We start from the raw sequence: 72,089 nt of genomic DNA, 5'->3' as shown, positions 1-72,089 counted from the left end.
TTGCCTTAAATCTCAGAAGAGACTTCTGGCCTTAACTTTTTAGCAATGCTGAAAACAAAAGAACTTTGACAAATCTTGCAGCTGGTCCAAATATCTTTTTCAGAAAGGAATGTACATGAATCTTTGGGGAACCAAGGGCAAAATGTTATGGTTCTTTGTTATATAATGTTGATAGACTTCTTACTGGTTCTTAAGGATTGTTAGACCTGTATTATAATGTTCAAGTTGTAAAAAGATAAGAATGAGCCTGTCTTTGTATTTGGAAACCTATTTAAAGAATGAGTCTGTCTGCCAAATTGAAAAGGAATGGGTTGTTATAGATGATACAGTCTTGTCAACCTGAGAAGTCTAGAAATTTAATTAAGAGAATCACTAGGGAACCAGAATTCTTACTTTGTAAACATCCCCAGGCTAAGTAAGGGGAGGCACAAAATGTTGTGATTGCTACACCTGCCCTGGGTGAGGAATGGTCTGCTTAAAATATAAGGGAGGATAAGAGGCTTGTTCTCCCTCGTCCTTTTGCTGGTTGCTGCCTTGAAGTGTTGCCCCATTGCCATGCCACTCTGTCTTGAAGTCAGCTGATTTTGAACTAAACCTCCCTAAGCTCTGAGCTAAATAAACCTTTCCTTTCTTAATTTTGGGTGTTGATTATTTTGTCCCAGCAATGAGAGAAAAGGAACAGAGCTATACTTCATCCATGAAATATGGATTATAAAACCAAGAGGACACAACACTTTCTTTTTTTTAAGTGACAGATTTGTGTTTTAAATTTAAAGCATTTTAAGTATTTATTTGTTTGTTTGTTTATTTTTGGTACCAGACATGAACTCACAATATCATGCTTGCTAGGCAGATGCTTATGCCCTTGAGCTAAATCCCTGGCCCTTTAAAATATTTTATAAAGAAAGATAAGCTTTAGACATTTCTAGGTAAATGGATATACCTTGAGCTAGCACCATTAAGTGAAGTAAATCAGAAACACATGTGTAAATATCACATTGTTTCTCTAATGTGAGAAACTGAAGGTGTAAATAAGGAACAATATATATAATAGGTATTGTGAAATAGGAAGAAAATATTCAAATGGGGAAGGGAACAAGGGAGGGGGAAAGGAAAGAAGGGAAAAGTTGAAAAGAGAGTAAAACAGTAAAGCTTAGAAATAAGGTGTTCGTAAGTCAGGAGGCAGGGAGAGGTTGAAGGGAAAGGAGGGGAATAGGAAAAAAATAATCAACTCACGTGATGTACAGGTACAAACTCTATGATGAATGCGATCATTATGTATACTTAAAAGGTACCAATAAGAAATGATTTTTTAAATATTTAGGCATTTTTACTCCAAAGTACATATACGTAATCATTTCTTTTTCTTTTTTTACTTTCTTTCTTTCTTTCTTTTTTTTTTTTTTTTTAACTGCATATCAAGTAGGAACTCTCAGCTGGGTGTGCTGTGGCACACAATTGTAATCCCAGCACTCTTGAGGCTGAGGCAAGAGGATCATCATAAGTTTAAGGCCAGGCTAGACTACAAACTGAGCTCAAGGCCAGCCTCAACTGCATGGTGAGACCTTGTCTCAAAAAGACAAACAAAAAAAAATGTTTTTTAAATAAAAGGGAATTCCCCTAACCACTCTCCATTAAGTAACTCACTACATAATCTTTGTTTTCCTTTTCTCTGTAAACCATGAGTGGTTTTCCCATCAAACATACAATGCCCTGGTCTGCTTTGCTTAGTGGTGCAACAGCTTGCTCTGATGGAGGTGGGTTTGGTCCTAGGCTTTTTATGGATCAATTACAACTGCACAATTAATCAAATACTGCACATTTCAATAGGACATGAGTGTGAATACAAGAAGTTTGGTGTATCTTAAAAACAGATTAATTGCTTAGAAAATAATATAGGCAACTTGTTAAAAAATTGCTGGTGTATGAGATAGGGGTATAAAAAAATGAATATCTGTGATGCTAAAAATCAGTAAATATTACTGTCCTAACATTGTTTCAGAAAGTGCTTAGATATTCTTCCTATTTTAAAGAACTAAAACTTAAAATGGCTTTGGCTCTACACTAAAAAAATTGGTAAACTAATGTTCGTGTATATATATTAAGTTAAATTTTTAAATTTTCAAATATGCTTGTAGTTTTTTTTTTTTTAAATTTCAACTTTAAGTGACTTAAGATTTATATCAGTGCAAAGTAGGTTTCTGGGGTTTCTATGTAAGTAGACACACATGTTCATGAAAGAATTAAAAGGGAAAAAGGAGAAAACAGAAAGAGATAGAAAGTTTTGCTACTTCAGATTCTTTACAGAATCAAGATAAAACAAATTTGTTGCTTCTGTTTTGGGGGGGCTTGGGATGGATTTTTTGTTTGATTTGGTTTGTTTCCTTGCTTGATTTGGAGGTGATTGGCTGTTTAGTTGGCTGGTGAAGTTTCAGTTTTGGTACTGAGAATTAAGTCAAGGACCTTTGCACTACACTGTGTCCCCGATTTTTTTTTTTTTTTTTTTAAATTCAGAATCTCTCTAAGTCACCAAGATGCCAGGGCTGGGCTTGAATTTGCCTCAGCCTACCAGAATACACAGGTAGCACCACACTCAGCTTGGGTTTCTAATTTTTAATAAATTAGTTCAAAAATTTTCATCTTTGTTGGGATATACAGAAGGTGGGAATGGGGAGCAGGCAGATTCATACTTAAAAATAAGAGATAAATTTGAGAAAGACTGTCTATCTTCCTGCAGGGCATAGCCAATTTTGAAGAGCAGCCCTTAACCTCAGTCTGTGGGCACAGGAGGTTTTAAGCTTGCTTCCGATGAGGGAGAGTTGCAGAAAGGATTCGAGAGGGATGGCATGCTTCCAAGGAGGATATTTTGCCACCTTCTCCAGGTCCCTACCCTTCAAGGCATGCTGTATGCCCAATGCATAAACGGTAACCCTAGTCCTGTGGAGGCAAGAAGCCGGTCTGGACATGTTGTCTGCAGAGAAAGCATCAGTGATTACCACAGCTATCTGCTGCACACCTTGCCCAGACCTGCTGCCCCTCTTCTGAGTGAAAACTTCCTTCCTTAGGAAATCCAAAGCAACCTCAGTCTTTGTTCTCCCATTCTTCCCAGTTAAGTAAATTTGCTCAGATGCATCAACATTTTGGCTGCATTCTGAAATATATCCAGTGAAAATTCAAATCATGACTCCTCACTGTAGAAGACCAAGCCAATTCCCACAAGATGAGGACAAATGCTCAGAGAGCTGATGGTGGCCTTCAGCAAGTTGACAACTTGCTGGATGTTGGTGTGCCTAGCTTTCCTCAAGTCCTCAATGAGGAATACTAAGTCAGCCGAGATACCTGTTGGACAGACTATTACAGCTTCCTCTGGAGATTCAGTCATGAACTTCAGCTGCCCAGCCCCTTCAATTACCACATTCACATTTTGCATTATCTGCTTCAGTCTATCTTCTCCCTGCATGTCATACACAGAGGTTGGGGACCCTATTCCCTAAAGTTCCCTCCTGTCAAAACCCTGAAAACCCACAGACACAATTTTCACTCCTTTTTTCCTCAGCATGTGCACAGCATCCCAGAGCTCATCCTTGGATTTGCCTGAGGTAATGACCACTGCATACTGATGAACACACTGGAGAGACCAGTTCTCTGCTGCCTGCTGGAGGAAAGTCTCAAGAAGGTATCACAGAGCTTTGTCTATCCTCTGGGAGCTACATCGCAGCCCAATGTGCTCGAGAATATGAGTAATGATCTCATTCTGAGTCTTGTAGGTGCTGAGCAAGAAGTCAGTGTGACCTTAGTCACCCAATCTGGTACTTGTCCCTGCCAACCTCCAGCAAGCTGACTACTTTGGAGATACAATTCTGTGTCCATTGGAGACTGGCCCAAGATGTTTCCTGCAAGGTGTCCATGAGAAAAAACACATATTCAAAGGTCTTGTTGAACTGCATTATCTTACCCCTTACTGCTTAGCACAGAATCTGAAGATGGCTTCATGAGAAATCTTGCAGGACATTGAAATTTTCAGTGTTGAAGAAAAATTTCTCATATGTGTGACTGGGTATTTTTTGCAACTCCTAAATATCCTGAATGTTGTGACCCATATTACATATACAACAGCTCCATCTTCTTTCAACTGAGCTGCTACATCCTGGACCACACCATTTGACTCCCCATCTGTCACAAGGATGACTATCTGTGGGACCTGGTCCTTGGCTCAGTTGCCCCCAGTCTCAGTCAAGTATCTGGTCCTAATAATGTCCAGGGCTCTGCCTGTGTTTATGCCTCCCATACAATAGGGAAGATTTTGGATTTGCTTCAGAACTGCACTCTTCAGAAAGTACTAGTTCAGTTTAAAGACTGGGTAAATGTTGATATAATATTGAGAAAGTCCCACTTGGACCTAATCACTGCTGATGTCAAATCCCAGGATGACAGAATGAAGTTCTTTAGTTTCTCAGAGTACTGGGATTCAATGCAGATTGAGCTGTTCACTAGGAACATAATGTCTTCCAGGGATGCCTCTCTATCCTTTGTGACTTGATGAAGCCAAAACCATTTGCAAGGGAGATGATCATCTGGAACATCCTCCAACTCTACATTCTAATTGACTTGTTGGTGGGTCCTCCCAGTCCCAGCATGCTTGCTTTGTGTTCTTTCTCCTGAAAGCTTCAGAACTGTGAGGAATACATTTCTTTTCTTTAGTAAGATAGAAGAATGAGGAGCATGAGGAGCATCATTGTTAACTACAACAGCAATGTGAGGTCCCACTAGGATAATATTTTCATTAGTGATGTTACTTCTGCCGGTAATGTCATATTCTTCACTTCAAATTCTTCTTGATGTGGATGTTCAAAGGCTAATGAAAGCACAGATCCACTGGCCCCACCTCTAGACTTGTGATTCCATAGCTCCCTCAAATGTGCTCCTGGTCCAGGGGCACCCTTCCAGAATGATTTTCCTGAGGGTGACTTCCTTCTTCTTCCATGATGACACCTTCCCCCTTTCTTTCCCTGTTGTCCTGCTGAGTCCCCTGGCCATTTCTTCCTGTATCAACTCACTTTTAGTCTTTTGAAATCCAATGCCCATGTTTATAGTAAACTTTTAAAACTACATCCTGAAACTTCCATTTTGCCAGACATACGTCAGTACGGCCTCCCATGCTCAGCTGAGTGTGGACTTCTGTTGGACATAACACTTTCTAAATACATATGTTTATATGTGCAGAAGAAAGGAAAAATAAAATTCATATCACTTTTTATTAGTAAGAATTTGGTTTTAATAAAATATTTTGGATATTCTTAAAATGTGTTTTTACATATTATGAGAAAATTCTGCAGGAGTAATAGCTTTGGATGATGAAGTAATTCTGATGACAGAACCCTCTAGCAAGACAATGAGGATATAAGAACTTTTTAGGGTCCTGAATGGAGGCTCAACTGCAGAGAGTTGAGAGAAGAGCTGGACAATTTAGGTTATATCAGCCTGTCATGTGTGTTCTTTGTCATCAAAACTCTTGGTTGGAAACTGAGTAAGAAGTTTTAAAATAAAGTTGTGAAAGCAAAATTATCTATCATCAATATAAATGGTGCCTCATGGATTATTGAGGTATAAGTGACACAATGTAAGTTCCCAAAATAAAGCATATGTTATGAGTTGGCTTCTATTTAAATCAAATATACATATTTACAATTAATATATAATTATACATTACATAATTAAATATAGCACACATATAAATATGTAAGCAACTATATATTCCTGTATAGTTATTATTTCAGCAAATAATTATATATATATATTTCTACACATCTAATATTTGGTAGATATCATCTTTCATTTTATGTGAGGGTGAAAGAAATAAGGAACAATTCATCAAGACTTGTGTCTAATGCCCAGAGAACATGTTCTGTTTTGAAAGTTTACCAGTGACAGTTATGTGTATTAGTTTTCTATTGATACTGCAACACATTCCCTCAAACTTAGTTCCATGAAACATCATAGATTTATTACATGCATTTCTTAGGATCAGAAGAATAATTCAAGATATTCACAAAGTTGTAGTCCTTCTGCAGATTCTAGGAAACATTCTGTTTCCTCACACATTCCAAATACTAGCAGCTACCTACATTCCTTGGCTCAAGGACTTTTCCTTTATATTCAAGGCCAAAAGCCTAACATCTTTAAATATCTACTTTTTCCAATATCTACATAAGCTTCTATGGATATCACTTTTTTTTTTAATTGAACCAACTGCCTACCCTTTATAAGAGCCCCTATGATTATAATGTTCAATATCAAGATTTTTTTTATTGTACTTGGGATCAATCTCACAACTTTGTGCTTGCCAGGCAAGTGCTTGAATTGCTGAGTTAACTCCAGCCCCAAGATTTTTTTGTTAAGACTACATAAAGCCTTTTTTCCCCAATATAAAGAGATAACTTCACAACTTTTGGGAGTAAGCCACAGACATCATTTGGTGGAGGCATCATTCTATTTACCACACTGCACTTGAGAGCAGAATATATAACCCTCACCAAATCAAACTAAGGTTATAAGTTTGGTGTATTATGCAAAAAGCTTACCATGATCATAAATAATATGAGCTTTTTGTAAACCATACTAGTTACTTTTTTAAAAAATTTATTTAAAGAAAGACTAAACAAAACAGAAAATCTGTAGAAATAATGCATATGTTCAAAGAAAAAATAAATCATTAGTTGATGTATGCATACTGTCCTCTTACAAATAGTTGTTCAAGATAGAGAAGTGGAACATACAAAGAGGGAATTCAAACAGCAAGACTGCAAACAGTTCTGTTCAACTATCCAGTAAAAATTTAGTAATACAGTTGTCAATCGAATACACTTAAACATACATGTAGTTATCTATAACTTCATTTATGTTGACATTAAACAAACCAAAGCAGGCTAAAATCACACTGAACGAAGAATAGTATAGCTGGATTTGACATCATGACACTCCGGAATCAACACTGGGTACTGTAGTGTCTTTTTTTTTTTTTTAATTTTATTTGAAGAAAGACTAAACAAAACAGAAAATGGGTAGAAATAATACATACTTTCAAAGAAAAAATAAACAGTAAAAAATCACTAGTTGATTATTACAGATTGTCCTCTTACCAATAGTTATTCAAGATACTAAACTGGAGCATATAAAGTGGGGATTCAAACAGTGAAACTGCAATCAGTTCTGTTCAACTATCCAACAAAGACTTAGAAATATAGTTATCAATCCTACGCACTTAAACATACATGCATTTATCCATATCTTCAATTATGTTGAGATTAAACAAACCCAAGCAGGCTAATATCACTTTGAACAAAGAACAATACTATTGCTGGGTGTCACATTATGACACTCCAGGATTAGCACTGGGTACTTTAGTGTCTCTTTTTCTTCAAAGTATTTGTTCATTTCATCATGTGTCATAGATCAGTTCTCATAAACTGTTTATAGATTCTACACATGCATGCGTCTTAACATGTATTTCTATCCTTTATATGTTAGAGGGAGAAACAAAACAAAGCAAGACAAAATAAAACATATTCCTATAAACACTTGAAATGAAAAAGACATAAACCACTGTATAAGGAGTTCTACCATAGTTTCTGTGTTGTCTCTTGTTATCTTCAGTAGAATTGGCTATATCATCAGACATAGTATAATTGAATACATCAGTACATAACAGTATTAATAAAAACACAACTTTGTACATAATATAAAACTTCAAAAACAGGTAGTTATCAAACCAGAATGTGTATCTTAGAGTCTTGTCATCTTCATTGTAGTTGCCTATACTCTCAGATTTGATAGTGTTATATTAATAATTATCAGTTTTGAATAAAATCTGTTGATACCAAACAGCAATCAAACAAACCAGATTTAACTAAGATCAGTCATGATAAAACAGTATAAGTCATACAGGGCTCCAGATTAAATTAATAGGAATTTAAAATTGATTACTGTGCTATATTCTGATGTTTCTGGGATAGCTGTCTGTACCCTCAAATCTAATGCAAGTAGACAAACTGGGAAGGAATAAAATCTAAGCAAAGAGGTGTGAGTAATATGGGTTTTAAATACTGATACACTATTTAACAATATCTTCTGCCATCTTTTTAAAGACTCTCCCTCCTCTTTCATTTCCCCGGGGTACGCTGTGCATTTTTGGGTCTAACCAAGACCCTTGGCTTTAAATTGGGGGTGGGCAACCTGTTATTTACCTAAGTGGTTCCAAAACTTCTCTCTCCTGGACTTGATGTCTAATTGTATTCCTTTACTTATTAAAGCCTGTCTTTCCAACCTATCCACAAATACTGGTCTAGTTGCCCCTATTACTCTTTGGTTCTCTGTCACATAGAACATTGTTTTCTCGTATTTGATTTTCAGTCCATGTACTCTTTTTCATGTTAATTTTATTTCCTATAAATAGCATCTTGGTGGACCCTACCTCCTGATCTACTCCATGTATTGTTCTTTTTTTTTAAATTTCATGTATCAAGGCCATCTATATTAGAGATTATAACCAACATTCTCTGCCTCATTTTCATTATGCTCTTTTTTTGCCACCAGTGTCTGCTTATCTTCTTCATTTTGTTTTCTGCTCTGTTCCTTGAGGCCTCTCTCCCACTGTTCCTGGAATCCTAGTCCTGTTCTCTCTCTCTAGAATGCCCTGCAGTATTCTCTGTAGAGTTGGATTGGTGTTCGTGAATTTCCCAAGTTCTTCTTTGTCTTGGAAGCATCCTGTTTCTCCATTAATTTCTAGAGACATTTAAGCAAGGTATGTCAATCTGGACTGGAGGTTATTTTCTTTCAGGGCTTGGAATATTTTGCTCCAGGATCTTCTTGACTTGATGGTTTGTGTCGAGAAGTCTGCCATTATTCTGATCGGCCTTCCTTTATAGGTTATCTGTTTCTTGTCTCTAACAGCTTTTAATATTCTGTTCTTATATTGAATTTCTGGGATCTTTATTATTATATGCCTGGATGTAGCTCTGTTTTGGTTATAGGTGGCTGGAGTTCTTTATGCCTCATACATCTGAATATCATTTCCTTTTCCTATGTTTGGGAAGTTTTCTTTAATTATTTCTGTGAATAACCTTTGTAGTTCCTTTGTTTGTACCCCTGCTTCTTCATTCACTTTCTTTATTCTCAAGTTATAGATCATCTTGTCATATTCTAGCCTTTGTATTGTTACTGCTTGTTTCCTTGTTATTTTTAAAAAGTTTTTTCCTTTCATAATCCCACATTGGAAAACTGCCCTCCAGTTTGGATAATGTATCCTTAGTTTCTTTCAAGCAAATTTGCCATCTTTCCATAGAGTTTTTACTTTCCTGGTAATCTCTCTGAATCTGCTTCATGTATTCTATATTTTCTTTATATTCTTCATCAAATGCTTCTCTCCTTTGTTTGAGTTCCTCCCTTCTTCCATCTGTACCTTCTTGAGGGGTGTTTAGCATCTCTTTTATTAATCTTCTTATATCTTGCTTTACTTGGCTAAATATTTCACTTTTGAACTCATCTATGAGGTCCTGAAGACATCTTTTTATGTGCACTGGTGCCATGTCTGATATTGCATGCTTGATGTTCTCATTCTTCTTTGTATTTATCTTTCCTGGGTCAATGTTCTCATGGTTGGGACCTGGGGACGTTTTCTGGTTGCTTCTTCTTCCCGTCTTTTTTGTTTCTTCCAGGAGGCAGCAGTTTCTTTCTTTGTTGGTTACAATTCTTCTGAAGCATGCTTGCTAAGTGACCCTTCCTACTGCAGTGTGCCAGTGAGTTGCAAACAGGGGCAGTGTATGCTGACCCCTCCCCTCCAGATCAGTCAAGCTGCTGAGGCCTTCACTGTATTACCATGCACTGCCTCCGCTCTGGGTCAGTCATCCTGCTGAGGCCTTCACTGGGTTAGTGTGTGGTGCTGCCTTAGGGAATTGATTTCAGATAACCTGTTGGGTCTCGCCAGGTCGCATGACCCAGGCCTAGCTCACTCTGCCAATCCCATTCAGGAAGGGAACAAATGACTGAAGTCACTGCTGCCCCTTGTACTTGCCAATCTTGCCTGATCCCACAATGTCATCCAGTGGAGCTCCTCTTTCTGTGGAATGGCTCCACTCCTGTCACTCTCCATAGGTTGATGCAGGCTCCCTGCCACCTCACCTCTCCATTCAGCTCATCAACCCCCGACCTCAGTATGATTGAACCTCCAATGAGTTGAGGTTACAGGACCTCAGATGGCTTGGGAAGTCACCCGCTGTGGGGGGAGCACTGAGCTTTTAGCTGTTCCCATAATAGCACGGGGACCGTATGTTTGATTGGTTCTTCTCACCTTAGTTTCTTCTTGGGATGAGAGAATTCATCTCCCTCTGTTCAGGACTCCCCACATTGTATTATGTTGAATTCTAAGTTGACTATCTCAGGGAGCCTCTGTAGCCAGCTATTATCTACCCACCATCTTTGCTCAAATTTCAAGCCATACTAATTTCTAATCTAAGTCTTAAAGCAGGTTTTCTTTGCCTTCTAAAACAAGCAGGAACAAAAGCAAATTGCTTAAGTTTGATAATCATTGTGCAAATATTTTCTGTCATTATAATCAAATACATAATGCTTACTCAATTTAATTATTGTAGGAAAAACTTTCCAGTACAGAGCCACTTTGTGATAGCTTTATCTTATTGATGTGCTACTACCGTCTATCATTCCATTAATTTCAAAGGAAAAGCAATCTCCAAAATTAATTAAATACATATTTTTGAAGTTAAATCATTTTTAATAAATAATATGTCTTTTCATATAAAACATGCATTAAAAGTATGTTCATGACTTCATAGAACAGTTTGTTTTTATAGTTATAAAATCTTACAATAACTCATCTTTCTCTAAGAATATTCAAAATAGAGTTTATGTTCTAATAGCTCCTGATGATTGTAACCATTAATATGTAGTGTCAGTATTAGCACTCAAGATTGTAATGGTTTAATGATAAATTTTGTGGCAAACTCATTCTTAATTTTTCTACATTAAAACAATGTTTTAAGACAGTTCAGTTTGTTGTCTTCTTTTTCCACACTCAACATATATTTGATCTACAAAGAAGGAAAAAACCATTGTCTATAGGATGCCATAGTACCAAAGAGGTGACGGACACAAGAGACGACAGTAAAGAAGAAATAGCATAGCCATAAAGCGGTAGTTTGGAATTTCGACTGAAAACTTCTGAAGTGTTAGGAGAATAAAGTAGCTGCCAACAGCACTCCAGACTTTTCAGTGTAAACATTGATTAGTTAGAGAATGATCAGACATTAAAGAAACACAAAGACCAAAAGAATTGATAACAAATAGAAAATATATCCAAAGAAATGAATAACAAATCACACAAAGGTAATGTCAAAATTAATTAGAAAATTGAGAAAATTAATTATTTCATGGAGGTGAGAGAAGGTATTTAATCAATGGAATATTATCAAGAAATGTTAGAAAATACACACACATTTAAATTTACACATGCACATATATATATATATATATATATATATATATATATATATACATAAATAAATAAGAAATTTAAAAACTACCTGCAGATAATGAACGTGATAATATATTCTCATTCTAAAAGTCAAGAGACTTGACAGTAGAAAAAACCAAATTTCTATTTAAGCATTCTCTTACTACATCAGAAAGAAATTTTGCAAATAAATTTGTAATATAAGAAATGCAACAGGAAATTTGACAAAATGAAATCAAGAGAGAAAAGATTGTAATAACAATCACTGTAATTAATGATAAAAATTCATCTGATAAAGTATGAATATTCAGAATTTACAAGAAACTTTTAAAACTCAAATGCAAGAAAAAAATTTATAAAATGAGCAAAGATTATATATATAAATAGGCACTTCTTAAAAGTATAAATTTTTACAGCCAACAAACTAGGGAAAAAATATTCAACATCATTACCTGTCAAAACTACCATGAAATATCTTATCCTAGTTGGAATGGCTACCAATTAAAAAAATGGGGGGGGGGCAAAACCTGGTGAAGAAATGCAGAAAAAGAAACTCCTATATACTATAGGTGGGAATGTAAATTAGTACAGCCACTACTTGAGAATTTTAATGGGGAATGACATAAGAAACAAAAAATAATTTTACTATGATCAATAATCCACCGCTGAGTGTACACCCAGATGACAGGATAGCAGCACAGCAAAGAGACATCTGCTTGCCCACGTTGCTGCTGCTCTACTCACAGTAGCTAAGATACACAGTCAACCTAGATGCTTGCCAGTGAGTGAACAGATGATTAAAATGTGTTGTATGTACACAACAGCATATGAAAAAAAGGAATTATATTTTATTATGTAAGCAAAATTGGTCAAAAAGGAGCACATTATATGAAAGAAGCAAATTATAAACACAAGAATTAATATTGCATGTAGATGCTTTTAAAAGTCAGTTAGAATATATAATAGTGATTATTAGGATTGGGGAATGACAGGAGGAGAGAGGAATTTGGATGGCTGGATAATGGAATCCCAAACACAATTCAATTGAAATAATAAATTTTGGTACTTTAAAAAATAGAGGTGACTATAATTCATTATAATTTTACATGTATGCTATCAGTAATTACAACTTGAAGTCTCTGAACATACAGTAATGAAAAGAAAATGGAAACAGAGGCTGGGGATTTAGCTCAGTGGCATAAATGCCTGCCTTGCAAGCAGGCAGTCGTGAGTTCAATCCCTGGTACCGATAAAAATGAAAAAGACAAAAAAAAAAAAAATGGAAACATTAATTACTCTACTGTAATCAATATAGATCATACAGATGTTATATTGAACTGCTGCACAGCTCCACTTATAGAATAATTATGCTTCTTTAATGTTAAAAACATTTAAAAAGAAAGATGTTAACTACCTTGATTTGATACTTATAGACTGTATACATGTGGGACATGTATATTATTATCATATTGTCCCACATAAATATGTAAAAATGAACTAATAATTAATTTTAAAAACTATAGCTTTTAAACTATTGATTGATATTCAGGTTTCCTGGTAACATTTTTTAAATCCTCATTTATTTAAATTTACTCACTTATTCTTTTGTTTTTCCTATACTAACAGTGACAACGTGTAAAAACAAAACATTCTCATTTCTATTGTTTTTATTTTTCCTTTTTCTAGAAGTACAAGAAGACAGTTAAAGTAACTCAAAAATCAGATATATTGGAAAGCCCCTCCTTTGAATCAGTGAAAGAATAAACCATTTAAATTATGATGGAGTGTTTTATAGCAATTAAAATAATGATACCAAAATAGATGGATTTTCAAAAACAACGTTAGAGGAACAAAGTTGCAAAGAAGATGCATAATAACATAAATTTTAGTGTTCCAGCTTAGAATGAATATTAAATTTTACTATTTATGTCTCGTGTTTTACATATATGAGGAAAAGAAAATAAGTGAATTAGAAACTTTCACTTTAAATATGCTAATATGGAAGATTTTTTTTTCTTTTTCTTTTCTTTTTTTTTTTGCTAGAAGGGGGAAATTGAAGTGGAGATAGGAATTATAATGAAAAATAAAAGCGAGGCATTACTTGGTCCAGTGAAAAAATTCATTCTGTGCTACATAAAATTGATTAAAATAATGTATGATTTTAATACATTACATGTATGCATTCAAACACTGGTGCATCAATATAAAAGCACACCAAGTCCAATGCTAATAAAAATTAAAAATATGAGTAACACTGACTGTCTTTCCTATCAAACCTGGGAATGAAAATATGTGTGATTTTCCTACCTTTTATTATTCAAAAAGTGGTTTTATGAATCTCTCCTTAGATTAGAATCTCAGAAATGATTTTACAATCCTCTTGGGGAGATATTGTAGGGATGAAAGTACAATTTCTCACTAACACCTTCAAAGCTTAAAGAAATAGAATTCAAATGCTGCCTCTTGTAATTCTGTTTGATAGTAATCAAAGCGTGCACTGTGGAATATAATTCAATGATGGCTGATATCTGAGCAACTGCATGGAGTGCACTGAATGTGTTCTTGTCCATGGTGAGAACAGTTTACATGCGTCAAATTAACATGAACTAAATAGCAATCATATTTATGAATTAAAATGAAGGAAACATATAAGTCTCATGAAATTACCTGAAACTAACAATAGTAAATGACTCAGCAGGGTGGCTGAAAGTTTTCTCTAAGAAGCTAAGATAAAATTTATCTCCAAGAACTGGAAGTTTGGATAAAGAGGTTGTTTAAATGTGAAGTTCCATATAGAAAAAAATATATTTCTAAATACAGTATTGTAAAAGCCAGTGTTCCTTCATTTCCATAGTTTTAATTCCATTTTTCTTCAGACAGTATGGGAAAAATGTAACAAGTAGAGTACTAGGAGTAGCAACGCTCTAGTGCTCCCAGTTTAATTTCTGTCCTTCAAAATTGTGCATTGGTTGGTATGATGACTTTTAGGAATTTGAATCCCGGGATTCATTAAGTCATTGGTAAAGCTTTACTCATAGACAAGCTGGACTGGGACAATTGTTTCCTGAAGGGCTGTTGCCATACAGCTGAATGGTAGACTCTAGAATGAATGAAGGCAACATTTTACCTAAATAACTAAGTGGCTGCCTCCTTTCTTCAAAGCCTGATCATCAAAATCTTTGACATGGAAGAAATTTTCTTGATGTTCAGAAATGAAGAAAGGATTGCTAGATGGCTGTTACTGTGAATGTTTATAAAAGTTCAGTCTGTGGACCACTAGTTTCAGTTTTGACTAGTGGAATTTTTAGAAAGACTTATTGTATTTAAATAAATGGTACACAAAAGGTACTAAACTTTTATTTTTAATTTTAGTATGTAGTAATAGTGTTCATATTTTGTAACTCTAACTTAGAAACTACATCTATGCTGTGATATGACAAATTGTACAATATATGAAATCATGACTATACTAAAAATTTTTGGTTGCACACTTACTCAACATTGTAGTTATAGTCTTATCAGTGGTCAAATTTAAAAATTCAGATTCTGAAAAATAGTGACTGTGCAAATAAATCTATAAAAATTCTTCCCAATTTCTCACTGTGGGTTTAATTTTGGTATTTAACTGCTTAATGAAACAGATTATTACATGTAAGTGTCCTTTGGGTAGAGCAGATGTTAAAGATGTGTAGGTTACAATATCTCCTATACTTTGTATCTCTCTCACACCTGCAAAAATATTATAGTGAGCGAAGCTAGTAGTTCTCTTTTCATTATTCAAGTCTGAAAATTAAGATTCTTGGATCCCTGGACCTTGGGAGATGCTATGGTGTGAATATTTTTGAAACCCTAATCCCCAAGGTCATAATATTAAGAAAAGATGCCATTAGGAGATTATTTTTGGTAAGAATGGTGCCTTCCTATATGCAATCAAAGCCCATATGAAGGAAGTGTAATAGCGAACATTTCAAGCCCTTCCATGCTGAGTCCTGCATAGCTCCCAATGTTTCCAAGGGGAAAAATAGTGAGAGGATGGAGAAATAAAGATAACAGAAAGAAAACTGAGATCAGGTGGAGTGTCCTCTCAAGATCATGGGAAAGGAACTGCTCAATGACTGCGATGCATTAATTTATACATTGGATATGACATCCCTTTGCTTTTCTAGCTTGATGCTTATGCTGTATTTTTTCAGAGATGGAAGACCTATTTGCCTGAGGCCTCCATGCACTCAGAGCATTCCTTGGGTGCTCCATGCTTTCAGCTCCACACCTGCGAACCATCACTGGCTCAGTTGCTCCTGACATGTCTCCGCTTTTCTGTTTTTGTAGTTGCCACCCATGGGTATTCAGGTGAATTTGGAGGAGCTATGTTTAGAGGACTCTGCAGACAATTTTCGTTCTTGTGGTTATATTTTTCCGCTGGATGTTTAAGCACAAGTTAAAGTGAGACATATATTAATTAAAATTAATTCCTTTCTATCTATCAAGGTCAGTTTAGTCTCTTTGGGAATGACTTTGTTTTATGGATTAAAAACTGGTGGTCCACTTAACACTAGCTGAATTAAATCAACATGGTGCTGAGTATAGCTGGCCCACCTGATGAAAAAGAGATGTGTATAGGAAGAGTGTGGCATTGTGGGCTCTTCTTGGTGTTGCTATTATTCCGAGCCATTAGCTCTCCTGGAGGAGCTTGTCGTGGTTAGCTTCTCTGATGTGAACATGACTTATTATTGGAGGAACTTGGGACTTTATCACAAGAGTGGCTGTGGTTCACTTTTGGGGAGCTCTGATCCTTACACTGAGCATCTATTCCTGGCTCCACAGAGAAAGATGTGTGCTGTTTAAACTCCAGGAGAAGCTTTTCACACTGGCTTCCTGACATGTACTCGACTCTTTTCTTGGTCAGAGGAGCTTGGAACCTCACTATCACTGAGGATGACTATGGTACTTTTCAGGGGAGTTCTAGTCCTTATTTTGAGTATTGCTTCTTGGATCCATTGTAGAACCCTCACCCTATTGACACAGATCCTTCACCCTGCTGGCATAGACTTTTTATCTTCCACCTGACCTTCAGTGCTTTCCAGCACAAATCCATAAAACAGACCTGCACAAGTGATTGTTGTGGGCTCTAGGCCTCCAGTTGAACTTTTGGGAGGCATGTTATGGGCTGTAGGTCTTCTCCTGGACTTATGTAAGACAACGCTATGGGATACAGACCCTCAGCTGGATTTTCTAGGTTTTTAGTGTTATGGACAGATTTCCTCCACTTTTTTGTATTTAACTCTGAGTGACCATCATAGAGTAATATCAAGAGTTCTGTTTTTGTATGTAATTGTTCTCCTTGAACTCCTAACGTTTTGGAACCATGCACAGCAACTCTTAATACTTTTGTCGGTATCAGCCATTTGGATGAGTCACAGCTATTGTTTGACTAAGTTGCTTCCTGTGAAATCCTGGGAGATTTTTCTCTCATAGTGACTCTCATTACACATTATTGATCACTTTTCTCCTTGGACAGAAGTCCAGGGACTCAGCAGGTTACAGGATATTGCAAAACAGGTACCTTATTTCCTGGGTCCTCACTGACCTTGAAGGGCTGGGGCAAAACTATTGGGTATCCTCTTATCCTATCTCTAGATTTTTGTCTCCAAACCTCCGTTTTTGAAAATTCAGAAAAGAAGGTTAATGACATTACATTATAATGGAAGCAATGAACTTAATATTATACCAAATGGAACAGTAATTTTCTACCAATCGTGGGTGTCCTAGTATTTAAATCCCTACTTAACAGATAACAGTTATATAGTTTAAACAGAAAATTAGAAATTAAAAGTCATACATAATAGTATAGCATGATAATCAAAATGACATTTTGTAATACACTTAGATTTTAATTTTTACATAGTATAATCTTTTTAATCAACCACCTCTAACACATAAAAAATTTGTACCTAATTTGCTGTCCTTTAATTGGACATATAGCATAGAAGTTTTGTTAAAGGCAAATTTATGAATATGAAAGAAAAGTCTATCACTATAAGTAGAACTTATAACATACTTCAAAAGATCTGCATATACGAATTCATGAATACATCCAGTATTCAATTAAAACAATATCAATAAATTGTCATAGCCATATGAAAATTTTCAGACAAGAAATACTTTAAATAAAAAATCTTTTGTCTCGAAAATGTAATCCTTTGTTGAATGAATAATAAAATCATGCTGCAATAATATATTCTAATGACATGATTGGGGATGTCTCACATAAGGTTATAAAGATCATTGGGTCTTCCTATTAATGAACAAGGAATGGATAATTATCCAGGTAGCTGCTTCCTTGTTCATGTTTGAAGTCCTTTCTAATAGTCTTTCTATATCCCAAGAGATTTTTGATTAATTACATTAAGATTTTGATGACTTGTAGAAACCCAGACACAAAATTTAACACATTAGTTTTCAATAATGAGACTCTCAAGTTATAACACACAAACAACAATAAACATTACATTTGCACAAGTGATTTTAGCACGATTTTGACCAGCTGGCAACCTGAGTAGAAGCATGGTTTTAAATAAATAACTGAAATTGTATTGTGAAAAAAATGATGCCTAAACGAAAAGAGAAAAAAGTTGAGCTCAAAAAAGTAATTGTTTACAGATATGACAAGCAGACAAACAAACACACAATTTAATATACTGGATAAGCAAATAACTTATATAATCAGAGTGAACTCAAATATAATACTGATTTTTACTAAATCTTTCACAGTTTTAAGAATTTCTAACTATAAACAGACTAAGGTTATTTTATGTTGATTGGCAAAGATTTCTTATAAGAAAGTTTAGAAGGAACAAAATCTTTTACCTGTAATTAATACATAATTTTGTATTTCATTTTGTCTTAGGAATACTGGTAAGTTTTATGTTCCTTTTTTCATATAGTTTTCAACTCAGTTATCACTATACACTGTGTCACATACTCAGAACTCTGATCACCACTTCTGGATACCATTTCCTGGAAATCCTGGGTCAACTCCTTTAATTGGCCCAGGTCATGTCTAGCCCCATTTTTATCTGTCATTTGTGGCATAGTATCTGAGCATTATTATTATAGGACTGAACATCACCTTCTTGAAAGGTGGAATCAACTTCTCCAGATCTGGGCCCATGATACAGCTGGAGAGTATGATCTGGCATGCAGATAGGCTATTCGGTGTCACTGGAAAGACATGAGCGTACTCTCTAACTCAAGTAAGTAATGGGATGTGTACCTTCCATTGTCCAGTATGAAGATCTTTCCAAAGAACCTTTCCTGACCTTTTTTTTTTTTTTACCTGATTGGATTGTCTTTCTGCAGTCGTAGATCCATCCTTAGTAAGATTTAAAAAGTTAATAGCATGTACTGCCAAATGGAATCTATTATGCAGTATAAATTTCGTAGGTAAGAATTCCCCTTTTTGTTTTTGTAATGAAATTTGAGCATAATGTGAGCACATTCAACAATTCCTTGACCACAAGGGTTATAAGGAATTCCTGTGGTAAGGCAAACATTAAAAGTTTTACAAAACTTTTGGAAAGCAGTACTTGTATAGGCTGGGCCACTGTCAGTCTTAATTGCTTGTGGGTATTAAAGACGTCCAAGCAATGAACAATGATATATTTAGCCACTTCACCAGTACCAGCAGAAGTAAAAATAAACACTGAGCAAGTGTCCACTGAGACATAGACCTAGTATAAAAAGCTAAACTTAGGAATGCAGGTGACTTCTATTTGCCAGAGATAATTGGGTTAAAGCCCTCAGGGATTAACCCCCCATGGAGAGTGAGGGAAAATATATTACACATGAGGAACATGGTTTAACAATTTTTCAAGCCTGTGCCTGGGTTAAATGGAAGTGCTCATAAGAGGCAGAAGCATTTTGATGAAAGGTGGCATGGGAACAGAAGTCTATTGAATGGTACCTGAGGTAACACTAACAGTAGCCAGCAACCTGTCTATTGTATGATTTGACTCAGTGAGAGGCCCTGGGAATTGGAAATGAGAATATAAATGACCAATAAAACAGGGGACATGATGGAACATGCCCATATATCAGCATATGTCAGCCTGAAATTCCATCTTTGTGCAGAAGAAAAACCCATATCCTATATTTGGGAAGAAGAGGCTGTGACATAACCCCCTTTTCCCAAAGAAAAGTCATCTGTGAAAACAGAGGCACTTCCTGCTATAGGAATTGACCTTAATTTTAAAGGAAAGACAAAGAGTGTGAGGAAAACAAATTGAATTAATTTGTCTATAGAATAATTATAAGCAATGAGACTAGGGCAGTTAGCTAATGTGTTTCACCAAGAGGATGAAAATTGTCATAACCACTGTTGCTGAACTAAGAAAGAGTAACAATAATATTTTGCATCTCATGCCCAAAAGACTGAATAGCACAAGTCTGCCCACATGTAAATCAGTCCTGCCACAGAATTATTAAAGGGAGTAACAGTTTTATGTAGAGCACGTAGCATATGTAGCAATTGTAGAGGGCCTTGAGACTGCTAAAGGATTCCAGTGGGCATATGCTGAAGTGAGAAAGTAATGAAAAACATTGGTGAAGACAGGTCAACTCCAAAGAGTCGAGCATTAGAGTGCAGGTTGGCTTTATCCATGGCAGTTTTAGCTTCTAATATAAGTGGTGTTAGAGAGGTGGAGGCTGTGTCTCCATGAGGATGTCGAAATTTGTACCTAAATCATGAGTTTTTAGTTTAAGAGCTGGGTGTAACAAATTAATATTATCAAGGAAGTCTGATAATCAATTAAAGTTGCAAAGTGATTAAACTGGATCTGAATAATTTGGGACTCAATATGTCTTTGTTGGATAACATGACCCAACTATGAAAAAGGTACTATGGTTTGCACCTTTTGAGGACAACCACTAGGCCTGCATTATGAAGGGTGTTATCTAAATGAATAAATACTCGGCACAAGGCGGGTTAGATTTATGTGCTAGAAGAATATCATTCATGTAATGAATAAGGTAAACAGATGGATGAACCTGAGGGACTGACAAAATGGCTGTAGCCACAAACTCTACATAGGGTTAGACTATTTGCCATTCCTTGGCAGACAACAACATTGGAAGCAGTGCAGAGGGGCTTAATAGTTAATAGGGGGTAACCTAAAGACAAAATTCTTTTTATCTTGAGGATACAGAAAGATACTCAAAAGCATCCTTTAAATCAATTACCATGATGGAAAAATATAAAGGGATAGCTATGAGACTAGGTGGTCTGGTTGAAGTGCTCCCGTATGTTCTACGGGATGATAACTGCCTGAAAATTCTGTAGTGATCACTACCTTCTTAATTTTTCTTTTATTATAAAATATTGGGTGTCCCAAAGGCTAGTGGAGGATTCTAGGTGCCCTTGCAACATCTGTTCATTAATCAGTGGATAAGCTGCTGGAAGCTTCTGAGTGAGGAACCATTGACCAACACAAACAGGGTCATTGGGCATTCAAGTTATTTTGGCTGTCATTCATGAGGTTGGAAAAGAGATCAAAATCTGTCCTGAAAATGTGAAGGTGGGTAGACTATACCAAAATAGTCCTTCCTAGGACTAACTGGAAGAAGTTTTTTCCTTCCTTGATTGTTTTTACCAAGACTTTGAGTGGGAAGGAAACCTGTTGTCACATCTGATGAGTCAGTAAAAAGACTAACCAAAAATTTGCTCATATCCTGTCACAATCCCACAGATTGATGGTGTATGGGGAAGAACATAAGATAAGAAGTATTAAGAATGGCCTTCTGCATCCCTCCAGGTTAGCAACTTTGTACTTCTACTAGGATGAGACACAGCCCACCCCCTGTAGATCTGTATTTGCTACTTCCAGAGATCAGTGATGTTGGGCAATAACTGAATCATCTACATCTGTGTCTAAAAGCCCTTTAGATGTTTTTCCCTCAATAATCAATTCATCTTGGGGCAATATTGTTTAATAGGTTGAGCCCAATAGATAGCAGAGTACCCAAAACCCTTGGATACCCTTTTTCTACTTATAGATCTCCCAATTTTTGTCAAAGGAAGAATTGAGTGAAATGAGAGTCTGATGTGACTTGAAGAGTGTTTTGAATAGATTGAGCCATAACTTTGATTTCGTCTGTGTAGTCAGCATTGATGGTACCAGGCAATAGTTGGAGACCTTTTCACATGAGGCTGTTGTGGCCTAGCAGGAGACCTACTATTCCATGAGGCAAAAGTCCACAGATTCTAGTAGTAGTAATTTGGGGTTCCATCTCAGGAGTTAGTACAAACCTGGAAGAACGACTGAGGTAAGTTTCTGCTGTCTTTTGTCACTTGCCAGAAGTCAGAAACATGCTTAATGTTGGAGGGTAGGATTGAGGAGCAATTAGGGAAAGAGCCCCCAGTGTTTGGCAGGATCAGGGCAGGCCCTGCTGGAAGTTTTCACAAATGGGTTGAGATTCCAATCAGTTTTACATTTTCACTTGCTTAACACTAGCACCCTCAACTACCCCTTGAACAAGCACTAGGTTTTGTTAGAGGAACAGATAATGGCTGTGTTGTTCTCACAGGTGCAGCAGAGCAATTTCAGTGAAAATGTCCCTTAATTCTGAAACTGAAACAAGTAATCCTGTTCTCTCCTTTTTCTCTGGGCTATGGATGCACAACCTGAGTGATAGTTGCCACCAAAGCATCTGCCTACATAAATGAAGGTTCAATGTCTGCAAATCTCAGTCAGTGTACAGGCCACTTTTTGTGGGCTCTCACAGCCTCCTTACAGCATGTATTTGCATTTTCAAAGGCCAACTATTGAAGTAGTAATTTGCTAGCCTCTTTGTCACTTATAATCCTCCCACTAGCCTGTAACAAGCACGCCACAAAATCTTGCAAAATTTATCAGAACCCTGATGAATGGAAATGAAATTAAGGGATGCCTCATCCCTTGAGGGAAGCCCCACCCAAGCACTTGTGGCAGCTATCTTAGTCTGACAATTCAAAAGGGAGTTGATTTTTTGTAACAATAAAGGAACCCTCTCATTTAACATATCATTTGTAATGGCTGTGTTAGGAGTAGCATTGCATGTGGCCTAATCCACACATGCTTAAAAAAATTTCCTTTCCAAAACAAATAATTCCCTGGGATCAAACACACTTCAGCTATTCCCTTCCAGTCATTTGAGGCCATAATCTCTTGCCCTAGTAGCTCTGTTAAACATAGGGTAAAACTGGACATGGGACCAAAATGAGTGGCTGTTTTCATTCCTTTATGGTCTTAAAGGGTGCAGCTTCATGAAGATCATTTTCTCTCAGGCCCTACCTCCCTATAGTACAGTCAGTTATACAATCATCAATGGATTAATTTAATGATAAGTCTAAGATCTCATGATCTGCTCATCTGGCAAAAGCCCTTCTTCTGAACCCATGAGAGATTTGGAGGTTCTTATAGATCTAAACCAAAGAAAGGAAGAAGTAATTAACTAATCTCCAGAAAGTTTTTCTTCTTGGCTTCTATATGAGATCTTTCAGGCTACAATAAGACAATTCTATACACTACATGCTCATAAACAAAGAAATTCATGTTTTACAATAGTGGGATTTAGGATGTCCAAGATTAAAGAACCATCAGATCTATGGTGGCAGCCTTCTTTCTGGCCTCTCATTGTGTCTTCACAACGTCGAAGTGTTGGGAGTCATTGAAGTACTGATCACTCACAGGTGTGGAACGGAAAGCATGGAGCATCCAAGGAATGCCCTGAAGGTATGGAGCACCCCAGACAACAAGTAGGTTCTCCAGGCCCGAGAACATGGGGCATAGAGGTGAACTAGGTAAGCAAAGGGGCAGTGTTTCTAATGGATCATAACTGGCTGTAGTATAGGAAGGTGGGGCCTGGTGGAAAGAATTGGGGGACTGAGGATGTCATCTTAAAAAGTGTGTTCTGCTTGGCTCCTCTTTTGTCTCTCTCCTTCTTGGATGCCACAGAGTTAATGATTTTTCTCCACCATACTTTTTTGCCATGCCATTTCTGCCTTGGATCAAATCAACAATGGACCAAATCTGCTGAACTCATGAGCCCAAATAAACCTCTGCTCCTTCATGTTTCATGTGTCAGACATTTTGTTCCAGGGATTGGAAAGGAACTAACAGCATCCTGGGAAATTGTACCCACTTTAAGAGTGTTAGCTTTCTATTTTCTCACCAAAATTTTTTGGATTTTTCCTTTAGCCTGAGTCTTTATAGGTAGTTATTATAATCCTATAATGTATTAATTTTTGTTTTTTATCTTTTGTAATTTAAGTTCTTTTAAGAAAAGTTTACATTTATTTACGTTTGGTATGTGCTTTTATCCTTTTAAGAAACCCATTTCTGGGGCCAGAGATATGGTTTAGCAACATAGCGCCTGCCTGGAAAGCAGAAGGTCATGAGATCAATTCCCAGTACTCCTTTTCCCAAAAAAGAAATCTTATCCCTCTAACAACTTTTTTCTTATTTTTAGATTCCTTTAATTAAAACTACATTTCTTTCCATTGTGAACTTACTCTCCAGATTTTAAAAATTTTGCTCCAATTAGGTTACTTTAGTTTTCTTATTAACATAGCTTAATATTAAATTTTATTTTTCAACTTTGTTAAATAAAAAATAAGTAGAAAAATCTAGGTATGTACAAATTATATCTGAGAACTGAACAAGCTGTGAATAAGAAAGCTGGTGTATTTTCCCTCTGTTTTTCTTGTATCATCCTAGTGTCATGTAGCTGCACTTAAAGTGTAAAACATTAACTTGTGCAAATTGAAATTGACAATGAAGTAGGATACCCTGAAGAAGAAGTCTTCAAAACTAAAACACCAGTCCAAAGATACCTCTATTGAATTTGTCCAGAAATTTCTGAATTCTTGTGTTTAGTTATTTTGGAAAACAAACACAACACGACAAAAACCTCTTTAAATTGGAAATCCAATGTCTCTAGCTTCCAGAATTACTCATTATTTAATAAGTGAAAAAGACCATTGCACAGTGGATCAGCAGTACTCTTTCCTCAATGTTACACACTTTTGTATACTTTTCCAGGCAAATTTGTCTTTTAAATAAAGGCAAACCTGCCTCAAGCCATTTATAATCACAGCCTCTAGGCAGGATTTATTAAAACTCCTTCTTAGATCCATAAGGATTGGACTGTGATACAACTGAGAATAATTTAGAAGCAAAAATGAAACATAATTTCAAAAAGTAATGTATAGGGTATTTTCATATTTTCTACTTTGCAACATTAAAATAACCCTGAACAATAAATTTAAATTCCACATCTTATTCAAACTGGGTTTAATGAGTGTAGATGATAATGGAGGATTTTTAAATAAACTCTATATGCTCCATTAAATTGACTGCATAAGTCAAGAGAGATAACTGTTAAATGAAAAAAATTCTCACAGTCCATGCTTTTCCTCACACAAATTCAGGACTGGCTTAATGTTTTGCAACATTATATAATTTGTTTACCAAAACTTAGTGCTAAAATATCATGATTATTACCATAATTATATTTTTAAATTCACTTTTCTACTTTTGATAGGCATCATCAGTGTGGGGCAAATTCAAAATTACTGCCACATTTTCAGACATCATTGCAACTTTTTCTTTAGTGCTCAACATATCGTTACAAAGATCTTTTTTTCATTTATGAAGGCTCCATATTCCTTTTTTTCTTTACTTACATTTTTTATTGTATGTTTTAAAAACAGCAGTAGAAACTGTGTGGCAAGTTCATTAATCAAATGTTGTGAAGTAAACTATAAAGTCATATTTTTGAATGCTTGCTACTTACAAAAATATGCTAATGGTACATAATTACATTTGCCTCATGGTACATTTCAGTCTTTTCAAATGAGGAAATAACACTGTCAGAGTTTTTCAACTCTAGAGGGGCTATTTCTTCTTAAAAGGAAGTTTGAGGCACAAGTTTTTCTTCCAAAAGGATTTCACCAGAAAATATAGTACACCGAGATGGGCCAAATACGGCTTTTTGCTCTCTATATATACATCATTAATGTCAGCTATTTAAAAATGGATGTCTCTGAGTCAGTTTGCTGCCTGTTTTATGGCTGCAAAAGCGTTTAGTGTGGATATAAGTCAGAATATGACTTGTTCCTGACACCAGATGCTGCCTGTGACATTATACGGGAAGAGAATAATGAAGGGAAGCTTCTGCATAGATTCTCTTCATTAGGCTTTCATTTAATCAGGTCACAGTGTGAGACAGTCTGAGTAGTCAGTGCCACTCATGTACTGATCCAAGGATTTTCATGTTTGATGGACAGTGAGCAGTCCATCTCAGCATTATTTGGGTTGATGAGTGGTTTGCAGTTTGCTAAAGCTGAATTTCCTTTATATCAGAATATGAGAAGGTTGGAAGAGTTTACTGAGTAATATGCTGTTAGAGATTAATTCAATACAAGAACACTGAAGTTTTCTTGTCACTTGTCAACTTGTCTATTAACAAAAGTGAAGAATTGATACATTTAAAATGAATGTATTCAACTACTAGAGTTTGAAGATTTTTTCATTAAAATAAGTTCCTAAAATTGAGACCAGATTTCTTAGCTGAAATGCAGTGAAAAATGATAAAAAGTGAAAGATTTAGATCAACCACAAAAGCTGGCATGGATTAAAGATGGCAGTAGAGTATAGGTAGAAATTTGTATGTAGCTAAGAAGTTATTTCTTTATATACTACTACATGAGAATCTGATCATTCTGCTCAACATCTTAGGGTTTCCCTTTGCTGGGAGAGAAGTCAATCCTGACTACCTGGAAGTACTGATCTTCTCCTTCAGCCTCAGTCTTCCCCAGTGGACGCACCCAACTTCTTCAATGAACTGAGGCTCATGTTATGCACACGGTCTGGATTTTCTTTGCTATCTGCCATTGGCTTACCCTAAATAACTTTCTAAAATGTACGTATTGGATGTGTATGTCCGTGTCTCCTCTTTTCATTTTTGTTATTGTTTCCCATTGTGCATTTAATGTACTATATTGATCCTCTCTTCACTTAGATTTATCCATAAACTTGGCTTTAAAATGTTATACCCAGAAATAGTCAAGTTGTTGTTATATCTAATTATAAAAACTAAGTCACAAAATATTTAGAAAATAGAAGAATAACTCTGTTACAGTGAATCATTAGTGTTTCCTTAGACATGAAACCAAATTCACAAGTGAAAAAAGAAACAAGTAACTTGGAAACTAACAAATATACTTATTTTGTATTATGTATAACCCTAAAGTACAACCAAGGCTCCACAAATATTTAAACATAAAGCAACCATGTGTTCCAGAAATCCTAGTACTGGGTAGGTATGCAAAGGATACTTGCACAGCTTATTCACTACAACATTATTTGCAATAACCATGATATGAATCAATCATCAACCAGCGCATACATTAACTGCTTAAACGCATAATGAAAATATAAAAATGTAGTGTGTATACACAATGAAATACAGTTCAGCCTTGAACAAGAATATTATATGTGGTATATAATTCCACAGAAATCCAAACATTACATGATCGCACATTTACATGGAAAGTAAAAAGCTGAACTCCAAAAAAGAATAAAAATGTAGTTACTGAGGGTGATGAGTGGTAAGAGTTGTGAGATGTTGTTCAAAGTCGACTTTCCAGTTAGAAAAAAGAAACAATTTTAAGAAATTTATTTTACTCCATGGTGGTTGTAATTAATAACAATATCTTATAAACTCAAAATTTGCCAGGAAAGTATATTTTAAGTACTATATTCTTATAGCATCAACAAAAAGATAAGTATATGTATATTTTAAATAACATGATGTGTAACAAAATATCCTGTATATCATCAATGTGCACAATTTTATTCTTCCATTAAACAATTAAGAGAAAGCCTTTTTTTTCTCTGTAATTGATACCATTAAGAAAATGAAGATGCAACAAAAGCATTTGCAAATCCTCTATCTGTGAAGGTATCTGAACCAAAAATATATAAATAATCTTCATAGTAAATAATTAATGTTCAATAATGAATAGATGAATGAATCATTTTTAAAAGATTACACATGTGAATGGCTATTTCTCCATTGTTTTACAAGTGAATCATAGAAATAAAATGTATACAGCATCATTAATTTGGAGAAAAGCAAGTCAAAACTGCAGTGATATGCAGCTCTGTACTTCAGAGATGACTACATGATAACAAGTGTCAGCAACAGTGTGGAGAAACTGGGATGTTCTCTTTTTAAGAAAAGTTACTAAAAGTCTGAAGTTACTGAAAATATTAAACATAGAATTACAATATGCCCTAAAATTCTACTTCTAGGTGTACACTCAAGAGGAATGATAACATATTTCCACATACCAACACACAAAATATACATGCATGTGCATGGCAGCATTATTCATCATAGCCCCACACTGAGAACAAACTTATTTCCCATTAACTGACAACTGTATAGTTTTGGTATTCCTGTATAAGGGAGCATCGCTCAGCAATAAGAGAGATGAAGCAGGTATTTATTCTATTATTTGGTTAACCCTTACAAATACCATACTCATTTAAGCCAGTCACAAAAGGCTACATATTATGTATTTTTGCTCAGGGATATATCTAAAAGGAGAAAACTGAATTGGTGGTGATACAGGCAGAGCATGAGACAGTGGAAATGGGGAAACGAGAGTGGCAAAGTATAGGATTATAGGATACAATAACAAAATGTTATAATAATCAATAATGATATTTGCAGAACTCAGAGAAACTATTGACTTTTACAATTTAAATGGATAGGGTTTGTGGTATGTAAATTATGTTTCTATCATGCTATTTAAAAATGGACACAAGAAACAAAAAGAATATTAACCTTTAACTGCACATAAAAATAACAATGTGTAAAATAATCTATATCATTTGTTTAGAATTTATTGTTATGTCACAACGTTGGTTCAGTTAATTCTACCATCATTTTAAATATGAAACAGCATAAACTGGAATGAGACGAGAAAGGATAGAAAGTAAAGAAGGGAAAGGATTGAGAGGGAAGGGAAGGGAAGGAGAGGGCAGGGGAGGGGAACAGAAAGAGGAGAGAAAAAGAGAGGAGAAGAGAAAAACAGATGAAACATAATTAAAAAGACATACAATAGTTAAGTGAAGTTATATACAACATGTGTGAGTAAAGATGATGATCAAAATATGTGAAAGTCGTTGATCTACAAGTACTGTTTCTTCTTTTCTGCCACTTCCTCTCCCTGCCAAGGCAAATAGTTAAACCACAGCATCTTTACTTAAAATACTACAGTTGGTGTAAAATCACCACTTACCTCCGAAGTATGTTCTTTAAAGTTGCCAAATGGATTTTCACTTTCTAAAAAATCTAGTATTTGGAGAAAGTGCTATCCATCACCATTCCCAGAGAAACAAAGTAGATTTTAACCAATATTTGTGTGAATGGCAATAGTGCTGTAGTCTTTACCACTTTGCAGCAATCCCTACACTTCGTTGTTCACTGAAGCTTTATCCACAATTGCCAAGAAATGGAAGCAATTTAAGGATCCTAGTGGCTGAATGGATAAGGCCAAAGTGGGACACATACACAGTGTAATACTATTCAATCTTAAAATAGAAGATATCCTGTCATTTGTGACAGCATGAATGAACCTGAAGATGTTACAATAAACGGAATAAGATAGGCAAGGAAGATGAATCTTCAATTATATGGTCTTATATGAGATATGTCAAAAGATTGAACACATAAAAATAGAGAATAAAGCTTAACTGTCCTTGTTTTTCTTTATCTGCTGTTTTCATTTACCTTTCCAGCTTCTAAAATGTAATACAGTTAAGCTAAAACAATATAGGCTCACACCTGACTTTCATTCTTGTTGACTGCACAGAACATGTGAAAGAGGCGAACAGCAGTTTCATGTATATGTGTGAAAAGTGATTTACTCTCATATGGAAGTATCTCTCATCAAAAGAAACACAAAAACTCTTCTCTGAGCACTGCAGACAGAACCGAGCCAGCAAAAGACAGAAAGGCACAGGTGCAGAATCTGCAAGTAGAGATGGAAATACCTGGAATTGTTGCCTTTACAGCTCTTCTTGTTAACTCATAGCGCAAGCAGGTTGCATGGAATATCTCTGAAGGGGAAGAAAAGCATTCCTCATAATCCTGCTCATTACAAGGTTTACTTTGCATAGGAGCATCAGCAAATTCCCAAAGCCACAAGCAGCTGGTTGTAAAGGCTTAGCAGTGCTACAGTGTCGAGGAGGAATTGGTCTGGTGACATTCAGTGTGTAAGCAGCCTGAGAAATATGAAGATGCACCTGGGGCAGGTGTAATGCTCATCGAATACCCGCCACTGCTCCCAACTAATGCTGAAAATGTGCATGAATACCACAACTCAAAGCTGTCATATCGCTCCTCAGATGTTCATTTCAACTTGCTATGTATTTAACTTAGTCATTGAACTTAGACTAACAAAAACACAATTACTTTTAGGAAATATTTTTCTTAGAAGCCTGAAATTGAAAGACAAAATTCTCCCCTGGTAATTTTATATAGGAATCAATGAACCACTTAATTCTTTAGAGTATTACTAGACTGTCTGGCATTACTATAAAAAGAACTGCCTACCTTTTGAAGGATGTCTTCCTGAGGCTTAACTTCTCTTAGATAGTCCATTAAAATTATACATTCCCTCAATATAAAGAATATTCTTGGCTAATTCATATTGCACTATTTTTCCCAAGGTTAGATCAGCTGTTCTTTTACAGCAAAATATCTTTATTGTAAAACCACAAAATGAAACATTTTCACTCAACAACTTATTGCTTTATATGAACCTGTCTCTTTTCAGTGTAGAACATGAAATAGTTAGATGTTTGGGAACCACAAAAAACTGAGTTATGTTCTTACGCTTCCCTTCTTACACACAGTCTCAGACATGTCGTTTAATTTCTCAGTTTCTTATTCTGCAAAACAAAATAGTACTGTCTCTGGTTTTGTAGAGTCATTATAGAGACAAAAAATGATAATTTAGGTAAATTTCAATATCAAAAAATCAGTTAAATTTATTATTTGGGCTTGACAGAAATTTTAAAAATCTGTGTCTTCATATCTTCCTGATTTTTTTTCTCATTTGTTACTTTTTGTCTTTCAGTCCTTATTTTGATCTTCAGTTAATCGCTGGCAGAACTGTACATTTGATTTTCTTCTGAATATGTAAGAACTATGAGGAAATTTGAATTAAAATTCATTCCAAAATCAATTCTTTGCCTGAAGATACAATGAAAGAAAAGAAAAAGTGACTATATTGTTGCACTCAAACTCAAGATGCCCCGTATGCCCAAGCTAAAGTTTCTTAATGTTAACTCTACTGACATTTCCACCTGGATGCTTCATTGTGGATTGTGTCTCATTTATTATAAAGTATTTAGTAGCACTCCTGGCTGTTAGACACTACATGAAAGCAGAATCTTCTTCCATTGGCAGTCAGCTTATCACCATTTCTGTTTATTGCCTGGAGAAAGTCTCCAGACTACAAACCGGTGAAGAATCCTAGGCAGAACTCGCCGGTACTTATGAGTCAAGAAGGTGGAGATGAAATTCTGGAAAGACTAGACAGTTAAAGTTCGAAGAACAGAATACCTGCCAAGAGAAGCATATATGTAGCAGGAGGATGCATAGAAACCTGAAAGGAGGTCAAACCAGAGACTGGGTGGATCAAAGCACCCAGGGAGCTGAAGAAATGACACAGAGCAAACTAAGGAAAGAGGGAATTGGGGAGAGCATAGAGTGAGACTTTGGCCACTTGAGAGAAAATCAAAATGCAGTTTGAATTCCACCAAAGGCATTTCTAGGAATTTAACAAAATTGAGCAGTAGGAAAAGGAAAAAAAAAAAAAAAAAAAGCCAGCATCCTGGCAAGTAGTTGCAGCAAGGGATTTCAGACACAAACATCAGTGTGTGTACTACAGAATTAGACTGCTAGTTGAAATTCACAAAATGTTAGGTGCTATTCTGTAAGTGAATATGAGGAACTGCAGTGGGGCAAAAGACTGATGGGCTAGGAAGCGTGTGAATCTCATAGGTGATCTTCACACTTAGCTAGCCACATATGAGTCAGAATTAGAGCAAAATGAAAGGTAGGTAAAAGGAAGTAGGGAAGCATTCTGGGAGACAGACGTTCTCAAAGCGGAAGGGGATGAGGAAGTGAAGGCGGGTGGTGGGGGAGAGCCAGGAGGAGAAAAGGATGCAAAAAAGCAATTAAGATGTAATATACATGGTACTAACTCCACACAAGTAATGTAATGTCCTGCACTGATATACTAATAAACTACAATAAAAAGCCATCCAAATTACCCATTATAAGGTGATAAACATTAAAAGAGTCAAGTCAGCTCTTCTTAGCATTCATGGAGCTCAATCATTTTGTGAATCTCTCAAATTTTTGCTTTCTGCTCTTAAACCAGACACTAAACTTGGATACCTTGTTTGATTATGGAAGTGTTGGAAGGGACAATGTGTCTCGTCCCTTCAGCTAAGTGCTGTGGCCCTTGATGTCAAGAACTTCACCTTTTTTTCATTTCTCATGCAGCCCAGAGAACTGCTAAGTATTTAGAAGAAGCTCTGCTAACCTGTCTAGAATGAATAATGAATATTATTATTCCTCAAGTGTTTCCATCTGTTTTAGAAAACGACATGACAGAATTGAGGGGTTTCAGAGCACATTCGATGGTATTTGTAGGTATGGGGGTCACTGTTGTGGCACAAGAAATGATATTAAATTAATCATCTGGGTCTAATTTATTATGTAAATCTTAATGTATATAAATGATACTAAATTAAACAATGACTATAAGTGAGATTTAATGAGAAATTTCCATCTGCAAATATCATCCAGGCCACTGTTACTTGTTTCTAAACTCTATTTGGATACTTAGATACACTGAAAACATGGTAGAATAATCACATCTTGGATTTCCTAATCTATTTAAATATTTCAAGATGGCAGACTAGAAACAATGAAAATTAGTCAGATAAAAGCACACACAGGTGAGAGATAAATGAAAGTGGGAAAGGGGAAGCAGGTAAAAAAAGGAATTAAGATGCAATATGTAAATATGTGTGTAGATATTTTATGCCTTATGATTTTACATATGTTTAAGGGTTAATTTATTTCTCAAGTAATCTATTATGTAATTTTCAAGAATAATATATCTGTGTTTTATATATATAAAATAAATATACTTGCATTTGTGCACATTTATTATACATGTAGAAAATATATGTGTGAATATACACATATTTTTTAAAACTTCATCATAGAGTACTAGGATAAGTATATATCCTAATACACAAACACACACACCCATACATGTACATACATACACTTATTTTTTGACAAATACACAAATGTACTTAAATCTAGTATGTATCAATGATTTATATTTGTAGAGGATCCAGGTTGAAATTGCAGAAAAAAATGACTTTGGACTACAGCCTCAAAGGTTCCACGGAATAGAAAATGAAAGTAATGTAAAGTTCAGATGTTTATTCTTATAGGATTAAAGTTTCAATGTCAGTCATTGTTCTCTGACACACCCAGAAAAACTAACTGTAAAGTTGATAAGGCAACTGCTTTCACTGAGGAAAAGTATTTATAAACAAGAAATAGATCACTTTACTTACAATTTATTTTTTTCTCCTAAAAATATTACTTCCCATTACTTGTGAGCTATGAAGGAATTTTAAATTCATGAAGAATATATAGAATTTTGAAAATATGATGGACTATAGTAGAAAATGTTTTATTATCCAAGGGCACACATTTTATTTTAAAATGAGATGAAATTTTACAGACAAATAAAATATTGAAGATATTTTAAAATAATTGTATGTTATAAGTGATTTAAAATGTGCTTAAGTATTGCTAACATATAATTTAGCTGTTTTTAAATTACTAATTTAACAAAATAGGATCACTATCTTTATAGCCAAAGACCAAAACAGTTTTAATAAATTTCTAAAGGCAGAAATATTAATTAAAAAATATTTATCATATTTTAGTCATTGCTTTATCTTTTATTTGCTTGTATCAAAAGCAAAAGATTCATTTCAAATTGTCCCATGTCCTTTGAAAAATATGTCTATATGAGAACATTTAACTCGTAACTCTTAATTTTTTCACTAAAGGAAGTTGCTGATAATAAAAAATTATCCATTTTTCATTGTGCAAGTTCTATCAATTTGAGCTTGTTGATGCACTTAAGTGCAATGACATTAATTATACTGGCAAAAGCTTCAAAAGTGCACTTTATAACAAATGCATTTCAAATGAAACATTTTCAAATCTGGCAAGAAAGTGTATGCGTAGGGGAGAAACCTCATTATTACTTATGAGTATTATAAATATTAAACCCTTTTATGCCATAAATTATACATCCTTAAAAGTGAATTATCACCTTTGAGCCAAATACTAAAATAATTTTACTTCATAGCAATATATCTCATAGCAATGTGTGCATAACTGTACGTTCTAGTATGTTATTCAGATTAAATTTCAAGACAAATAATTTATCATTCTTTATGTATTTTGTTAATCTAGTATAAATTTTCACATTTTCTTAAAAAGCAAACAAACACTGATTGAGTGTTTGATTATAGTGATTGAGATTTAGGTAATAATTCCTAATCTCTGCTAGATAACATTTTAACCAAAGATAAGTACAAATTCAGTCACAACTATAAAATTATCAAAAAGGTAACATTCAGTTAGACGAATGCAATATCCAGGTGTTTTGGTTCTCCTGGTTCATGAGATTCTGTCCATGATCAGCTAATGCCAGGTGGAAGTGAACAGTCAAATAGCATAGCAGTAGAAATTTGTTCACCTCCTCTCAGCCAGAAAGCAGAGAGAAGGGAAGAGGTGGAATCTGAGAGATCTTCTCCAAAGGCATGGCCTCAGTGCCACACTCTTTCAATCAGACCTCACCTCTAGACAGCACAGTTAACTATGAGCTCAACAACGGATGAATCCACTAATAAGTGTAGGCTCTCCATGGTCCAGGCACCTTCTAAACAGTCCACCTTTGAACACGAGGCTATTTAGGGGAACACTGCAGATCTAAACCATGGCACTGAGTTTTACTTCAGAGCTGTAAATAGGCTAATGCATGTATTCCTTTTTACTTCCTACTACTACAACTCTTTGTAATAACAAAAATCAACAACAGCAACTCAAAAGTTATGCTGAATAAATTAAGTTAAAGATTAGATTTTATTCATAGAGAAAAGTATTATATTTCTTCCAACACTACCATAAATGTTTGTTTTTCTGCATTTACCAACTTGTTTAAGTTACAAATCACTGTTTACCAGTGCTCCAGTCCTCTCTATGAATTTTTTTTTTTTTTTTTTTTTTGGTACCAGGGATTGAACTCATAACCTTGCACTTGCCAGGCAGGAGCTTACACTGCTAAGCTAAATCCTCAGCCCCTGAAATTAATTGAAACTAATATTTTGACATCAGCCTCCCAGACAGATAAGGCAGGATTCAATTTGGACCTTCACTATTTAGTGGTCAAGCGATGTATATTAGAGCAATTTATCTAAACTCATTCTCAAACTGCAGCTTCTCCGATAAATTGATGAGTAGTATCTATTTTTAAGACTGGTTTAATAATTAAACAATAATTCCTGAAGTAGGAAATCAACTAAATGTATGTTAATGCCTGCCTTCTCTTCTTCTCTAATACCCAGAGAAGAAGAAAATTGCATGATTTACAGTTTACGGAAATGTTTCCTATCTGGAATCTTCTGCCAAATGTCTCACATCATCTTGCATTGCAACTTCATCCTATTAGTCTTATGCAACTTTGTTAGTGTTCTTTTTATTTTATAGTCTGTATGGTCATGTTACATGTCACTGTATATGATTTACTGTTAATTCTCCATTTTTATTCTCAGAGTTAATAACTTGGTATGCCATTATAGCTTTAGTGTCATGGTAGCTACAGCACAACCAATGTTCAAAAAGGACTCATGTTTATTACTTCATCTACACAAATTCTTCTATAAAAAATATCATTTCCCAATATCTCTTACTGTCCAAATTGAAGCTATCTCTGTGAAACATTCCTTATTTTTGATTCTATATTGCACATTGCTAGTATAAAATTTTATCCCAATGCACTGTGAATTTACATACTATTTTTATAAAGTTGTGAACGACTTGCAATACAGTAGCCTTCATCCTAGGTCGTGAATAAATAATACTAATATATAGAAACTTTTGGCTAAATAAAATAACTAAAAAAAAGTTTCTTGGGAATTTGACTACATTCAAGCATGTATATCAGATAATATTTTCAAGGCAATTATATATATGATCATAAAATGTGGTATCTCATCTGTATATAAGTATATATCAATCAAGCAGAATGTAAAATACTATGAGCTGATAAATTAGCATGATTTAACAAAATATACTCCATAAAGAATTATATAGCTGTCTTTTGTCAGTATTTATAACCATCAATGTGAATGGTGTCTACTCACTAATCAAAAGAAACTAGTTGGCAGAATAGATCAATAAACAAGATCCAACATTATGTTATGTACAAGAAACACATTTAACCAACTAAGAAATTCATAGGCTGAAAGTCAAAGTATGAGAAACAATCCTCCATGCAACAGGAACCCAGAAAAATGCGGGGCTAACAATTGTGTTTGCAGATAATGAAAACTTCAAACAAAGAATGGTAAAAAAAAAAAAAAAAAGTTCACTACATACTTGTTAGGGAAAAATTTTAGAGAAAGCTATGATAATCATAAATACATATGCACCAATTATAGGAGCACCCAACTGTTCAAGACAATTTTTTTCTAGATGTGTTTAACTTTAAAAAACAAAACAGAAAAAAAAAGGATAGGGAATTTTTAAAAAGTTGGAAATTAACACTAGTTATTACACTGCATTTTGTTATATTAGAAGTAGTTTTACAGGTGACAAGACTTAGGCACATAAAAAAGATCAAATAAACACAAACTGTTCTTTTGGATGAACTAATAAAGATTAGTAATACAGTAATCTAGTTTGTCCCATTAAACTGTGCTACTGTCTTTTGGTTTTTCATGTCTGTTAGTGTACAGTAATAAGACAATTATTAATAGACATGAAAAATCAAATGAACAATAGCATAATTGTAGTGTGAGAACTTAATATATCATTGTCACAAAGAAATACATCAACTAGACAAAAACTCAGCAAAGAGATATCAGAACTAAATGAAACCTATGAACAAATGGATTTAGTAATGTTTACAGAGTGTTCCGCCCTGCATTTTTTTTGGTTATAACTGATATGCATTGGCTTTTCTTTGCCATGTTATTTTCCCCTGTGTTTAACTACTATCCCTGCCTGGTTTTTTGTTTCTGTTGTTTTTCTTGTAATTTTGGTCATTTTTAATTCTGTCTAGAATACTTTTCCAGTACCCTTTGTTGTGTTGGCTTGGTGGTTATAAATCCTTTCAGTTGTTCTTCATTATAGAATTACCTGATTTCTCCATTAATTTTGAAAAATAATTTTGCATCAATCTGGATTGGAAGTTGTATTATTTCATGCTTTTCTTGATTTGGGAATTTGTGTTGAGAAGTCTGCCATGATGCTGATGGGTTTTCCTTTATAGCCGATCTATTTGTTTTCTATAACTACTTTTTAAGAATTTGCTCTGGTGCTGAATTTCAGGAATCTTCATTATTATATGTCTTGGTATAGTTTGATTTTGATCATGCCTGTTCAGAGTTTTATATGCTTCATTTATTTGTATGTTAAATTCTTTATCCATGTTTGGGAAGTTTTCTGGTATTATTTCAGTGAAGGATTTTTTTTATGACATTTGTGCTGTCTCTAGCTTTGTCTTTGATTCCAATCAATATTATATTATTTGTCTCTGCTTAATCTTGCAATGTTGGATTGATTTTTCATGGGTTTTTACTATTTTTAAGATATCTTCCTTTTCATAACTAGCTGCAATTGTGTCTTCAGGATCTGATATTATTCTGTTGTCTCTAGTCTGTTGCATAAACTTACAGTGAAGGTTTTAACCTGTTGGATTTCTGTTTGTAACTGTTTCATGAATTTCATTTCTTCCCTACATTATTTTTTTGTTTTTATCATTTTTCTAAGCTCATTTATTCTTTTATTAGTGTCTTCTCTAATATCTTGAATTTTTAGCATCTTTTTTTTTGTATTTCAGATTATTTTCTCTATAGATTGTGCCACTTGTTTTTTCACTATTGTTGCTATCATTTCAGAAAGTTCCATGTTTTAGTTTCAATTTTATGTATCTTATTGTGCTATGGGCTTTCCTGGGTGAGCTAGAGATTTGAAGTTGCTTTTTGGTTCTGCATTGTGTCATTTTCTCTTTTATCTATTTTGCTTTCTATGCTGATGCTTGCCAATATCTTATGGCAGATAGCTTTATAACCAGTATTGATGTTTCCCTAGCAGATGTCTGTCCTTCAGGGATATCTTCTAGATGTGGGTAGTTCCTTATAGCTTTCCCAAGAGTATACCATCCCAATTTATAAAGTATGTAAAGTTACTATTGAGCTCAGCACCCAATCATTCAGTAATGGGCTATAGTGATGCTTATGACCACATACATTCACAGTGTTATCATACAAGGGATAAAGACTTATTATAACATGAATGACATCCGGGGTAAAGTAGTATAATTAGTAATAATAATAGTTTCAAGTGCAGATTAACTGATACACTATGGAAATCATTAACCTTCTGTCCCTGACCATAGGAGCAAACTCTAAAATTGTATCACAATACCAAACCTATACTGTGTATTTATATGCATTGAATTTTCCCTTAGTAGGGTGATTTTATCCTTCTGTGGGAAGTATGGAGATTAAGATGGGTAGGGTATAGGATAGAGTTATGAATGAGGTCAAATATAGTAGAGTAAGGGGTGGAGGTCAAAAGATGATCACATGAGTTTTAGGAAACTGGAGGACATGGGAAGGAGAAGAATGAAACAGAATGCAAAAGAGTAATCAAAAAGAGAAGAGACTATGTTTAATGACTCGAAAGTTTAAATTCAACAAGTAGTTAAGAAGACCAGTAGCAGCAGAAAGCAAAAACAAACAGTAAGAAACCTAAGCAGTTATCTAGTTTGTCCCATTAAACTGTGCTACTGTCTTTTGGTTTTTCATGTCTGTTAGTGTACAGTAATAAGACAATTATTAATAGACATGAAAAATCAAATGAACAATAGCATAATTGTAGTGTGAGAACTTAATATATCATTGTCACAAAGAAATACATCAACTAGACAAAAACTCAGCAAAGAGATATCAGAACTAAATGAAAAAAAAGTTAAAAAAAAGAACGAAGAGAGAAGGAAATGAAAAAGAAATGAAGAAGAAAATAAAAGAAACCCGAAAAAGAGAAGAACAACAAAACAACAAAACAGAAACAAAAATAGGACAAAACACAAAATAATACAAGATGACATCCAGCTAGAGAGGAAAAGGATAGCCCATAAGACAAACTATGGAGAATAAAAGTACTAAAATATCCTGTTGTTTATAGTTCTGTGATAGTGTCCATGCCAGATTCCAGAAATGTACTATGTACTCCAGCCAGGTTTGCATTGGAATTGTGCTAGTATGGAGCTGATCTTGGCTCTGTGCATGAGGCCTGCCACTGGTCTGTTGGTGGAGTTCTCCAGAGCCCAACTTCTGGCTGGCATTGATGATTACTCCACTATGGAAAGGCATGTTTTTCACCTCCTAACCTGGGGTCAGCTGTCTGTGTGTCTCAATGATCCAGGCAATCTGTCCCCCAAAGGCATGCGCCCTTTAGTTTAGTAGTAAATGAAAAATCCAAACATATTATTTACAAAGAGAAAAAATATAAATTAATAAACCAAAAATAATAATTATTATAAATGTTTTAATATACCTGTTGTTTGCCTTCTAAATATTCAATGCAAAAGTTCTTGCCAGAAGCCCAGGCTTGTTGTTTTTGAACTGTATCTTGTGTTTTTCAAAGATCATACATTGATAAAAATCAGTTACTGAGAATCATCAGAAATCATTATATTTAATGGAAAGATTATAGCCATAGTCTTTACGATAAAAAATGAATACATTCTGGTTATTATAGTTTACAATAGACATGCAAACTATAGTCATCAAAATATATAAAGGAAAAAATAGAGAAAATCAAAATTATGAAATCAAAAAACTAAACACATCAAAATTATTAAGTAATCTTTTAGTACCCAAGGCTTACAGAAGTAAATTCTAACTTTTTTTTAAGTTTAATAGAGCAGATAAAGCTTCTAAATTTGTCTAAGAAAAAAAAAAAAGAAGAATATACCGTGCATTCGGAATGAAGGACAATGAATGAGATTACCAAAAAAAATTCAATATTTTTTCATAATGATAAATTTGAAAACCTAAATTTTATTTTACCACAAATCACTCAAGCAGTTAAACTGTGCACCACAGATTATGAAGAAAGTATTATCAAAGATTAATTCATTTCAGACATCAGACAGTTTTATATGTAAGTTTTTCTTTCTTTTTTATATTAATTTACTGGTCAGTAACATGAAAGATATAAGGAACAGTGAGATTTATTTCATACCTTTCAATTCTAAATCCTCATAAATTTCAAGGAGAGCAAATAAAACAACAAATACAGATGACGAGGTAATTGCTTCTTCTAAAAAATAATACAGAAAACACAAAGGGAAGCTTTCAACACTAATTCAAGAAGTTGCTGGAAAAAAGCAAATTAATTCTGTGTGCAAGACTGCTACCATGCTTTGTAAATGTCTTACTAGTCTTAAAGTAGAATTTTATAGATTGAAACAATGGAACTCAAAGGATAGGACTGGAGCTCAACATTTAAGCTTTATCAGGCACACCTCAGTGTTTAGGTTGTCAAAGTACATGAACAAGGAAATTGACACAAAGGAACAAAGGACTATGTTCACAAAGGTGACCCTCCTACACCCAGTAATTCTGCATGACTATCAGAAGATACTTTGGGCCACTGGAAATATTAGCTGAGTCTGGCCCTTATATGGGTCCTATTATTTTGTAAGTCCTCTGATTGTGCGCTCATGTTATCCTTCTACCCCCAGTTCACTAGACATTATGATATCAGGGTAAGCCTTGAAATGCATTTTATTTGGTTCAAAATTAATTCCATTCATGATCTATATTGCAACCTAACCTTATTATTATTCTTTGCTCATACTTATCATGATCAGATTGTTAGAACTCAAAATAATTTTATTTTTAAAAAAGATGAGGGAAGAGAAGTGAGGGAAAAATAAAGATGTTATTTCTCCTTTGAGACAGCCTGGTTGAGAAGTAGTACGCAAGACTTATGAAAGTAAACAGAAGTTGCAACTGTAACATAATCATAAAAAAAGACTTTGAACATTTCTTTTAATAGTCTAAACACATAGCTGATCCCATAGGATATTTAGCTTTTTCCTTTATTTCTTTAAGCAGCAACATTCCAACTAAAATTTCAAATTTCATGTTATTTTTAGAGTCATAGTCTGCCAAAATTATTCAACAGAGTTTTTAAGTGTTTATTTTATTTTTATTTAATCACTCATTAGAATCTGCATGTTTCATTGGAACTGGGTAGTTAATTATATAAAGTTTCATATGATATTGAAAAAATTCCATTTTATAGTTCATGAAGGATAAAATTTACCTTAAATTATACTCAAATATAGAATCCAAACTAGTAAGAGATGTTTCTAGGTCTCCATCAGAAATGTAAAAAATGTGAGCAAATATATTTAATTTCAGAAATTTAAGAATACCAATATATACATGAAATTCATGAAGTTAAATGCATATAAATATTTTTGAGAAATAAAATCGCATAATTTTGCAAAAATGAGAAGTAGAAATATAACTAATGTATTGTCAGATCCAAAAAATAGTCACTATCCTACACAATTACTGGTACTAAAGATTAATATAAACTATTTGAGATTAAGTTTATAGTGCCTTTTAAAATGTACAAAAACGAGAGCTGGGGATTTAGCTCAGTGGCATAAGTCCCTGCCTTGCAAGCACGTGCTCATGAGTTCAATCTCAGTACCAAAAAAAAAAAAAAAAAAAAAAAAGTGCAGATACCCTGTACCTTCTTAACTTATTCAAGGTAAAAAACATATGAATGTTAATTTCAAATAATATTATAGAAGTAACTATTATAGTAATAGACATTCATTGTGGAAATTGAAACTTGAGTCCAAAATAGATATAAAAGTATAAGAATACGGGGAAAAGACCACCAATTTAACACCAAATTGAAAAATAAAATTGTTGCTGATGCCTTATGTTTTGGCACAAGAACACATAATATGATTTTCAGAATACAGCAGAAAAACAAGTGAACAGCAACCACAACAAAAACCCTTACCTTTATCATAAGGGAAAAGTGAAGGGAAACTGTGCCGCTGAAAAATAATGATGTGATGATATAAGGAATATAAAGTTTTAACTTGGAAATAGAAGAGGGCAAAGATTTGCAACTACCGAAAGAGTAAATACCAGTTAGAAATCAGGATAGGTTCAGAAGAAACAGAAATAGAGATTTTAGTGGCACAGGAACTCTCAAATGTACACTAAAAGACTTCTGGCTCATTACATTGTATCCACCTTCCCTCCTTGCGGAGGCAAGTGCAATAAATTGTTGACACTGTATTCCCATCACTCTGGGTCTTCTCACGGCAGGCATTGTTGTTTTGACTTATTTGAGGCCTCCGAGGTTTCTTCTTTGGTCAATTCAGAACATGAAATGGAACTACTCAATCAGAGAAAAGAGATGTTCTTTCTTTTCTCTCTGCACTTGGAACAAAACTTGGAACTAAAATGGCAAAGGTTACTATGTCCCAAGAGTTAATGGCAAAGACTTCAAACTAAGAGACAAGTGGGAATATGTGGAGGGGAATCCCAAACGAAATTCTTTTTTACCTCATTGTACAAAACTGATTGACTGATAGACTGATTGATTAATTGATTTTGTTATAACTGGAGATTGAATTCAGGGCCTATGCAGCAAGTCATATCCCCAGATATTGCTTGTACTTTTTGAGACAGTGTCTCACATGTATCTAAACTGTCTGTCTTGGACTCCAGTTTGACATTCTTCTGTCTCAGGCTCCTGGAGTACTAATATTACAGAGAGTCATGTTGTCCAGATGAACAGAGTTCATTTAACATCAGAAGTCTTCTGCTTAATTTTTGTTTTTTGTTTTGGACTTTTGGATTTTAAAATATCATTATATATCATAGATCAGGAAACAAATATGATCTAATTTTTACTGTAAAATATGAAACATTAAATGTGTGTTATACCTTAGAGCTGCAGCTTTAAACTATATCCTCATTGGCAACAAACTATCCTACATATTTCTTCTACTTGGATTATTTTGATGAAAAGGAGTGAAAATAACAAATGAGATGATTTACTTAATGTTATGGTTGATACATTGTGTCAGTTTGAGAAATTTATAAGTTTAACTAAGAGATTCAGCCAGGAGCCAGGGTTCTTACTTTGTAATTATGCTCATCCTCTGCAAAGGAAGTCAAGGGGATTTTGTGAGTGCTACACTCACCCTGGAGCAAGGGGCTGCCTACAATATAAGGAAGGAAAAGAGGCTTGCACCTTCACCCTTTTGCTCTGGTTGCTGCCTTGGAGTGTTGCCTCTGTGCCATGCCACATTGTCTTGGAGCCAACTGATTATGGACTGAAACCTCTACAAACAGTGAGTGAAACAAACCTTTCCTTCCTTATTTTGGGTGTCAGGTGTTTTATCTCAGCAATGAAAGGAAAGTAACCAAAATACTTATCTGAAAAACTCTGTAGTAGTTCACATATATTATTATTACTTTCACAATAAGAAAATGATTAGAGATTTCTGAAATGTCCAAGAGTTCATTTTATCTTCCCATACTTTTTGTGTTTATATTTCTCGAAACAATCTAATTTCTCCTGTTTTTTTTTTTTTTTTTTGTACAGATCATTGAACTCTGAGCCTTCCTATTGAGGTGCCTCCTCAGCCTTTTGTTAATAATACTGAGAAAGGACCTCACAAAATCATTAAGTTGCCCAAACTAGGCTTGAACCTGCAATCATTTTGCCTTAGTCTCACAGAGAGCTTAAATTACAGGCCTGTGCCTACAGACCTGGATATTTGATTTGTCTGTGACTCAGCTTTACTCCTGCTTATTAAAATTCTCTTAGTTTCATTTGTGTACTTCCTTGTAAAAGCCAGTTTTATCATTAACCTGGTAAATCAGTAAGAATCTTCCATCCTTGTTATCAATTTCTTCATCCTCCACCATCTCCTTGACAGTGTCTGATCACTTGGCCTGTCCTCAGCAAAAACCTGTTAGGTTGGCTTAGTCAGAAATTCTTCTCTTAGTAATTTTCCCTTCAGTCACTTCTATGCAGTTCCTGGCCTATAACTGCCCACTTGTCCATCCTGCACTCATGATAGAATGCTGCTCTGCTGAATTCATCTTTTCTTGTAGCATTTCCCTTGCTTATTGGCTTACCTGCTACCCTGCTCTGTGTTTGCTTTGCAGTGGCCATTAGCTCTCACTTATCTTAATCTGAAGGATCTGACTCTACATCCCCTATATAAATTGGGTCTCCAATGCTCTCTTGCACAGATCATTTCCTTCATTAGGATCCAATACCTCATGCATGCATATTACTAATTCTGGCAGCTGTAATTTTTTGCTATGTTGATTTCTTCTGAATGCTCTTTTCTCTTCCCATTTACTCAGTGTTTGACCTATTCTTTGAAGGCAAATTAAAGTTGTCTGCCATTAAATATGCCTTTACGAACCACTTCAGTTCACCACAGTATACTGTACAGTAAAGTAATAACATTCTCCAATTAGCACACACTTAATCTTCGATTATTTTCATGTGTAGTACACTTTTTGCTTTTTAAAACTTGTCTAAAACAGAGACAAATGTTGCAATTTCTTTATTACATTTATTTGGCCATGTTGCATACAATTGTTCAATATTCCTAATGTAAGTTTGATCAAAATCTTTTTAATGCATATTTGATCTTTTAGTGTAATATACATTTTAAATGCAATAATATTTGCAGTGAAAATGTTGCTCTATTATATAAGCTTTATAAATGTTTCCCTAGATATTAATCTAGGTGATGATTACATCACCTTCTCTTTTCATACTGGTGAACAAAAAATATATTGCTTAAAAGGAAACAAGTACAAACATCCCAAAACAGATGTACAGGTGTACAGGTGTACAGGTGGCTGAATCACTCATAGGATGGTTGATTGGATTCAAGATTTTGCACCTCATGGTAATCAGTATGGATTTGTCTCATGGATGATAAGTCACCCTTCAGCTGTTAGAAGGATGCCAGGTGTGATAAGCCCTCATTATCAGCATGGTGGGCAGGTGTTTACATCACAGTGAGCGCCCTCATGGCCACTTTCAAAGGCATCAGAGGACCTGATCCAGAAGGTGCAGCTACCTGTCAAAGGTAATGTGGGCTGTTATGCATAATGACTGTAGCATTCACAAATTATACCAGAAATTCCATTAAGTGAGCTATGGCATCTCATTGTAACTTACTAAGATGTGATAAATGGCACATTAGGAAATAGCTTGGTTAATTTTTAAATACGAGTATCGCCTCCAATTTCAGCCCATTATTTTCTTTCAATGAAATAGCTTTTTCAGAAGACTGATTTTATATTTACATGAGTTATTTCTTCTATGCTATTTGAGATATTCTGTTTAAATTTCCTACTGAATCTCTATTTTGTGGAGTATCACATGGAAACATTTTTTAAACTTGAAAATTACAAAGCAGGCAAAGCCCAGATGGTAAACCCCATCATTAATCAGTAATTTTTTTAGGGCAAGGAAATTAAAAATTCACTCTCTTGCTAATCAAAGCCACCTAGTAAATGGCCATTAAAGGAAAGCACAAACATATGTGATTCTTTTATAAAATAAGAGGATTGGTCTTAAGACAAATATCCCTATCTACCTCTAATGTTGTCTACAAAAGCCCAACCATAAGAAACTGTTGATAGTGGAAAACTAGAATTATATGCAAATAATTTATTATAATTGCAAAATATTTTCCCAAAGAAAGAACATGTTACCAACTGTCCTTTTAACTTTTTTCAGGTACTATTTCATTTACAGTTTTGTGTATTCAATATGTCTTAGCCTAAGACTTAGGAGTGTATCTCCTCTCATTGCAAATCTGTATTTAAATAATAAAATTTAAATGAAGTAGGGGCTACTCACAGAGTAAGCAATGGATTATGTTGGATATGTTGGTAGTAGAATGAGAATATGACAATATATTTATAATAGAATACTTTCTGTAGTCTAGAAATTAACACCTCTTTGTCAGTATGAGGCCAATATAACATCAATAAGTCACTAAGTAAGCACATACTGCCTATAAAGTTTGCAAAACCTTTTGATATTTGCCTCAGTGCCTCTTAAGAATCTAATGGGATTAAGCTCAATTTGTATTTCATGTTCTTGTCCCCACCCATTTTATGAAATCTATATGCATGTAGTCATAAAGGTGATTCAAAAAGAGACTGTTGATTTTGTACATCTTCAACCTCAGTAGGAGTCATTAGATAATCAGTAAGAGTGGATGATAAGAATCAGTAGAGACCTGCCCTCTCATTTTGTGGCTAGATATTGGCTCAACTACAGAAATCTCCAGATTCAACACAGTTATAAAAATATGAGTATACACTGACAGAACCATTGTGAAAGTCTGAAATCAATCTCCTAGATTTAGAGTCAGTCTGTTACCTGCTTCTCTTCTAGAATACCAAGAAAACGTGGCATAGATTACAATTAATGGCTGAATAGAGGATCAAGATGTCATGTGTCTGGTAAGGCAATTTCTGTAGGTTTGTACAACACCTGAGATACTTGGTGTCCTTAAAGAACAAAGGAGGCTGGAAATTTACCTTGGTGGTACAACCCCAGCCTGGCAAATGAATGTACTGAGTTTAATTCCTGGTACCCACAGCCCCCACCAAAACAAAAACAGAGCAAAGATGAGAGCCTGGACAGATCAATTACCCACATTCAGAAAATGTATCAAACAAAGCCAAATGAGACCATAAATTCTCCACATTTCTGAGATAGACCTGAGTGCTCATCCTGCTCTCCAGCGTCAGAGGAATCAGAATTGGAAGAGAGAACTTAAAACGCCACTATTTCTAGTGGGCCCATGTTAGGTATGACTTTAGTGTATGGTGATAGGCATGGGTCTAGTTTTAGTCTTTGGCATCTGGAGAGCCAGTTTTTCCAGAACCACTTATTAAAGATGCTCTTTAGCTTCCTGTGAACATGTTTGGTCCCTTTGATAAACATAAAGTGGCTGAGTGTGTTTGTATTTGTGGCTGTATCTTATAATCTATTCCATTGATCTTCAGTTCTGTTTTTATTCCAGTACCATGCTGATTTTATCACAGTAGCTTTGTAGTGTAACTTCAAATCAAGGACTGTGATGCCTCCTGCCTTGAATTTGTTGCCCAGAATTTTCTTTGCTATTCTAGGTCTCTTCTGGTTCCAGATAAAATTTAGGAATGATCTCTCTAGATCTGTGAGGAATGCTAATAGTATTTTGATAGAAATCACATTGAATCTGTGTAACAATTTGGGGAGAATGGCCATTTTCACAATGTTTGTTCTTCCTATCCATGAATAAGGAATGTCTCCGTTTTCTGAATTACTCTTTGATTTCTTTTTCCAGAGTACTATGATTTTCACTGTATAGATATTTTACTTCCTTTATTCGATTGATTCCTAAGTATTTTATTTTTGGGGTGCTATAGTTAAGGGTGTGGTTTCCCTTATTTCTCTCTCAGTGAGTTTGTCGTTTGTATACAGGAATGCAATTGATTTTTGAGCACTGTCTTTGTATCAAGCTATATTACTGAATTTGATTAAGAGATCTAGAAGTCTTTCAATGGAGTTTTGGAGATCCTCTATTTAGAGTATCATGTTATCTGCAAATAATGATAATTTAACTTCTTTCTTTCCTACCATTATTCCTTTTATTTCTATCGTGTTTAATTCCTCTGGCTAATATTTCCAGAACTATATTGAATAGGAGTGTGATAATGGATATCTTACCTTATTCCTGATTTTAAGTGGAAAGTTTCAGTTTTTGTCCATTTAGTAACATTTTGGCCATTGATTTATCATATATGACTTATATTAGATTGAGGAAAAGATCACTTATTCTGATTTTCTTCAGGGCTTTCATAATGAATGAGTGTTGAACTTTATCAAAAGGTCCTGCACCTATTGAGATTATCATGTGATTATTATTTATTAATATGGTGTATTATATTTATTGATTTGCATATGTTGAACTATCCCTGCATTCCTGGGATGAATCCCACTTCGTGGTGGTGTAAAATCTTATTCATGATTTGCTGTATTCTGTTTGCCAGTAATTTATTGAAGATTTTTGTATCTATGTTCATTAGGGAGATTGACCTATAGTTCTCTTTTTGGTTGGTTCCTTCTCTGGTCTTGGAATTAGTGTATTACTTGCTTCCAGGAATAAGTTGGGTGAATTGCTTGCCTGTCAATTTCATTGAAGAGTTGAGTGTTGGTATTAAGTCTTCTCTAAATTTCTTATAGAATTCAGTCATGAATCCATTAGAACTTGGGCTTTTCTTTGTTGGTAAGGTTCTAATCTATTCTCAATTTCATTAACTGCAATTGGGTTAGTCAGCAGTTTTACATCTTCTTGATTCAGCTTTGGTAATTCATATGTTTCCAGGAATCTTCATTTTTCCTACTATCAAATCTTTGATAGTAAAAGTTTTCAAAGTAGGTATTGATGATCTTCTGTATTTCTATGAATTTCCTTTGGGGTAAGATGTGTCTCTTGTATGCAGCACATGGTTGGATGTTGCTTCTTGATACCTTCTGCCAATCTGTTTCTTTTAGTTGGAGAATTTAGGCCATTTACATGGTTGGTTACAACTGAAATACACACACACACACACACACACACACACATATGCATATTTTGTCACATTATTTTCCCATTTCCATATTTTTGTCACATTATTTGTCACATGTTTTTTACCTTTGCCTTCTTTTTAATTGTTTTCCTTGCTTGTTTTTTTTTTTTTCTGTTGTTGTTGAAATCATAGTCATTTTTATGTTTATCTCAAATATCTTTCAGTCCACTTTGTAGAGTTGGTTTGGTGTTCTTTGTCGTGTTATTTATCCATCAGTTTTGAAGGATAATTTGCAGAGTACATCAAACTGGGTTGGAAGTTGTTTTCTTTTAAGATTTTAAATACTTCACTGCATGCTCTTGTTGACTTCATTTTTTGTGTTGAGAAGTCTGCTGTGATTCTCATGAGCTCTCTTTATGAGTAACTTGTTTCTTTTCTCTAACAGCTTTTAATACTTCTTCTTATGCTGAATTTCTAGAATGTTGATTATTACATGTCTGAGTGTAGATTTATTTTGTTATAGTTAATTTAAGTTCTACATGCTTCACTTATCTGTATGTCATTTTCTTTTCTCATGTCTGGGAATTTTTCTGCTATTATTTCTGTAAATAGTCTTTTTATATCAATTGTGTTGTCACCTTTTTCATTTACACCTATCAATCTTATATTGTTAGTTTTCTTTGCATCATCTTGCAAATGTTGAATTGTTATTTTTTGGTTCCTTATTATTTTCAAGAGATTTTTCTTTTCTTTCTGTCTTGTCTTTAAGTTTTGAAAGTCTACCTTCACATTTGTTCAAATGGTTTTTCCAACTTTTGATGCAATTTTTGATTTTCTGGGTATCTCTTTTAATATGTTTAATGTATTCTAATATTTCTTATATTGGTTATTCAAAGTTTCCATCATTTTCCAATGTTCCTCACATTTTTTTAACTATGTCTTCTTTAGATGTGTTCAACATTTCTTTCATTATATTTAACATTTCTTGTTTTACCTCAGAGACTATTTCTGATCTGATTTTCTTTATAGCTTCATGCAGTTGTTTCTTTACTTAAGTTCCTATGATTTCAGAAATTTCAGATGTGTGACTCACACTTTCTTCTACGTCCATGTCTTCTGGAGTTGCTTGGAATGGGCTGGAGATTTGAGATTGCACTTTACTCTTTTGTTTACCATTTTCCTATATTCACCTGGGGAAGCCAAGTGCAAGTTTCCAGTTGCTTCCTGAGTGCATGATGGCTGTCTGTACTGGAAGGGCCCTCCCCAGCTGAGTGGGGGTCATTAGGCTGTCCTACAAAGTCCCAAGTGGCACACTGAGTCTCTCAGTTGGGAGGAATACACTAGGCAGACCTTCAACTGGCCCCATGTGATGCACCAAAGCTTCCCATCTGGTTGAGGTCACTGTGAAGGGGCTTATCAGGTCCCAAGGGATGCACTGAGGGTCCTTGGCTAGATGGAGTATGATAAGAAGACCTTCAGCCTTCAGGAGGTCCCACATGGTGTGCTGAGTTTCTGGGCAACCCAAACTCACTTATATATCGTAACCTGTAATACAACCTGAATACTATGATTGTAGTTTAGAAAAAAACAACTTTTAACAGATGCACAGCTACTGGGGCAACTTGGCTTCCTTGCCAGACAACGGAGGTTCTCTGTGCTTACTGCAGCATGCAACGCCATGAGTTTGTCACCACTGCTTTAGAACTTCACAATTCAAATATGAGAAGATGGCCAATAACCTGGTAGCTTGCTCAAAATGCAGAATCTTGTGCTCCTTTACCCCACTGCATAAGATCTTGTTACACAGATTCCCAGGCCTACTTAAAACTTTACAGTCCTTATGTTTCAAGTGAACTCATATATTTTCAATGTATATGTATCTGTTTTTCATATTTGGTTCTATTATCTATTTAGAATTCATACTTCTTAACTGATTAATTCAAACTTTTATTTGTACTGAATAGTACCCAATTTGAGTAAGTACACAATGTTTGTAGTACACAATAATTACATTCACTGTAGGGAGATTCTGCATGTACATAACACACTGTGATTCTTCTTACCTGCTCCTCCATTTCTCTATTTGCTTCTCATTTGCAAAGATCTATCTGCAAGTTTACTATTTTCTGCCTTTAACTGTGTTCTTTAATTTTTTTAGTTTAGGTTTAACATAAAGCGAAACCATGAGATATTTAAGCTTGTGTCTCTTATTTATCTCAGTTAATATTTTGGTCTCAGGTTGCATCTATTTTCCTGAAAATGATTCAGGTTTATGCTTCTTTATGGTAAAGAAGTAGTCCACTATGTGTAAGTAACATATTTTCTGTATCCATTCATCAGTTGAAAGATATGGAAATTCCAAGATTTATGTATTCTGAGTTTTGCTGCTATAAACATAAGTATGCACGCATTACTATAATATGATATATTTCATTCTTCTAGGAAGATACCTAGAAAGAGAATGGTGGGTTCAAATTAAATTTATATTTTTAATTTTTTTAGGAATCTCCATACATATTTCCATAGTAATTCTAGTAGTCTAGTAGTCTATATCTCCAACAGCAATGTTCCTTTGGCTCTGCAGTATCAGCAGAAATTGTTCTTGATGGTAGTTATTTTTTTCTGGAGTAAGATGGAACCTCAGTCTTGTTTTAATGTGCATTTCTCCAATGATGAGATATGTTGAATATTTTTTTAAAGGTATTTGTAGTCCATTGTATTTCTCAGTTAATTTTTGCCTGGTTCTTTTAATTTGGAGTTGCTAATTAATTATTTTGTTTTATCTATATAGGTGTTAGTCCTCTCTCTGAGTTGTCACTGGCAACATTTTTTCCTAAATTTTTACATGGTCTCTTCATGGTTTATATGGTTGTTTCCTTTGCTATATAAAAGTTTTGTGATTTGATATAATCATGTTTGGTGATTCTCAATATTACTTATTATGCAGATGGGGTTCTGTTCGGTAAGATCTTGATATTGTTTGCATTTTAGATTTTGATCTATGTTTATCTTCTAGAAGGTGATGTGTATCTGTTTTAGTATTTAGATTTTTGATACATTCTGATTTTAGTTTAGTACATGGTGAGAAGTGAGTGCCTAGATGCAATCTTCTGCATGTGTAGCAGTTTTCTCAGCACCATTTGATATAGAGGCCTTAATTCCTCCAGTTTGGGCCCCTTTCAACATCCAAGCAGTTGTTTCTGCATCCTTTATTGTGTTCCTTTGATCTATATATCTATTTTGTGATGGTATCATATTGTTTTTATCACTGTAACTTTGTAATATAACTAGAAATCTAAAATTGTGACACCTCTAGCTTTGTTTTTGTGGCACAAGATTGCTTTACTTCTCTGGGTCTCTTCTGGTTTCACATGAATCTTAAGATACTTTCTCTAGTTCTATGAGGAATGATGCTGGTGTTTTTATCAATACTGAATTAGATCTATATGTCCATTTTGAACATATTGCCTATTTGACTATATTGATCTTATTTATCTAGGAACAGTGGCTATCTTTCCATTTTCTGATGTACTTTTGCCATTTGAGAATACTGCAGTTTTCACTGAAGAGTTCTTTCATATTCTTAGTTAATTCCCAAGTATTTAATTTTTCTTGATGCTATTGTAAATGGTATTACTTTCTCAATTTCTTTTCCAGTGAGTCTTTCATTGGTGTCCCAGAACATTATTCATATTTTCAAGATGATTTTGCATCCCGCTACACACCTGAATTTGGTTATTAATTCTAGGACTCTTTGGCTGAAGTTTTTGGGATATTCTACATCTATAGTTATAAGTCATCTTTTCCTAAAACTATCCTCTTTCTTTTTTCTTTCTCTTGCCTTATGAGTCTAGCTAAGTACTTATTACTCTAGCTAATTTGAGTACTATATTGAGAAGGAGTGGTGATAGTGGACATTTTTGTCTTATTGCTGATTTTAGAAGAAAAGCTTTCAGTGTTCCCCATTCAATATGGTATGGTTCTGGTAATATGCTTTTCATGACTTTTATCAAATTGAGATAAATTCCTTCCATATCTATTTTCCCAAGTTTTAAAATATTTTAATAAGATCCCAAGTGCTGCAACTGCTTATTTATAGAACATATTTTAAATTAGTAAAACCAGAAGAAGCAAAGAATTATTTACTACTTACATGTCTGATTTTTTAAAAATTGAAATTATCCAAACAATGGCAGGTAGGTAGAAATTTCTGTCTACTTCCAAAGATCATATCAACTTTATTATGCAGGAAAGGGCTGATTTCTTCTGTTAAGCAGTTGGGGTAAGGACATCTAGCTAAATTTGAAAACAAAATATAAACCTAGTAAGGTAGACAACAAAAGGCATATCTACTCTTTAAATTTTTACTCTTCTGATCTCTTATTTTGTGTATATGTGTGTGTGTGTTGTGTATTTGTCACCATTCCTTGTCATAAGCCTCCATTGTTTTACTGTTATAAGACATTGAGTATATTCTCTTAACTCTCCCTTCTTTTCTTAAGATCTAAAGAACAAAAGAAACATATAATAGAACTAAAACTCTACATAAGAAGCAGTTGCATAACTTGGAAAAGTTTCAGTATTATTTATTTTATGAATATGTAAAATTTGCCAATTTCTGTCATCATGTTAAAAAATATAAAAACACATAACAAGTAATTGTGCCGTGCTTCTGATATGAAACTCTAGCATCCACACAGAAATTAACTGCCATTTCTTTTTGTGTGAGGAAATATTCAAAGAGAACCTTTGATCAGGAGGTTGATAAAGTACCTGAGATAAAAGATGAAACAGAAAATTATGATCAATCTAGTCTCAACACAACAGACTTCTCTAAGATTCTCCTTGGGATTGGTCTAATGCTTTCTCTGTTCTCAGCATGGAAGCAACAGGAGAAGCTGAGGGCTGGCAAGGCATCATAAAAGAGTCTCAGCATCTTTTTTTTCCTAATAGCAATCATTATCACTAACAATAGCTGAGGGTTTCACCATTCTGCAGTGTGAATTCTTTGAAATAAAGTACACAGATAAATAGCATATTCACTGACATAAGCCAATGATTATATAATGATTCCAAATAACATGTGTCTTCTATATACTGGACAGAAATAAGAACAAAGTTAAGGAAACTAATTGTCCTTAACATTTCTTTTATTTATGGGACTAAATGACCACTGGGAATATTGACATGAAAATATTCTTGTTTTTCTTTATAGGCTAAACATTGTTTTATTTCTTGTAAATTATTTCATTATGACACCTTTCTTGAAATGACGACAGTGAATATTCATAAATGATTTATAACCATATATCTCTCCTCTTTTGCCTTCTGCACTTACAAAAAGTATTTATCCCCAAGTCAGGAGAGGTCAAGCAGCTCCTCAGTTAGAGCAGTCTCTGTCCATTTGGGGACTTAATTGATAGTAAGTAAAATCACACGGCTCTAGTATTTTGGGGTAACTCTTAAACCTGATGGTCAGTACAGTGATTGGAAAAGTAAGGTATTCAAGTAGAAATTTAATAGCAAACTTTACAGCTTTCTAAAATAACAGAAGTTTTATAGCAACCACCAAAAGGATGTTGCAGGGAAGTAACTACCAACTTGTTTGATGTCAAATGTGAAGAGTTTGTATCTTCTGATATAGAAGGATGGGCTTAAAAGTGAAGGAGCTTAAGAGTAGGAAAGGCTTATTGAAAGTTGAGGGACAGGGAGGTTAAAAGTATAACCATTTATCTAACACTGATCCAATAGGGACCTGAGACAGGTAAAAGGGTATATAAGTGAGTACCATTAAACTTTGTTTACCTATAACTTTGAACACCAGAAGAACAAAGGCATCCCTGGAAAGGGATGAGCATGGGAGTCTGGGTATTCTGGTACCCCATCTAGTGTCTAATGCACTATTTGAACTCCTTGCACCAAGCAGTACTAATTACAGCAAAATCTCAAGTTGCTGTTTTTCTCTAGGGAACACTGCAGGTCTGGTTATTATGTCTCACCAAATTCATCATCTTCAAATTGTGTCATCTTGTGGCCTGTCAGCCACAGTTTTGATGTGTCTCATCTTTTGCACTGACCTCATCAAGGGCCTGATCCCTCTCTGCCTGCCTATTAATTTCTATCTAACTTAGCTGTCTATAATAAGGGAACACCTTTCTTTCCCTAAAAAACCAAAGTGGCTTCGCCAGAACAGCACTTGCATGTACTTCACTATGTGTGATCACCTTTAATATGTATAGCATATTTTTAATAATGGTTTGCATTTCTGTACCACCACTTTATTTTAATGCAAATCTTACCCCAATATCCTAGGAATGGTAATATAATTTTATTTTCTGTAGAAATAATTTTTTTTTGTCTTTTTCGTTTTTATTGGTACCAGGAATCGAACTCACGACTGCCTGCTTGCAAGGCAGGTGCTTATGCTGCTGAGCTAAATCCCCAGCCCCAGAAATAAATTATTATTATGCATCTAGAACCCTAAAATTTTTAAGAGGAAGTACACACTGACTTTTCTTTAATGTTATAAAAAAATAAATGGAATATTCCTTTAAAGCAAGCTGTTATGATTGATACATTGTGTCAACTTGAGATGTTTAGAAACGTGACTGACTCAGCAGCTTTATAACCTGGGGTAGAAAGGACAAGACATTACCATTCTAGGATGTTGTTCCCTGTGTTAATTTGAGGTCATAAACTTAACTAAGTGGTTCAGGAAGGGACCAACATCCTCAGCCTGTGCAAGAGGGTGGCACATAGATGGTGTGTATGAGTGCTACACCTACCCAAGGGGCATAGCTTGCTTACAATATAAGGGAGAAAAGAGGCTTGCTCTGCCCTCCCTATTGCTCTTCCTGCTTTTGCTGGCTTAGACTGTTGCCCTGGTGCCATGCCACTATGCCTTGGAACCAGCTGAATATGGACTGAAACCTCCAAAAACTGTAAGCTAAATAAACCTTTCCTTCTTAATTTTGGGTGTCAGGTATTTTGTCCCAGCAATGAGAGAAAAGTAACCAAGACATGCACTGAAGTTCTTGGAGAGGTGGAACTGTAACTTATTTCTTCCCATATTTTTAGTTTGGGTAACTCCACAGTCATCTTTTGTATAGTGCCATAGCTTCTATGGAAAACGTCTTATTCTATCTGTTCTTGTATAGACTGTTATTCATACCACAATCTGTAAAATCTACTAAAAATATAATTCAGATCATTTCTCTCTCATTTCAATGCTCTTAGAATGTAAAATTTCCTACATAGACAGCATAATCTAGCCTCACTTATTTCTATATTCTGTGCCATATCCCCTTTCATTAATTCTACTTTAAACTCACTGGCCTTGATATTACTTTTTAATGTACCAATTACAGTCAGTCTTCAAGGTATTTGTCCTCACTGTGTCTTGAGCATGGAATACCCTTGCCCATTTATTTATATGGCCGTCCTTCCATTCCAGTCAGATTCTGTTTAAATATCAGCTCCTCTGAGAAGCTTTCTTTGATTTCTTTATTTAAAATAGCATCTGTCAGTCTCCATTCCCTCATTCTGCTTTATTATTTTTATAGTACATACCTGATATAATGTATGACTACTGGCTTAATTTATTTCTGTCCTTCCATAATTTCCTATTAATCTACGTCATTTGCAAGAGTACATGAAACATCCTGGATACACAGTAACTAGTTAATCAATGATTGAGAAGAAGCAATAAAACATGTTTTACCAAACCTAGAAGCATTTTTATATTTGAAGAACTTTATAAAAATGGTAAACTCATTGAGGTCATTATTCTATCCACTAACATATTTATTTTGACTTGTAAACCAATTTAAAACACTCTAATGAACTCATGATTCAAACTTGAAAAATGTTCAGCATTACTAAAATTTGAGAGAGGTTACATATTGAATTAGATGTCAGAAATGTTATATTTGAAAAAGCATATGGAGTATTGATGTACTATACTTATGATGAAGTCCAACTAGCAATGGCAATACACAATGCCATACCCTTTTCCAGAGCTTCAGTTAATGGGGCAGTACTTTAAATCTCCTACTACAATAAATAATATGCTCAGGATAATACTCTGCGACAAGTAGAATGAACTGTTACTTGTTTTTCAATGCTGAGACAAAATACACTACACCCCAAATTAGAAAAAATTTTATTGTAGCTGACAGTTTGTAGAGGTTTCAGTTCATAATTGGTGGTTCCAAGGCAGTGATATAGCAGAGGGGTATTGTGGAGAAGAGCAAGTGCACAGCAGCCAAATGCTAGCGAAGCACTGAAAAAAAAAAAAAAAGTGTCGACAGTGTGGCCCTCTTTCCATCTCTTATATTTTACCCATGCTACTCACCACCCTTAATGCCATCATCACACCCTGTCTTAGTTACTTTTTACTTGTCATTAAGACAAAATACCTGAAGCCCAATGTCGGGAAAGGAAAGTTTTATTTCTTATAGTTTTTGGAAGTTTCAGCCCATATCCAGTTGGCTCCAAGGCAGGGTGGCATGGCGGGACCATAGTTCATGGCGGCTGCAAACAGCAAGGTAGAAACTGGCAAGAGAGCGGGACACACCTTCTTCCTGCCATTACATTACATCCTGGCTCCACCCCTATGTGGGTGTAACACTGACACCATCAATCCAAGCACTAGACAATGAACCAATCATAAATGCATAATGCAAACGCATGAGGCCTGGGGGCCACAGACATGAAACATGACACACCCTAAATGCAGACACTCTCTGGAAAGCCTCACCTAAGACCACAGGAGTCTTTGGTGGGTATCTAGATACAAAGCCATAACAAGAACTAAGTAGCAACTTCAAACAAGGAAAAATAGCACTTGATGTCATCCTGAACCAACAAACCACATACGGTGAGATCCTTTACAAAATGTTTCCAAGCCCACAAAGCATTCAGGATATAGAGAGGAGGAACAAACCTATAGTCTAAAATTGCAAGAAAAAGTAGAAACATATTGACCTTTATAAACTAACTTGAAATCAACACTCAGTAAAACCAAAATAACTGCCAACAATAATTCACTGAATATTAATACAATTTGGAGGAAACATAGTTCAGTCACTTCAACCCATAGCATAAGTAGTTAACATAAAATAAACAACTGCTAGATATCAAAATATGCAGGAAAATGCCATAACTACAATGTGGAGAAAAATAGTCAATAGAAGCAGACAGAGAAATGACTCAAAAGTAACTTGGAGTTCTATTGCTTTATGGTTATTGACACAAATAAATGGGAAAATTATCTAAACCACCCTTTTTAGATATTTGGAGAATGGTCACTGAAGAAATATGATTCCTTAAAAAAAGGTAAAAGAAGTTGCGATCTATCTATAATAACTCTATTGCCCTGCATGAGGCCCATTTCATTACCACCACATCATAATACAGATAAAACATGAAAACTTCTCTATATTTAGAGTGAAGATCAGATTTCAGGGTGCATGTTAGGAATTCAAAGTAATGAAAATGAAGGAAAAAAAGAAAGACTAGGACGCAATAATTTAAACAATTTTCACAGTTTAAGCAAGTCTGTGTGAAATGCAGTTCCAGCCCATGAAAGATCACTGGTTTAATATAAGGATATATTAAATACTCCAGAAAAACCCATTCCCTAACAGTAGTGCTGAGGTCTGCAATAAATGCTTTTTTAGCCTTACCATAATGATATTATGAAGAAAACATGAAACAATTAAATTCTTGGTATATACCTTAGTTGCCTGTTAGACTAAAAAATATTTTCTAAAAGAAGAAAGTTATCACTCAGCAATAGCAATATACTGCATGCGTATAGCTGGAGACCTAGAGCCCACAACAATGTATATTCACAATAGGCAATGGCAAGTTAAATAGCAAGGATGAAAACAGAACTCATAATCCAGAAAACTAATTGTTGGAAGCTCAATGTACATTATTACTGAGTGAAAACTTGTTGACTGAAGTCTGGAGAATCCACACTTTTGAAGGCTTACAGAAGTAATTTCAAGGAAAATTACAAAGATCTCAGGACCTATAAATACCTACACATTACCCTAAAAAGGGGGAAGAAATGGTGCTTATTAATATCTATGAAACTGATAGCAGTGACACAAAGAATATAAAGACGAATTTGAAAGTATTTGAATATTCTCACTATTAGCAATTGATAAAACAGTATGTAAAATCTCAACAAGGTTGAATAGTACTCCACTGAATAAAAGAACCATGCCTCCTTTACCCTTGATACCTATTCTTAAGTGAAATAAGTCAAATACACATGTATAAATATTGCATTGTCTCTCTGGTGTGAGAAACTGAAGGTGTAAATAAGGGCCAAATGTATAATAGATATTGTGAAATAGAAAGAAAATATTCAAGTGAGAAGTTGAACTACGGAAAGGAAAGAAAGAAAGGGAATAAGGGAAAAGAGAAAAATGAGAAAAGGATAAAGTAGAAACAAGACTTTCATAAATAGAGAAGAGGGATTCAAGCGGTAGAAGAGAATGAGGAAAAGAAAAGGAAACAAGGTGTATCATACAGAGTTTCTCTACGATGAATGTGATCATTATGTATATTTAAATTATACAAATATACTTAATTAAAAAACAATAAGGATACAAGCAGCCTAAACTATACTCGGTTAGTGTGATCTAATGAACATTAACAGAACATTCCAGCTAGCAATACGGATGCAAGAAAATTCTCACGTGTATTGCCAATAGTAGAAATGGGAGAGATGCATTAAAGAGCACTCAGTCTGCACGGGACATAGCTCACTGAAAAAGCATTTGTCTAGCAAGCACAGGGCCCTGGGATCAAACACATCACCACATAGACAACCTATCACATACAAACACACACACACACACACACACACACACACACACACACACATACACACACACACAGACACACACACACACATTAAAGAGCATTAAAGCATTAAAAAGCATTAAGAGCATTAAAAATTCTGAAACTAAATTGAAAACAATTACAATAAATAATATCATTAAACAATGATTTACAATAAACAAAAAAGTTTCTAGATGACTTTCAAAATTTAAAGTACAGTTAAAACTGTTTACAAGCAAAATTGCAGTCCTATTCCATGTATTTCTATTAGCATATTCCATTCAACATTAAAGAGAAGAATAGAACCAAACTTTTGGAGACTCCAAGACACAGAAAGAGACAATTATTCAACACATGTTTTCTGAGACCATTTAGCATTGATACCAAAATCAGGTAAAAACATCCTAAGAATGGAAATTATAGACTGATATTTCTCATTGGAAATGAGAGTGGACCAGAAAATATCCCCAACAGAGATTAAGAGTATTGGATCTTGCAGTATATAAAGAATATATATCATGACCAATATAATTTCTCAGGAAAAAATGTAATGACTCAATATTTTTAAAATCTCAATATGTAATTTTATGTAAATAATATCAGTAAAGATCAATAAATAAAGAAAAATGATTAAACAAAGAACACATTCATCTTTCAATTGTCATCTAGGTGTCACAGTTTGGAATTTGCAAGGACAGCAAGACAATACAGGACCCAGAATTTACAGTATTATTTATAATGATCACCCAAAGAGTCAAATACAAAGAAAGTGCAGGAAATCTCCACACACTAAAGAGCTAGAAAGTCCAGCTGAGGGCCTGGATTGCATGGCAATATACTGCATGAGTTCAGCCAAGGACCTAACAATACTTCCCATTGGAGGCCTAGAGTTCAGAATAATCTCTCATGCAAATCTATTTCATTGGGCTTAGGGAAGGCCCAATGGTCAGTGGCAGAAGCTACAGTATCTGTTCCAGTGAGATGAAAGATCTGTGCCTGCAGGCTGAGGCTTCTTCACTAGAGCCAGGAAGTGACCTGAAAATAAGAACCAGCACTCCCCCAAAAAGTACCACAGCAATCTTCATCTATAATGAGTTTCTGAGCTCATTCGATGATGAGAAAAGCCGAGTTCATATCAAAAAGACAGCATGACAGGATTCTCCTGGAGACTGAACATCATCTTCCACTTTGGAACCAGGAAGTGATGCTCAAAGTGCTCAGAGCTCCTGCAAAGTGAGCTGCAGCCATTCTCAGCAACAAGGTCCTGAACTTCTCTGATGATAACAGCAAGTTCATATCAGGGAAGCCAGCATGCCATGCTCTTCCAGAATCAACAGCCCCCCAAAAGCAACAGCTCCTGCTCTGCCTCTCCAGTTTTCCCTTTTCACCCACTCTCAGCACCACACTGATTCAGTTTAGCTGGTTTTACAAGCTGACCACCAGTTATTATTTCACTGTATTAGGAATAGAAGAAAACTTGTTCAAACTATTCATAATTAAATATTACCTAATGGTACTGCAGAAGACTGTCAAAGGTTAAAAAAAAAATCCCTTCTCATTTCTTTTCAATTATGTGCTACAAGAAAAAGCTACAAAGACCGGAGATTTAGGTCAGTGGGGTAAGTGCTTGCTTGGCTCCTGGTACCACAAAAAAAAAAAAAAAAAAAAAAAAAAAAAAAAAAAAAGAAAAGAAAAGAAAGAAAGGAAACCCAATGAAAAAATTTTTGAAAAAACGTGGTAAACGTACTCCTCTTTATAAATGATGAGATGCAATACAACAAATCCTAAAGACTTTGAAATCTAAGAAAGTATCTTCACTGACTTATAATAGAAAATCTTTACCTAATGATATTTAAGAAAGCAATAATCAGGAAAAAAATCAACAAATGGGTCATAGTCAATGTCAAAATTTTATTCTGATCAGAAAGCCAATTCTAAAAAAATGAACTTTGTAATATAAAAGATCAGTATTTCTAAAGTTTAGAATATGCAAAATAAAGCAATTGAATCAAATTGAGAGTCCAGAAGTAAAAACCACACTTTTAGCCAATTGATTTTCAATGGAAATGACAAGAAATTCAATAAAAAAATGCTTTTCAGTATAGCATTTTGAGTGCTTAAACAACTGGAAAAATTCTAAAAAGTAATAAATATCAGGCTGTACATCAAATTGTGCACATTTAATTTGGTGGCTCATGTACCTTGAATTTCAAGTCAAAAACCATAAAAATTTTGACTAAAAAGTTACAAGGTATGTGTTTTTGTTCTTGTTAGCAAATTTTCTCTAGTAGAACTCAAATAGCACTAGCCAAAATGTCCTAGAGTAATAGATTATAAAATTATTAAAAATTTGTTTTTTAAAATATATCATTAAAAGTAAAAAGATAAGCACCAAATCAGAAAAAAAAATATTTTCTTGGAATTTGTCATAAAGTAGAGTACTCATATTCTTTAAACTCAAACAAAAAAGGCAAACAACAAGATAGTTTTAAACTCACAAGCTGTACAAATAAAATTATGGACTTTCACAAAAATTGTGAATATATACAAAATTAGTAGCTATTAAGGAAATATGAATTGCAAATTAAATCAGTGAAATATGATTGCCCACTAAAATGACTTCCATTACTCAAATTGACAGTTTCAAATTTTGGTGAGATGTAATTTACTTGGAGCTGCGATATAAAGTATTACTGATGGCAATGTGTTTTAATTTATTCTAACTGCTGTAAAATAAAAATACCACTTAGTGGCTTAAAATAATGAATTTATTTCCATGTAATTTGGAGGTGTGAAGTCTAAAATCAAGGTGTTGGAAAGGTAACAACTTGAAAGCTTCCTGAAAGAATCCATTTTGTTATTTTTCTCACCTTTAAAAGTAACCTTTGTTCTTTGGATTAGGGCTCCTTCCATCTTCTAGTGCATTATTGGTCTCTTTTTCTCGCTTCATGTATCAATCATTTGATTTTATTTTCTTGCTTCCTTTATAAGTGACAGACTGAAATTACTTTAGTTTCATTGGGGTAGTCTCAATCTCAAAATTCTAAATCATGTCTGTGAAATCCCTTTTGTCAGGTAAAGTAACACTTTTAAACTTCTGGACAATTTTGAATGACTCTTTTTCTCTCTACTGTGTAAAATATTCTTAGAATACCCTGTAATTCAACAGTTCTATTATAACTGTTCAAAAGAAATAAAAGCACATCTAAAAAAGGATTTATATTTATATTATTTATAAAATGTCTAAACTAGAAACTGTAAATTTTCAACAACAATTGAATTCAAAAATAGATTGTGATCAGTCCATAACAGAATAGGTTATTCTGAAATGAAGTTGAATGGACCATCAAAATTCAAACAAGGATGAATCTTCACAAACAGAAATGAAACTCTTAGGTACAGTAGAAGGAAATTTACAGGAAGTAGTATATTTTAGTGTATTTCATTTACATGACTTTCTAGAAATAGCGATCTATTATGGTAGGAATCAGAAAAGAGTTGCTTCAGGATGGGAGAAGGTAGGCAGAAGAGCATTTGACTCAAAGGCATATGGTGTATTCATAGATTTCTAATTTGTGACCTACCCTTTCATTTTTAATGATGTATTTTGACAAGCAGAAAATTGCACAGAAGTGCTTTTTTGAGGTTATGAAGAAATCTCATATTTTAGATAGCACTGTGGTAACATGAATATTTACATTTGTCAAAACTCATGAAACTCTACTCTTAAAATGTTTGCATTTCATTTATGAAAGTTAAAATCAAGTAAACTTTCTGTTTCCCCACTCAGATACTTAGAATTTCTGGAGAAAATATATTTCAAAAGTGTTAGATGAAAGAGGAAAAAAAATCCACTTATAAAAATTCCATGACAGTCTGCACTTATTTTTCACTACCAAAGCAAATGATAAAGCACTGTGATTATGGTACCAAAGAACCAAATAAAGGGATCAGGGAGTATGGCAGAGGGTGCTAAAATTTTATTTTATATCCATTTTTGTGTGCCTGGCTACTAATGTTAATCTTTTCGAGGTATTTGAGCACTGTGAAGGGATAATACTGTGCATTTCAGCAGCTCCCTGAGCTGAATGTCCGATGCTTAAGCATCCTCATGGTGCATCCTCAGCCAGCTGAGGCCAGAAGGAAAAGCTTTTCCAGTTTTAAAGAAGCTGACAGCCTCCCAGCCAGGGGCTCAGCCAGTGATCTTCTGCCCCCACTCTGCTCTTTGGCACTGATGCAATGCCCCCGATAGGAAAAGATAAATGCTTGGAATGATCAAGAAATGAAATTTACTTTTTGATTAGAAATTCCTTCATTTTCTTCCATGTAGAAACATTTTTTTTTTTCACTAAACCAAAGTTTTCTTTTCTGGCTTCTTATTTTTATAACGTTGTCTGTTTTCCTTAGTTACCAGTTTCTCTACCTTGCGTTACCTTCAACTAAGATAATTTTGTGATCCAGTCAATACCATGCTAAAATTTGCTTCCTTGGTTTTCTACCCAAGGATACCAATTATCTACCCACCAACAAGCGATCTCAGAGTACATATTTTTCTGTTCCCAATCTAATAGCCTTATCTAATCCTTTTCTAAAGTCGATCATGATGCATCCATTTTTCTACCTTCTAGGCTACCCATCATGCTGAAAGGGTAAAATATTTTTTATTTCTTCTAACTTTAAATTTGTAGGTATTCTTTCAGCACTTGTCTATTGCTCTGATCTCAATAACTGTAGGTAAGTCAATAACTGTACATTGAAATATATATTATGTTAACTTGACATAGACTTACTCAACTTTTTGCCATCTAAGAAAATAAAAAAGTAAACTCATGAGAAAACTCATGTTAAAACATGTCTGTTTTTATTCTCATTTTTGAAAAAGAACAAAAAAGCAAGGAAGCAAAAAAAGAAAGAAATTTTGGCTCCCTATTACCAAGTGTATATTAACATATCTCAATTCCCCTTCACTGGTCTCGATACAAGTATTGCATTTTTCTGCTGTATTCAATTATGTAAAAAATCCCAAACGATTTTTCAAATTTCCCAAATCATAGTATTTCCCTTCTGTGAGGGTACTTTTCCGTTGTTTCCGTGTCAGAGTATTGTTATAAATATCTCAGAACTGAAGTTTCTAGAGACTATAAATTTATTATTTTTGGCTCAAAATTCCTTTTTAAAAAAAAATCTGCCAATGAAAATACTTCTGGTTATAATAAAATAAGAAAAGAATATGTAGGGCCAACTCATAAATAAATATGAAATATATATGTATTAATTAGATTTAATTTACAACTTAAAATAATTCACAAAATGGAAAATCTGATAAAATTTAGTGCTTATGATATTCAACTTAGGTTTTAAATTCAGTAAAATTATATATCTAACATTCCACCTTTCTTCTCTAAAATAAGTAACAATCAGGCAGTGTTCTACTTTCGCCTTCGTTTTGGATCTCTAAGCATATCTTTCATTCTCTTGGTCTCTTTTTCTGTTTCTGTTTGTCTGTTTCTCTCTCTGTCTTTCTGTGTCTCCGTCTCTGTCTGTCATCTGTCTCTGTGTCTGTCTCTCTATCTCTCTTTCTCTAGACAGTTTCAGGTCAGAGACTCAGGCCAGCAGGCTCCCTGATGGAGGCTTACTTGAGTCTCTAGGACATACAATTGCCAAGATACTACCCTTGAAAAGTGAAGAGTCCACAAATAGGCACAAGGGCACTTTTATTTACTTCTGGAAGTAAACTGTCCATTAATATCCAAAATAAAATCCTTTTAAATTCTGGGATTAAAATTTGTATGATTAAGTGGTGCATACAAACAGAGAAGATTAATTGCAGGGTATATAGGTAAATATTTTCTGCCTACACATTCTCATGTTTTTAAAAAATAATCTTAAGTCTTCTTGCTATCTATCAACCTGGTTATTGTTTTTCTGGAGTTTCTTGTAGAAAAGTTGTTAGGGAACCATATTAATCAGAGGTAGAGTTTTATTTATTTAGGGCTTTGATTATCAGTAGAAACTTTTTATTTACTCTCCTTTAATACAAAATATCCTGTGCCAGAAATTCCTCTGATTCTTTTAAAGGAAAATAAAATTAATACTAAAGGAGTTGAGATCAGAGCATTGAACTCCAATCATTTCTTTATATACTGTTGAAGTATTCTTCATTTTTCAGTCTCTGTCTCATTACCACCTATGGAAGTACCAGCAATACCTATGGTTTAATACCTAACTCTTAAATACAGTGTAGAAGAAAAATCAGTTGTTTTTTATTTTTTTTTAATTTGAAGGAAATAAAACAAAACAATGAAATGGAATAAAACAAAACAATAAGACCAATTAGAATTTCAAAAACAAGACACAAGGAAATCCCCATAGTTTCTGTATTGCATATTGTTATCTTCTAAAGTAATACTCAGACTACTAGCCTTAGACCTGCAAAGTCAATATATCAATATAAGCATTAAATTGTTTTTATACCTCAGTTGCTATCATCTGAGCCTGTGTTCCTCTGAATCAACTGGTTGCCAACAGCAGGGCAGAGGTGGGGGCTCTTTATGTCTTTCAGTCCATGTGCTGGCTGGCTCATGGGAAAGATGGATGACTTCTTGGTTCACTTCCCAGCCCATGACTGAAAAATCAGTTATCATTTTGATATTTTGCTTAGATTCTCTGATCAGTCATTCATCGTCTTCTATTTGCTTTTTACACATGGTACATATTATGTTCTTGTTTTTCTCTGTATCTTGCCGTATGATGTATTGGCATGTGATTTTGCAGGAAAGACTACAGGACAGATTACATGCTGCCCTCTTGAATTGTAAGTTGTAACACTCAGTTTGAACCTCTCTACATTGATCCAGACTGTCATATAGATGAAATAGACATGCTGCTTCAGTGCAGTGGGCACAAGTGGTCAAAAACCCTCAGTGATAGACTGAAATCAGAGCAACAGATAAGACCTCTTCAAATTACAAGTTTCTTTTATTCAGATCCTTTTTTAAATGGCCTTTGCTGAATAATACGAATACAGATTTGTCTAGTGGAGTAATGGAAGTCCTAAGTGGAATTTAGATGAAGGCAAAATATTTTGCTCCATGAAGGTGAGTTGTGAAAATCACATTCATCCTCTCATACTAGTAAATATTACAGATTCAAGGAAGGTTCTTCAAGACTTTCTGATCTCTACCTTATTTTCACTCTGAAACTCCCAAATGATTCCAAATCCTAAAGAAAAATATTCTAGGAAGTAATATATTCATTAAAACAGCATGTTCATTTAAACTATGGAAAATGTGAGAAGATACTTACAGAATTTTGACAAAAACATAAATCAGAATCAAATGCACTTGCATTCTTTTGTTTTTATACAAGCTGACAAAAATATACAGCATGCTAAGGAGTAATTGTATTTTGGTGACACAAATACTATTTTCTGCATCTTACTTTTCTGTATTTTTGAAAAGATATTTAATGACTATCTGTTATTTTGTAAATATATTTTTTTTGTATTGGGCTTAATTTTAAAGTGTAGTTTAAGGGTTGACTCAAATACTTGTTTCTCTAAATTTTTCTTAATATAAAAACATTTTGTTCATTTTCAAAGCTGCAGAATTTATTTTGGTATAAACTTTGTTATTGATTGCTTTTGTATTGTTATTTATTTATTTATTTATTTATTCATCGCCTTGTTGAGACAAGGCTTCACTATACAGTTCAGGTTGATCTTGAACTCACTTCATAGTGCAGGTTGGCCTTAAATTCACAACAATCCTCCTGCTTCAGCCTTTCAAATGCCAAGCTAACAGGTGTGTAGCACTACGCCCAGCCTACTTTTATATTTTAATTCTTTTTTTAAAAATTTTTCCTCTACACTTAAGCTCCAGCATAGAATAGCATTTGTGTAATCATCTTCCATGGTGCCCAGCACAGAGTTGCTCCTCACTGCGTTTAGGTGAGAAAATGAACTGACTTATGTAGGATGCACTGTCATTGTAGTAAATTGTCTGGCCATCTCTGGGCACATTGCCTATCACCAATGTTCTTTCCCAAGCATCAGTCTGTTAATACATCCCATCACAAAACTTACCGTATTTATTACACCCTGTGTGTAATTTTTTTTTACTGCTTTTATCAAATGTTTACCCTTTTTTTCTATGTCTGTGGCCACAGCAGCAGCTTTAAGGGAAGGCCGAATAAATCATAAGACTTTCATGTACAGTCTGGTTACCACAGTGGTGATAATTTGTTTATGATTCAGTGTTTTCATGGGCCCTGAATTGCCTCCTTTCTGCAAGGATGGAAGCCTCAATGAAGGTGTTTTTCTTTTGAAGTTGCAATATAGAGTTAACAAGAAAGATGCATGTGGTACCTGTTAAATCCTGGAGTGCATATGTTTGGATTATTTTAGGCCTGTAATAATTACAGTTTATGTGTTTTAATTAACTGCAGAATTTCCTTTCTTTTATTATGCATACAAAAGATAGCTGCTTCTGCATTGTATCTTTCTATGATTTCTAAAAGACATAAATTTACAGTAGCAAAACACTCCCAGCCCTCCAATATGATCTCTCTTGCCTCAAAAAAAAAAAAAAAAAAAAAAAAAAAAACAACAACAACAACAACAACAAAAACCACACACATACACATATACAGGTATCATTTTTTTTTTCAATTTTCCCAAGAAAGCAGTGCTATAGCCTTCCTAATATGTTATCTTGTGGTATTTTCTTAATGCATTTTCCTTTTTAGTTTTCTTCTCCTGCTCAGCCTCTTGGATAAGGGAAATATTAAGCATTAAGAGTCAAGATTACAGAATGCCTTGTGATGGAAAAGACCTCTGAGAAAATCTATTGCAACACTTTCATTTAATCTGTGCATAAAAGGTGGTGTAGAGGAGCAAAGTTAACTTTCAAAGGTGATACAATGAGTTAAAGTGATATGATTTTCCATTGAATTGGCAGCTGTATTCACTATATTTTTATCACATCTCTAAAGTTACTCAGGAAAGAAGATGCCCAGAAATACTACAGAAAGTGTCACAAATGGTGGGATAAATGTGTTCAAAACCTGGAGAGGTTAGGGTTGGTGGTTAAGGAAATTAGTGTTACTGTGTCTGTACTGAAATAACTGTTTAATTTACATATTCATTGTACTTTTCAGTTACCATATACTTATAAGTGACTGGTACAGAAAGGATTTTGTTGTCATAAAGTGCCTACAAGAATCCTTATAACAGCTCCATCATTATGAGAACATTTAAAATATTACACATGTATCTCCATACACTTACATTATTATTGTTATCAACTCAAAAACAAAAAATGAGATGATAATTTTATACTTTACCATGCAATATTAAAATATTTGTGTCATAATCATAAATGTTTAGCTATATCCTAAGCTATGAGAAAATTTAAGTCATCAGAATATAGCACAGTAGTAGTAAATCCAAAAAATTAACTATTAGTTATAGATGAGAAATAGGCAACATCGATTCATTCACCAACTAAAATTTTCTACTCATCCCAGACATTGTTCAGGACACTCAGGATAAATAAAATAGAATACAAGATTTCCTTCTTTCATATTAATTGGGAAAGTGATTAATTTCACAGTGAACCAGGCCATAAGAGAAGTCTAACACAACAAAAGTACATTTCACACAGACAATCATACATTTTATTTTTAATGAAAGTGAATAGAGGATTTGCCTCACTCAGTTACTGAGGGCTGGAAGTTTAGGAAATCTCCAATCTTTAGTATCATTATTGAACAGATTATGTGTATGTATATTTATGAATACTGATATATACATATGCATATATATATATATATGTATATATTCCAAGGCAAATTTTAGATCATATACAGTATATTGACATATTAAATAAAATCATTAAAAATAAATAAACCCAAAAGACTGTATATTAATGATTCATGATATGCTGTTTCTTTGCAGGTAATGAAATAAGATGACCTTTTCATTTCTTCACAGTAAATACTACTCTTGTGCTTCTATTAGTGGTATACATTTCCTGGAGTCTAGTCAAGAATGTGAATGGAAATAATCCAGAGAACTCAAGCAGCCAAGCATGATGAGGATCATAAAAAACATACTCACATTTCAAAGAGAGAAAAGATACTTGAAAAAAATGGGACTATAATTTAACAGGCAAATATTCCTTAAGTGCTGGTCACTCAAAAACTCTCCAAGGGCCTGCCATGCCATGTTCTCTGTGCTCCATATGCTGTACCTGTGGGGCATGAGGCAGGCCTGCTGCTGCCACCATGCTGGGCTGGAGCAGCCAAGGACAGGGCCAAGCTGGGGCCAGAGTGTAGATTAAGGTTTCTCTATAGGTTCCTGATTGCCAACATAAAAAACTATAAAATTTTGTTTGGGAAGCTGAGAATATGGCAGATGAATGATCAGCAAAGTAAAAAGCCTCTCTGAGAGAAACGTCTCAGATCCTGGAATATAGCAGTCTGGAGAAAACCAGATGGAAGGAGATACATCTTCTCAACCTAGGAAGAAACTAAAGTGAAAAAAAGAAGAAGGAAGGAAGGAAAGAAAGAAAGAAAGAAAGAAAGAAAGAAAGAAAGAAAGAAAGAAAGAAAGGAAGAGAAAGAAAGAAAAAAGAAAGAAAGAAAAGGAAAGAAAAAAGAAAAGAAAAATGTGGACAGAAGGTTATAGCCAAACATGTTCTCACCAGAGCCACTCCCATTATATGCAAAAAGCCATTGGAATCTGAAGATACATGGTCCTGGTGAAGTTGAGGGTTGGCAAGCCCAAGGGACTTGGCAGGAGGATGCAGTCACAGAGTGGACAGAAGACCAGAGAACAGCACTGCACCAGCTCCTGGTGAGTGTGAGGAACTCAGCCCTCCTGTGGGAGTGGGCAATTGGCAGTGACATTTTGGGGTCAGGCAGTGCAAGCCTAGAACCAGAACAGCAGCCAGCTTCATTCAGCCAGAGCAGATTGATGAGAATTGCTTGGACTGACTCTGACCCCTGTGTGTGCTGCAATAATCAAGACTGAGGTTTCCCTGAAGTTATTCTTAAATGGCCCTGGCCATGTGGCACACACTAACATGGTGAAGACTCCCAGTGGTTGACCAGTTCAGGAAGGAGAGGCTAGCCTCGCTGTCCCCTGCTTGTACTCCAATGACCACTCCAGTGACAGCAAACTTGGGAATGCAGCAATCCCTAGCCAGCATGCTTCAGAGTAATTGTAACAGGAAGTGCTAGGGGCCCCAACTATCCAGTTTTCTGGAAGAAACCAGAAACATGACAAGAGGAAGAAACAAAAGTAAGTCTCCAGGCTCCAACACAAGTGGTACTGGCCTAGGAGAGGTAAACACAGAACAGATCAGGGGTGACACACCTGCAGTTTCTGAAGAAACAGAATCTGACATAAAGAAATATCTTCATGAAATTATAAAAGAACTTAAAACAGAAATGCAAATACAAATAAAGGAAGGTATATGAAAAATAATAAAAGAAATGCTAAGCACCTCTCAAGAAGACACAGATGGAAGAATGGAGGAGCATAGAAAAATGAGGGAAACCTTTGATGAAAAAATCTAGAACATATGAAAGAGATACAAAGAGAATACCAGTAAATTAAAAACTTCATTCAAAGATAGCAAAACTACTTGGAAGAAATTCAAGGTAGACTATCAAACCTCGAAGAAAGGTTTGCAATTTATGATCACAAAAGGAAAGATCTCTTAAAAATAACAAGGAAACAGGCAATAACAATATAAAGCCTAGAAGATGACAAGAGGATCTATGATTTAAGAATAAAAAAATGTGAGTGAAGAAGCAGGGATGAACACAAAAGAAATGCAAAGGCTATTTACAGAATTAATTAAAGAAAACCTTCAATATCTAGAAAAAGGAAATGGTATTCAGATGTATGAGGCATACAACACTCCAGCCAGCTATAATCAAAATCTACACCTAGACATATAACAATCAAGATTCCAGAAATTCAACACAAGAACAGAATATTAAAAGCTTTCAGAGAAAAGAAACAGATCACCTATAAAGGAAATCCCATCAGAATCATGACAGACTTGAAGGTTTGTGTTGAGCAGTCAGCTGTTATTGTCACAAACCATCAAATCAAGAAGAGTCTGGAGTGATGTATTACAAGCCCTGAAAGAAAATAACCTCCAACCCAGATTGATGTACCCTGCAAAACTATCTCTCACAATTAATGAAGAAATAAGATACTTCCATGACAAACAGGAACTGAGGGAGTTCATGACCATACAACCCTACAACCCTACAACCCTACAAAAGGGTTCCTTTCAACCCTACAAAAATTACTGAAGGACACTCGAAAGAGAGAAAAAAGATGATGACTTCAAGAACAGTAGCAAATAGGGCTCACTGAACAAGGCAGACATTGGAATGACAGCATATGGTTGGATTTTGTTTCTTGATCCATTCTGCCAGTCTGTTTCTCTTAATTGGTGTATTGAGACCATTTACTTTAATAGTAAGAACTATTATAAATTGGTTTATTGTTGACATATTATCTTTCTGCTGTTGCATGTTTATCTTTGTGCTCTGTTCAACTGTCTGCTTTGTTTAGTGGTTTT

This window comes from Cavia porcellus, unplaced genomic scaffold (genome assembly GCF_034190915.1).
Source record: "Cavia porcellus strain 051 isolate PalLab524CR breed Dunkin Hartley unplaced genomic scaffold, mCavPor4.1 scaffold_12, whole genome shotgun sequence".
In the NCBI taxonomy this organism is placed as follows: Eukaryota; Metazoa; Chordata; class Mammalia; order Rodentia; family Caviidae; genus Cavia; species Cavia porcellus.
This window is presented reverse-complemented; position numbering follows the sequence as displayed.